Here is a 72,089-nt window from a genome sequence, read left to right on the forward strand (position 1 = left end):
GCAATAGCAAGCGCTGGAGGATTTAAGCGCCAAACAAGAGAAAGTTAATAAGCTGGCTAAGCATCTTGCCAGCATTATGGGTACCCAGGATATTGTTTCTTGAGATCTTATGAAGTGGTTTCAGTTCTGGATTTGTTTTGCTGCGGCGTTTATTTGCGCTGGTCGCCAACTTTGACAACCATGTATATGATATGCTGCTTTGTTCCCTATATTTGCACTGGTGGCGAACTTTGATGCCCAGTGGATGTAATATGTGTAATAGCCGTGATAGCCTAGCATTAGTTGCTTGCTTATTTATTTCCTTGTTGTCTTGTTTATTTGTTTGCTTGTAGTCATTGCAGTTCTTTTTCCGCGGTTAGCTAGTGGCTGCAATAACCTATTTTTTAAAACTAGGCCACAATAACCATGGGCTAATATTTACTGTAGTGACACTGGGCCTCCTACTGGCCATAGAAATAGTGGGCCTTCTACGGGCCATAGAAACAATGGGCCTTCTATGGGCCGTAGAAACAATGGGCCTTCTGCGGGCCGTATTATCAATGGGCCTTATAGGCGCCGTATAATCGATTGGCCAAACATGGGCCAAACAGACCGCATTATGGCCGTAAACGGGCTAGAGTTGGAATCGTCCGTTCATGGGCCGACCATAACGGGCCATCGTTAATAGGCCGTATTTGATGACGCTATGAAATCGGCCCAACGTATTAACGGACCACAAACGGGTCGACTGTAACCACGGGCTGAATTTGGCCCACAAGCAGAAAATGACAGTAACGGGCCGTAAGTAAACGAATGCTGGAAATGAGCCCAAGAATAAATGGGCTCTGAGAAGGCCGAAAGATAACATGGGCTGGAAACGGCCCAAGGGAATAACGGGCCATTAATGGGTATAAAGTGATACACTATTCATTACGGGCCAGTTTCACCACGGGCCGTTGATGGGTGTAAAGTGATACACTATTCATTACGGGCCAGTTTCACCACGGGCCATTAGTCGGCCAAGAGTTACATAGGGCCTCATATGGGCCGAAAGACGTCATGGACCATACATGGGCCAGAAGTGAAAACAGGCTGGAATCATATTGGACGGCCCAGATGACGCTACTGGGCCTAATTCAGATAGGGCGTAATGGGCCTTGGGTTAGCGGGCTGTAAATGGGCTATATTCAAAAAGGCCGTTAACAGGCTTTCCATGGGCCAGCCCGCCAGCTTTTGACCAAGTCAAACGGGCCAGCCTTTTCACAGGAATGGGCCTCTGTTGGGCCGTGCCACGTGTTGACGTGTCATAGGCGCCTTCCGTCCAATGAGGGGTTGACATGTGTCCCAACAATGAGCCGACACGTGTTTCCTCCAGCCAATGATGATTTTACACGTGGAAAATCCCCATTGGTCGGGGCTGTTAACGGGTTATCGGATCCAAAACCCGACCCGATAGCTTAACGACGTTCCGTTACGGTGGATGCCACGTGTTGGTCACCCTTGACGAAATCACTTCTGTGACGCGCGATTTATCGTCATGGAAGTGGACACTTCCGTGATGATAACTTTGGTAATGTCATGGAACACTTCTACGACAGCACAGGTATGACTATCTTGATTCTGTCATAAATTTGTCATGGATGTACATGCATGACAGAAAACGTGACCTACTGTGACAAACACATATCATCACGGAAGTGTATTTTTTTTGTAGTGTAAGTGGGTGTGCATCCAACTTGCTTGCTCATGAAGACCTAGGGCAATTTTGAGGAAGCCCATCATTGGAATATACAAGCCAAGTTCTATAATGAAAAAATCCCACTAGTATATGAAAGTGATAACATGAGAGACTCTCTACTATGAAGATCATGGTGCTACTTTGAAGCACACGTGTGGTAAAAGGATAGTAACATTGTCCCTTCTCTCTTTTTCTGTCATTTTTTTAATTTTTTTATTTGGGCCTTTTCTCTTTTTTTATGGCCTCTTTTCTTTCTCTTTTTTTATTTGGGCTTCTTTGGCCTCTTTTATTTATTTTTCGTCCGGAGTCTCATCCCGACTTGTGGGGGAATCATAGTCTCCATCATCCTTTCCTCACTTGGGACAATGCTCTAATAATGATGATCATCACACTTTTATTTTTCTTACAACTCAATAATTACAACTCGATACCTAGAACAAGATATGACTCTATATGAATGCCTCCGGCGGTGTACCAGGATATGCAATGATGCATGAGTGACAAGTATGAAAGAATTATGAACGGTGGCTTTGCCACAAATACTATGTCAACTACATGATCATGCGAAGCAATATGACAATGATGAAGCGTGTCATAAATGGAATGGTGGAAAGTTGCATGGCAATATATATCGGAATGGCTATGGAAATGCCATAATAGGTAGGTATGGTGGCTGTTTTGAGGAAGGTATATGGTGGGTGTATGATACCGGAGAAAGGTGTGTGGTATTAGAGAGGCTAGCAAAGGTGGAAGGGTGAGAGTGCGTATAATCCGTGGACTCAACATTAGTCATAAAGAACTCACATACTTATTGCAAAAATTTATTAGTTATTGAAACAAAGTATTACACGCATGCTCCTAGGGGGATAGATTGGTAGGAAAAGACCATCGCTCGTCCCCGACCGCCACTCATAAGGAGGACAATCAATAAATAAATCATGATCCGACTTCATCACATAATGGTTCACCATACGTGCATGCTACGGGAATCACAAGCTTTAACACAAGTATTTCTCAAATTCACAACTACTCAACTAGCATGACTCTAATATCACCATCTCCATATCTCAAAACAATTATCAAGTATCAAACTTCTCATAGTATTCAACACACTCATAAGAGAATTTTATTATTCTTGAATACCTAGCATATTAGGATTTTAAGCAAATTACCATGCTATTTAAAACTCTCAAAATGATATAAGTGAAGCATGAGAGTTCATCTATTTCTATAATACCACCACCGTGCTCTAAAAAGATATATGTTAAGCACTAGAGCAAATGACAAACTACTCCGAAAGATATAAGTGAAGATCAATGAGTAGTCAAATAATTATGCAACTATATGAAGACTCTCTAACATTTGATAATTTCAGATCTTGGTATTTTATTCAAACAGAAAGCAAAGCAAAAGAAAATGACATTCTAAGAATGGCAAACATCATGTGAAGAAACAAAAACTTAGGATCAACCGAACCTAACCGATAGTTGTTGAACAAGAAAGGTGGGATGCCAACCGGGGCATCCCCAAGCTTAGGCGCTTGAGAATTCTTGAGATATTATCTTGGGATGCCTTGGGCTTCCCCAAGCTTGAGCTTTTGTGTCTCCTTAATTCCTCTCATATCACGGTCTCCCTAAATCTCAAAAGCTTCATCCACACAAAACTCAACAAGGACTCGTGAGATAATTTAGTATAAACCATTGACAAAACCTTATCATACTCTACTGTAGCAAATCACTAAAATTATTATTAAACATTGCATACTAAATGCCTCTGCATATTTAATATTCCTATCCTCAAATAGAATCATTAAAGAAGCAAACATATGCAAACATAACAGCAATCTGCCTAAACAGGACAGTCTGTAAAGAATGCAGCAACATCCATACTTCCCTAGCTCCAAAAATTATGAAAGAAAATTACCACTGTAGTAAATTTATCAGAGCTTAATATGCAAAAGGTTTCAACATTTTATCACATTCTGACTTTTCTAGGGAATTATTGCAACAGCGGTGAACTTTCTGTTTTCAAACAGCAACATGTGGACTTGTAACATAGGCATAGTAAAGACTATCAATGCCAATTTTATTGGAATAAAAGATGAAAAACATTTTCTAAATAAAAGCAAGAAAATCCTAACAAAATAAATTGACGCTCCAAGCAAAACACATATCATGTGGTGAATAAAAATATAGCTCCAAGTAAAGTTACCGATGGAAGTAGACGAAAGAGGGGATGCCAACCGGGGCATCCCCAAGCTTAGGCTCTTGGCTATCCTTGAATATTACCTTGGGGTGCCTTGGGCATCCCCAAGCTTAGGCTCTTGCCACTCCTTATTCCATATTCCATCGAATCCTTACCCAAAACTTGAAAACTTCACAACACAAAACTTAACAGAAAACTCGTAAGCTCCGTTAGTACAAGAAATTAAATCACCACTTCAAGGTACTGTAATAAACTCATTATTTATTTATATTGGTGTTAAACCTACTGTATTCCAACTTCTCTATGGTTCATAAACTATTTTACTAGCCATAGATTCATCAAAATAAGTAAACAACACATGAAAAACAGAATCTGTCAAAAACAGAACAGTCTGTAGTAATCTAGATCAAACGTATACTTATGGAACTCATAAAATTCTCAAATAAATTTATGAACCTGAGGAATTTATATATTAATAATATGCAAAAGGAATTAACTAAATAGCACTCTCCAAATAAGAAATGGCAGCAGTTCTCATGAGCGCTAAAGTTTCTGTTTTTTACAGCAAGATCAACAAGACTTTCCCCAAGTCTTCCCAACGGTTCTACTTGGCACAAACACTAATTAAAACATAAAAAACTCAATCATAACAGAGGCTAGATAAATTATTTACTACTAAACAGGAACAAAAAGCAAGTAACTAAAATAAAATTGGGTTGCCTCCCAACAAGCGCTATCGTTTAACGCCCCTAGCTAGGCATGATGATTTCAATGATGCTCACATAAAGGATAAGAATTGAAACATAAAGAGAGCATCATAAAGAATATGACTAGCACATTTAAGCCTAACCAACTTCCTATTCATAGGGATTTTGTGAGCAAACAACTTGTGGGAACAAGAATCAACTACCATAGGAAGGTAAAACAAGCATAACTTCAAAACTTTAAGCACATAGAGAGGAAACTTGATATTATTGCAATTCCTACAAGCATATATTCCTCCCTCATAATAATTTTCAGTAGCATCATGAATTAATTCAACAATATAACCAGAACCTAAAGCATTCTTTTCATGATCTACATGCATAGAAAATTTACTACTCTCCACATAAGCAAATTTCTTCTCAATTGGAATAGTGGGAGTATCATAAGAGACTTGAATACTATAAATTGTTTCCACATTAAAAGAGTAATGTTAAGAAAAGGGGTAATCATAATCATGACAGGTTTTATAAATATAATCACTACTTTTTATAGCATAAGTATCATCACAATAATCATCATAGGTAGGAGGCATGCTATCATCATTATAAATTTGCATATCAAAACTTGGGACTAAAAATATCATCTTCATTAAACGTAACATCCCCAAGCTTGGGACAAACATTAATTGCAGCAAATATATTCTCAAAAACATCATCTTAATCAAACATAGCATCCCCAAGCTTGGGCCTTTTCATATCATAAGCATAATCACTCTCATCATTAATAGTATGGATAACACCAATAGTATAGCAATTATCATATGCTTCCAAGCAAGTGCCAAAAAGATTTTCAAGATCATAAGAAGTATCATTATCTTCCACAATTATATTTTCATGAGGCACAATAGTAATAGGAGCAGCATTATTTGGGGGAGATATCTTTTTACCTCTCTTCCTTTTTCTTTTCTTCTTCTTCACCACATCATGTGTGGGTTCAATCCTCTTTTTGGAGCTCCTTATTAATGAGATTGGTTGAATAAAAGGCTCCTCCTCGTTACCTGATTCATCATAAGAAATAATAGGAGGATATTGGGAAGTCTCTTACCTTTCATTAGTATTCTCTTCATCTTCTATTTGTTTTCTTTTCTTTATGTAGTTGGCAACATAAGGATTTTCAATACAATTCACCGCACAATACATATAAATTTTCTCTAGATCAAAATCAAGAAATCTATCAAAATTAAACTTTGGAATACCCTCAGTTATACGTTTCATTTCCTCATACCCCAAAAGAAGACTAAGCTCTTTATGATGCTCAAGGGTAATCAAATTATCACAATTTTTGGATACGATTCGGTCATGAAACAATTTACATTGGAGATTTAAATGACCATGTTCATTGCAAAGTTCACAAGGGGCGTGAAAAATATTGAATTTTTCAGCACAATCATCAAGACTTTCTTGCAATAATTCAGTTTCTAAGTACTTATGCCTCTTGCAATATCTATCTTCCCTATTTGGTGTGTACTTACAAACCCAATGCACTCCACAAAAATTGACATGTTTATAGGAGACATTTTCATCATAACTAGTGCAATCATCATTAGTATCATGGATATTCAAAGAATTCATACTAACAACATGGCAATCATGCTCATCATTCAAATATTTAGTGCCAAACATTTTATAGATTTCTTCTTCTAGCACTTGAGCACAGTTATCCTTTCCATCATACTCATGAAAGATATTAAAAAGGTGAAGCGTATGAGACAAACTCAATTCCATTTTTTATAGCTTTGTTTTATAAACTAAACTAGTGATAAAACAAGAAACTAAAAGACTCGATTGCAAGATCTAAAGATATACCTTCAAGTGCTAACCTCCCCGGCAAAGGCGCCAAAAAAGAGCTTGATGTCTACTACACAACCTTCTTCTTGTAGACGTTGTTGGGCCTCCAAGTGCAGAGGTTTGTAGGACAGTAGCAAATTTCCCTCAAGTGGATGACCTAAGGTTTATCAATCCGTAGGAGGCATAGGATGAAGATGGTCCCTCTCAAGCAACCCTGCAACCAAATAACAAAGAGTCTCTTGTGTCCCCAACACACCCAATACAATGGTAAATTGTATAGGTGCACTAGTTCGGCGAAGATATGGTGATACAAGTGGTATATGGATGGTAAATAAAGGTTTTTGTAATCTGAAAATATAAAAACAGCAAGGTAGCTAATGATAAAAGTGAGCATAAATGGTATTGCAATGATAGTAAACAAGGCCTAGGGTTCATACTTTCACTAGTGCAAGTCCTTTCAACAATAATAGCATAATTGGATCACATAACTATCCCTCAACATGCAACAAAGAGTCACTCCAAAGTCACTAATAGCGGAGAACGAACGAAGAGATTATGGTAGGATACGAAACCGCCTCAAAGTTATTCTTTCCAATCAATCCATTGGGCTATTCCTATAAGTGTCACAAACAGCTCTAGAGTTCGTACTAGAATAACACCTTAAGACACAAATCAACCAAAACCCTAATGTCACCTAGATACTCCAATGTCACCTCAAGTATCCGTGGGTATGATTATACGATAAGCGTCACACAATCTCAGATTCATCTATTCAACCAACACATAGAACCTCAAAGAGTGCCCCAAAGTTTCTACCGGAGAATCACGACGAAAACGTGTGCCAACCCCTATGCATAGGTTCATGGGCGGAACCCGCAAGTTGATCACCAAAACATACATCAAGTGAATCATGTGGTATCCCATTGTCACCACAGATACGCACGACAAGACATACATCAAGTGTTCTCAAATCATTAAAGACTCAGTCCGATAAGATAACTTCAAGGCGGAAACTCAATTCATTACAGGAGAGTAGAGGGGGGGGGAAGAAACATCATAGGATCCAAATATAATAGCAAAGCTCGCGATACATCAAGATCGTATCACCTCAAGAACACGAGAGAGAGAGAGAGAGAGATCAAACACATAGCTACTGGTACATACCCTCAGCCCCGAGGGAGAACTACTCCCTCCTCGTCATGGAGAGCACTGGGATGATGAAGATGGCCACCAGAGAGGGATTGCTCCCTCCGGCAGGGTGCCAGAACGGGTCTAGATTGGCTTTCGGTGGCTATGGAGGCTTCTGGCGGCGGAACTCCCGATCTATTGTGCTCCCCGATGCTTTTAGGGTATAAGGAGATATATGGGCGGAAGAAGTACGTCAGGGGGGCCACGAGGGGCCCGCGAGGGTGGAGGGCGCGCCCTAGGGGGGTGGGCGTGCCCCCCTACCTCGTGGCCTCCTTGAAGGTCCCCTGACGTGCACTCCAAGTCTTCTGGGCTTCTTCTGATCCAAAAATAGGTTCCGTGAAGTTTCAGGTCAATTGGACTCCGTTTGATTTTCCTTTTCTTCGAAACCCTAAAACAAGGTAAAAACAGGAACTGGCACTGGGCTCTGGGTTAATAGGTTAGTCCCAAAAAATGATATAAAAGTGTATAATAAAGCCCATAAACATCCAAAACAGTAGATAATATAGCATGGAGCAATCAAAAACTATAGATACGTTAGAGATGTATCAGGTGGCTACGGAGGCTTCTGGCGGCGGAACTCCCAATCTATTCTGCTCTATGATGTTTTTAGGGTATATGGATATATATAGGTGAAAGAAGTCGGTCAGGGGATCCACGAGGTGCCCACGAGGGTGGGGGCGCGCCTCCCTGCCTCGTGCCTCCCTCGAAGCTTCCCTGACGTCTACTCCAAGTCTCCTGGATTGCTTCCATTCCAAAAATAAGTGCCGTGAAGTTTCAGGTCAATTGGACTCCGTTTGATTTTCCTTTTCTGTGATACTCTAAAACAAGGAAAAAAACAGAAACTGGCAGTGGGCTCTAGGTTAATAGGTTAGTCCCAAAAATCATATAAAATAGTATATAAATGCATATAGAACATCCAAGGTTTATAATATAATAGCATGGAACAATCAAAAATTATAGATACTTTGGAGACGTATCAAGCATCCCCAAGCTTAATTCCTGCTCGTCCTCGAGTAGGTAAATGATAAAAACAGAATTTTTGATGTGGAATGCTACCTGACATATTTCTCTAAGTAATTCTCTTTATTGTGGCATGAATGTTCAGATCCATAAGATTCAAGACAAAAGCTTAATATTGACATAAAATTAATAATACTTCAAGCATACTAACAAAGCAATCATGTCTTCTCAAAATAACATGGCCAAAGAAAGCTATCCCTACAAAATCATATAGTCTGGCTATGCTCTATCTTCATAACACAAAAATATTTAAATCATGCACAGCCCTGATGACAAGCCAAACAATTGTTTCATACTTTTGATGTTCTCAAACTTTTTCAACCTTCACACAATACATGAGTGTGAGCCATGGATATAGCACTATAGGTGGAATAGAATGGTGATTGTGGAGAAGACAAAAAGGAGAAGATAGTCTCACATCAACTAGGCGTATCAACGGGCTATGGAGATACCCATCAATAGATATCAATGTGAGTGAGTAGGGATTTGCTACCTCTTGAGCACTGCGTTGGTTTTCCCCGAAGAGGAAGGGATGATGCAGCAAAGTAGCGTAAGTATTTCCCTCAGTTTTTGAGAACCAAGGTATCAATCCAGTATGAGGCTACGCGCGAGTCCCTCGTACCTGCACAAAACAAATAAATCCTCGCAACCAACGCGAATAGGGGTTGTCAATCCCTACACGGCCACTAACGAGAGTGAGATCTGATAGATATGATAAGATAATATTTTTGGTATTTTTGTGATAAAGATGCAAAGTAAAATAAAAGCGAAGTAAAAAAACAAAGGAAATAATGTAAAGAAATCCTTCTTGTTACCTCTTGAGCACTTGCGTTGGTTTTTCCTTGAAGAGGAAAGGGTGGTGCAGCAAAGTAGCGTAAGTATTTCCCTCGGTTTTTGAGAACCAAGGTATCAATCCAGTAGGAGGCTACGCGCCAGTCCCTCGCACCTACACAAAACAAATAAATCCTCGCAACCAACGCGATAAGGGGTTGTCAGTCCCTACACGGTCACTTACGAGAGTGAGATCTGATAGATATGATAAGATAATATTTTGGTATTATTATGATAAAGATGCAAAGTAAAATAAAAGGCAATGAAAATAACTAAGTGTTGGAAGATTAATATGATGAAGATAGACCCGGGGGCCATAGGTTTCACTAGTGGCTTCTCTCAAGAGCATAATAATTTTACGGTGGGTGAACAAATTACTGTTGAGCAATTGACAGAATTGAGCATAGTTATGAGAATATCTAGGTACGATCATGTATATAGGCATCATGTCCGAGACAAGTATACCGACTCCTGCCTGCATCTACTACTATTACTCCACACATCGACCGCTATCCAGCATGCATCTAGAGTATTAAGTTCATAAGAACAGAGTAACGCTTTAAGCAAGATGACATGATGTAGAGGGATAAACTCATGCAATATGATGAAAATCCCATCTTGTTATCCTTGATGGCAACAATACAATACGTGCCTTGCTGCCCCTACTGTCACTGGGAAAGGACACCACAAGATTGAACCCAAAGCTAAGCACTTCTCCCATTGCAAGAAAGATCAATCTAGTAGGCCAAACCAAACTGATAATTCGAAGAGACTTGCAAAGATAACCAATCATACATAAAAGAATTCAGAGAAGATTCAAATATTGTTCATAGATAAACTTGATCATAAACCCACAATTCATCGGTCTCAACAAACACACCGCAAAAGAAGATTACATCGAATAGATCTCCACAAGAGAGGGGGAGAACATTGTATTGAGATCCAAAAAGAGAGAAGAAGCCATCTAGCTAATAACTATGGACCCGAAGGTCTGAGGTAAACTACTCACACTTCATCGGAGAGGCTATGGTGTTGATGTAGAAGCCCTCCGTGATCGATGCCCCCTCCGGCGGAGCTCCAAAACAGGCCCTAAGATGGGATCTCGTGTATACAGAAAGTTACGGTGGTGGAATTAGGGTTTTGGCTCCGTATCTGATCGTTTGGGGGGTACGTAGGTATATATAGGAGGAAGGAGTACGTCAGTGGAGCAACAGGGGGCCCACGAGGGTGGAGGGTGTGCCTGCGGGGAGGGGGGTAGGCGCGCCCCCCTACCTCGTGGCCTCCCTGTTGGTTGCTTGACGTAGGGTCCAAGTCTCCTGGATCTTGTTCGTTCCAAAAATCACGTTCCCGAAGGTTTTATTCCGTTTGGACCCTGTTTGATATTCATTTTCTTCGAAACCCTAAAATAGGCAAAAAAACAGCAATTCTGGGCTGGGCCTCCGGTTAATAGGTTAGTCCCAAAAATAATATAAAAGTGAATAATAAAGCCAAATAATGTCCAAAACAGAAGATAATATAGCATGGAGCAATCAAAAATTATAGATACGTTGGAGACGTATCACCAGCACATATAAATCCCAAGTGACTCAAAGAATAGAGCTATGCTCCCTGGCAACGGCGCCAGAAAATAGCCTTGATAACCCACAAGTATAGGGGATCGCAACAGTTTTCGAGGGTAGAGTATTCAACCCAAATTTATTGATGCGACACAAGGGGAGCCAAAGAATATCCTCAAGTATTAGCAGCTGAGTTGTCAATTCAACCACACCTGGAAACTTAATATCTGTAGCAAGGTATTTAGTAGCAAAGTAATATGATAGTACTGGTAACGATAGCAAAAGTAACGGTAGCAAAAGTAATATTCTGGGGTTTTATAGTGATTGTAACAGTAGCAACGGAAAAGTAAATAAACGAAGAAGAATATATGAAAAGCTCATAGGCATTGGATCGGTCATGGAGAATTATGCGGATGTGATCGATCATGTAACAGTCATAACCTAGGGTGACACAAAACTAGATCCAGTTCATCAATGCAATGTAGGCATGTATTCTGAATATAGTCATACGTGCTTATGGAAAAGAACTTGCATGACATCTTTTGTCCTACCCTCCCGTGGCAGCGGGGTCCTATTGGAAACTAAGGGATATTAAGGCCTCCTTTTAATAGAGTACCAGAACAAAGCATTAACACATAGTGAATACATGAACTCCTCAAACTACGGTCATCACCGGGAGTGGTCCCGACTATTGTCACTTCGGGGTTGCCAGATCATAACACATAGTAGGTGACTATTGACTTGCAAGATACGATCAAGAACTCTCATATATTGATGAAAACATAATAGGTTCAGATCTAAAATCATGGCACTCGGGCCCTAGTGACAAGCATTAAGCATAGCAAAGTCATACCAACATCAATCTCAGAACATAGTGGATACTAGGGATCAAACCCTAACAAAACTAACTCGATTACATGATAAATCTCATCCAACCCATCACCATCCAGCAAGCCTATGATGGAATTACTCACGCACGGTGGTGAGCATCATGAAATTGGTGATGGAGGAAGGTTGATGATGATGATGGCGACGGATTCCCCTCTCTGGAGCCCCGAACAGACTCCGGATCAGCCCTCCCGAGAGAGTTTAGGGCTTGGCAGCAGCTTCGTATCGTAAAACATGATGAATCCTTCTCTTTGGGTTTTTTTCTCCCCAAAAGTGAATATATGGAGTCAGGGTTGAGGTCGGTGGAGTGTCAGGGGGCCCACGAGGCAGGGGGCGCGCCCCCACCCTCGTGGACAGGTGGAGGCCCCCCTGACATGGATTCTTCTTCCAGTGTTTTTTATATATTCCAAAATAATTCTCTGTTGATTTTCAGGTCACTTCGAGGACTTTTATTTCTGCACAAAAATAACACCATGGCAATTCTGCTAAAAACAGCGTCAGTTCGGGTTAGTTCCATTCAAATCATGCAAGTTAGAGTCCAAAACAAGGGAAAAAGTGTTTGAAAAAAGTAGATACGTTGGAGACGTATCAGGCTCCATGACAACGACCGAGCGGCCAGCAGCGGTGCACCGGCGACCGCTAGTCGACCTCCATATGGTGCGGTGGTGCTTCGACAATCATACAAGCAGCAGTTGGTCGAAAGCGGCCGGAATCTGCGAGATGGAGGGGGCTCTGGCGACCGTTCGAGGTGGCGGGGCGAAGGGGTGGGGTCTGGGTGGGTGACTGTCCGGTGATGATGTCCTTTGGAGCTGCAAATCTGGCAATGTCGTTCGCCGGTAGGAGGCCGGGAATGAAACATACCGATTGGTGGGTCGTGTGTGGCTCGATTTCGTTTTATGACAACCGCCCCAACTGTTGTATATTTGCAACACTTGGTTCCTTAATTGCCCAGTTTTTTTATGATATGGTAGCTGCTGGAGGCTTTTTTTGCCGCCAAAAGTGCAAAAAAACTTCTAGTGTCATATTTTAGGGCTACTATTGGAGATGCTCTTAGCTAGAAATTCTGGTCATGGACGCCAATAGGTGGCCGTCGTCAGTAATTTGAGGGAACCCAGCAGCAAACCCAACAGCCTTACAGACTCCAAAGGCCCAAATCATCACTCTCTTGAAAAATTGCTATTGGATAATAAAAAAACTAAAATTGCCACGATCTAAAATGAAAATTTGCCAACGAAAATTATTTCTATACATATTACACAAAAAACATTTTCCCGTGATTTTGAAAAAAAAGAACCATAAACTTTGTCATGTCAAATTACAAAAAAAATATTAGGAAATGGCACTACAAGACATTGAGGGTAAAAAATACAAATAATAAATTTCCATGGTAATTTATTGATGAAACTTCCCATTGCCTAAATAATAAAACTGCCATGTTGCTTATGATAAAAATGCCATGGTGAAGGACATGCGGTGCCCCCATGTGTGGTTTTGGTAATTGATGACATTCTCTATGGACTAATGGTTGCATTGAGTTATATTTGAAGGATTTTTCCATAGGCATTTCTTGAAGTCCATGTGTTGGTTTCAAGGAGTTTATGGGTTGACCAAGGTGCTATTAAGGAATTATCCAAAGATTGGTCATGTGAGTGTTAAGCTTATTGCAAGCATGTCTTGAAGAAGAAGATTGTGTGATCATTCATGTTTACCTTCAAGACATCATCCAAACGAAGAGAGTTGGAAAGATTCAAGGTTGATCAAGACTAAGTCAAGAGTGAATCAAGTTGATCAACTCACAAAGAGTAGAAGATGTACCGAGAGGGATCAAGTGATCCCATGGTATGGTAAGCATTGTACATTGCACTTTGTGTACTAACCCATGGTCTATGTGAGAGTCTATGTGGGGTTAGGTACGTGTCCATGGGCTTGCGTCAAGAGGATGATATCATACAACCCATGGGAAGGATGACATCAAGTGGTGATCGTCATCAAGATTGCCGTGTGCAAGTTCAAGTGGAGAATCACGAAGAGATCAAGTGCTTGAAGCTTTTTGTCCATTGTGGTGTCAATGTACTTGTGAAGATGTGCAAAAGAGTGGCTCACCCATAGTGGAGTATGGGGGAGCAAGTATCTAGTCTCCATCGACCCAACGCAATCAAGAAAGGTGGTCCATCTTGAGGAGGACAAGATCGTCATCATATAGCTCAAGTGGATCATGTTCAAGGCAAAGGTTTGCCCTTGATAGGTTTTCTATTTTACCGGTCTCATGGTGGTAGTTGGGAGACCGGGTTATAGGATCGATAGCCGTACTATCAAGGGGGGCTCTCAAGTGAGTAGCTTGATCATATCGTTCGTCGAGAGCTCAAACCATTGCATCCTTGCATCATGTTTCTTGGCTCTTGTTTGGTTCTCTTTTTTATTCTTAGACTTATGGTCATCTTGATGACAAGCTTGAGTTCATCGAAAACGGAGTTTGCATGCGTCTTCTATGATGTTTTTGGTGTTGGAGGTTTTACCGGTCTTCTCCAAGAAAGGGTTCTCACCATTTTCTTTTGGGCCTTTTATCATTTGCCTCTTGTTGGTATTTCTATCAAGATTGTGTTAGCCCTTGTCACTAGCTTTCCAACAAACTTGGTTTCGTCGAATTCGGAGTCCGTTTGCAGAAGTTGTGTCAGTTTTGGTGTTCTGAAAAGGCTGTAGCGGTACTACCGCGGACAGGAGCGGATGTAATTTTTTACTACCACTCTTGGGAGCGGTACTATCGCTTGGAGCAGTACTACCGCGGCTACTTCCGTGGCTACTTCCTCTCGGGACCAAAAACTCGTCACAAGTCCAGCGGTGGTAGGCACGGATGTAATTTTTTAGTACCGCTCGCAAGCAGTAGTACCGCTACCCCTAGCGGTAGTACTGTGAGGTCAAGCGGTACTACCGCTCCGATAGTTCTTCTGGCTTTTTACCTCCTCGCTGTTGTGTTTCAAAGGGCTACTACCGCCCTAGCGGTAGTACCGCTCCTTGGAGCGCTAGTACCGCTCGGTGCGGGCTGTGAGCATAACGGTTGGATTTTTCCCCACCTATAAACGGGGGTCTTCTTCCCAATGAACCTTATCCTTTGAGCTCGTGTTCTTCCCCCATTGTTGACCTTCTTCGAGCTTGCTAACTCTCAATCCCTCCATGGATTCTTGCTAGTTTTTGAGGGAAAAGAGAGAGGAGATCTAGATCCATGTTTCCACCAATCACTTTCTCCTCTAGGTGAGTGGAACCCCTTGGATCTAGATCTTGGAGTTCTTTGTGTTCTCCTTCTTGTTCTTCCTCTCATTTTCCTCCCTAGCATTAGTTGCTTCGGTGGGATTTGAGAGAGAAGGACTTGGGCACTCCGTGTGCCCTTGCCATTGCATTTGGTGCATCGGTTTGAGTTCTCCACGTGATACGTGGAAGTTACAAGTTGATAAGCTTATTACTCTTGGGTGCTTGGTACCTTTGAGCTTGTTCCTCTTGGGTGCTTGGGCGCCCTAGATGGTTGGTGGTGTTCGGAGCTCAATCATTGTGGTGTAAAGCTCCGGGCAAGCGTCGGGGTCTCCAATTAGGTTGTGGAGATCGCCCCGAGCAATTTGACGGGTATCGGTGACCGCCCCCAAGGGTTGCCAAAGTGTACGCGTTCGGTGACCGCCCCCAAGGGTTGCCATTTGTACGGGTTCGGTGACCGCCCTCAAGGGTCCCTTAGTGGAATCACGGCATCTTGCATTGTGCGAGGGCGTGAGGAGATTACGGTGGCCCTAGTGGCTTCTTGGGGAGCATTGTGCCTCCACACCGCTCCAAACGGAGATTAGCATCCGCAAGGGTGTGAACTTCGGGATACATCGTTGTCTCCGTGTGCCTTGGTTATCTCTTACCCGAGCCCTTTACTTATGCACTTTACTTTGTGATAGCCATATTGTTTCTTGTCATATATCTTGCTATCTCATAGTTGTTTATCTTGCTTAGTATAAGTTGTTGGTGCACATAGGTGAGCCTAGTTGTTGTAGGTTTTGTGTTTGACAAATTAACCGCTAGGTTTATTGCGCATTTCTTCAAGCCTAAATCGCAATTATTTTAAAGCGCCTATTCACCCCCCCTCTAGGGAACATCCACGATCTTTCAATTGGTATCAGAGCCTCGTCTCTCTTTGTTCAGCTTAACCACCTAGAGAGTAAAGATGTTGACTAGGGGATTAGGATTCTCTGACACTCTTAGTTTCGATGGCACAAATTTTGATGTTTGGGTAATTCGCATGCTTGATCTCTTTAGGGTCATGGACCCAAATTTAGAGAGAATTGTAGATATGGGTTTTTCTCCTCCAAAGGATCCCCTAAGATTATCTTTAGAGGATGAGAAAAACTCTTATCTCAATGCTCAAGCTTCTAATGTGCTTTTCGATGCTTTGAGAAATGTAGTTATATTTCAACTCATGCCGTTCCGGGATGCTCATGAGTTGTGGACAAAGCTTCAAGATAAATATGGAATGTCCAAGTTTTGTGGGGATGATTGTTCTCCCTCCACCTCCGGCCGTGTTGTGTTCTCAACTTCTTCTACTTCACCTACGTGTGGTTTGCCACAAGGTAATGACATGGTGGGTAGTGGTGTTCATTGCAATGATAATAGTGGGCTCATTGTTGATAATCCTTCGTCACTTTCTTATTGCAATGCTTCATCTTTGGACTTTAGCACTTCGAGCACTCCAAATGTTTCACATTCTTGTGTTGATAGTCCTTGCATATCATGTAGAAATTGCTTGACTAATTCTCATGATGATATGATTGCTATATCTTGTTGCCATGATGAAAATGCATGTATTTCCTCGAGTTGTTGTGCTAAAAATGTAGAGGAAACCCAACACTCCATGGAACAAGATGTGGTCTTGGATGGTGCTTCAAGGGATCCTAAATCATCATCTAATGCATTTTGCCTTATGGCCAAGGCTTCAAAGGTATCTCCCACTTTGAATCCCAATATATCTTGTGATGATATTGATGATGGCAATAGTGATGATGATGTTGATTATGATGAAGAGAATGATGATGTTGCCTCCTTAAAAATTAAGGGGGAAATGATTTTTAAAGCTCTTCTTAAGAATAAAATTGCTCGTTCCAACTTCATGGAAATCATGTCTATTGCTACTAAGGGCAAGAAATATATTGATGAGTTGGAATCTCATCTTGAGGAGCATGAGGTCACCATTGATAAAATGGAAGGTCGTGAGCGTGATTACACTAATGAGATTGCGGACCTCTCTCAAGCTCTTGAACTTGAACAAACCACCAAGGAATCTCTTGAGGAGACTTTTGCTCTAGAATTATCTCGAGTGAGGGAATCTCGTGATAGAGCTCTTGTGGTGGCCAATGATTTTGAAACTAAAAATGCTAAGCTTGAAGTTGCTCATACTAGACTCCTTGAGGATTTTGAGCACCTCGAAAATGGCTCAAGGGTCATTAAGGGTGAGCTCATCAAACTCACCGAGTCTCATGCTCAACTTGAAGCTTCTTATTTAAAAGAGCTTTCCAAGTTGTCCTCTCCTCTTGTTGTTAATGATGATGCTTGTGCTACTAACTCTATTACTTGTGAAGCATCCATTTTGAAGGAGAATGTTGAGCTACGGGCTCAACTTGAGTTGCTATCTAGCAATTATGGGAAATTGGAAGAAAGTCATGAAAAGCTCTCAAGCTCTCATGATGATCTTCTAGTATCCCACAATGTGCTAAAGATAGCTCATGAGGCCATGATTGCTAAGGTAACATCTAGTGAGCCTCATGTGGATACTAGCACTACTTCTAGTCAAAATGCTATGTTGCCATGTGCTAGTCCTTGTAATTCATCTACTCACAATGTTGGTACATCTTGTGATGAATTTCTTTCCTTGCCATTTTGCTCTAACAATGAAGCTTATACTTCCTCTAGTACTTGTGTTGAGACTAACCATGTAGAGGAAATCAAAGAGCTCAAGGCCCAAGTCACTTCTTTGAAGAAAGACTTGGAAAAGAGTCATGAAGGGAAATTCACACTCAACAATATCTTGAGTGTGCAAAAATCCCCCAATGACAAAGGTGGACTTGGATTCAACTCCAAGAAGAAGAAGAAGTCCAAGATGAACAAAAAGAAGGGCCAAGAACAAGTCAAGAATTCGGCCAAGATTGATTGCTTCAAGTGCAAAGTAGAAGGGCATCATGTTAGATCTTGCCCATTGAAGAAGAAGGCCATTAGTGACAAGCAACAAGGGAAGCGGCCACAAGTTTGATCTCATGCTCAACCACAAGTTGAAGAAAGTCCTCTTCCCAAGAATCCTCAAGCTAATGCTTCTCAAGTTGAGAAATCAAGTGAGAAGAAAGTGAAGAGTAGACGTTGCTACTTATGTCGTGAGAAAGGCCACCTCGCCTCTTCATGCACTAGTGGTAACTTATCCAACCCAATTATTATTGATGATATCTATTCTCTTGGGAAGGATAAGGTTGGCAATGTGTTTGCCAAAGTTGTTGGTACTTAAAGTGGTGTCAAGAAGAGAACCATTTGGGTAGCCAAGCCTATTGTGACTAGCCTCTTAGGACCCAACTTGGTTGGGGACCAACAAGCTCAAACTTGATCAATAGGTGTTGTTGGAGGGCATTGGAGACTTGGCTACTTTATGAAGAATTAAGGGGACTTCATCATTCTAATTGTCTCAAGCCAAGTTATTCAAATTATCAAGTTTCTATCTTATATCCAATGTTTCTCCATGCGGTAACTCGTGCTTAAAGTGTTTACATTGATAGTTACTTACCCCTTTGCATGTTTGGTTTTGTTCTTTGCATGTGTTTGTATATGTTGTGCTTCCAACTTGATTATCTTGAGCAATCAAGTATGTGTGTGTTGGTTTGCACATCATGTACGTGTGTGTCATGCATTGAGACTTTTGCATCTTGTTCTTTTCTTAGTTGGCTCTTGTGAGAGATTAATGGAATATCCCATTATGGGGGAGTGATGTGCTTTGTGCACCTCACAATCCTATATATGTGTGTACATGAGTAATACCATCTAGTATTGATATTTCAAGATTATCTAGTCGCTATGTGGTATGTCTTCTCATGAGAAATTCAAATTCTATATTGTCCATTAATTATCTCGTGTTGGATCGTTATTTTTCCTCTTGTTTATCTTTAATTGGTATCACATTATGGGGGAGTAATATGCTATGTGTATATTACTAGCCTAGAAAATGTGTACATTTGAGATATTGTCACCTAGAATTGATATTGTAAATTATCTTGTTCCTAGGTGGCATGTTAGCTCTACAAGTTGCAATTTGCTTTTTGTTTGGTGTGAAGATGATGTCGGATATCCTTGTTATCTACCACCGGGAATTATTTCCAAATACTTCTTGTCTTTTGACAATTGGTACTCACTTATGTGTGGTAGAAATTATTGATCATCTTTACATTGGCCTTTGCTTTTATTTGCTTTATCTCTTGCCTAGGATTGTGTCAACTCCCATTGTATTCCATACCACTTGTGGATCTTGTTAATTTCTTGACCTTGCCTAGTGTTTTCTAGATATAGTGAAAGTGGTGATCCCACCTCGTGCATTTCGTATTCAAATGCAAATTCTCTATAATGCACTAGTCTTGGGGGAGCTATCATATTCTCTATAAAACACTCATCTTGTGATCCTTATCAAGTGTGTGTTTGTGGAAGGCAAGCCGTTTCTTTTTGGTGCTTTGTGCCATCATGAAACTTTGTAGAGGGCTTGGTTTGTTTGGAACCATTCTCTCTTTTGGGAGTTTGACATCTTTCTTTTTGAGTGTATCAATGGATATCTCATTCCTTGATGTATCTTTTATGGATATCCTCCAAGTGATGATTTATTCATTTGGTATCTTTTCTTCTCTTGGTATTTATTTGTCTTTTGGTCTCGGTTCTTGAAAGTCTTGAGCATGCATATTTACTTCTTGTAGTTTCTTTGGCATGTTTTCTTTCTTTGACCCAATATATAGGGGGAACTCCACCAAGTCTCAAATTGTATGAGATGTGCATGAAATTCATTTTCATATCTATATGCACATATTTATGTGGAGTTTGTCCTATGTGTTGTTGGTTCTCTAACTCTTTGGTCCCAATGAGTTTGGGTACCATTTTGTTTGTGTTGTTGTTCTAGGAACAAGTGGAGATGCATTGGATGCTCGGCTCACTCACAAGGAAGGTGTTGTCACCATGTGCTTATTGGAGTCAAGCTAGGATGATCAATGAACTACTTTGTACCTTCAATTGGTATCTACTACATCCTTCCAATGTTATCTCGGTAACAAGTATCTTCATATACTTCATGCACACATTTCTTGCATCAACCTTGTGTAGGTTGTACCATGGCATGTTATCCATTCTTTCTTGTGATACTTGTTTCCTTTCTCAAAGCATCCCAACAATGATGTCTTATTGCTAGTTGTGATGTCTTTGATGTTCGTGTGGTTGGAATTCATTTATATACAATAATACCATATCTAGCCATGTGCTATGCTCTCAAGCAAATATCTTATTAGTATATGTATGACTTCCTTTTGGATATCTTGTTCATTCGTGTTGTAACTATTTTGGGTGTACATCCTTCTTTGTAGATATATATATATCATGATTTCGTCTACCTAGAATCTTATACACTTGAGAGAAGTTGCATATCTAGATGATATCCTTTCTTTCATGTCCACCTTGTCTTTCTTATGTTATTTCTTTGGTGGCTCCGTGAAAGCTTTTGCCTTGAGTGCATGTCTTCTATCGTTGCATCTTGATGCGCTCTTGTGTGGTGAAGATTATTTTCCTCATGCTTATCTTTACGAGGTTTTTGCCATCTTAATTGGCATCCCTCGTCTTGATGCGCCTTTCATCTTCTATCTTCACCGCGGGTTGTCACAAGCATAGGTTCTCTATATGCTTATTAGTAAGCTTGTGAACCCATTTGCTAGTTGTGTGTGGGAATCATAGGCCTTGCACCGTGTTCCTCATTCTTTGAAGACTTTATTGATGCTTAATGCTCTTCTGTACATTAGTATTCTCAAGTGCATTGCCTTGACTCACACACATCTTTTTGGTTGAGCCCACTCTTAAGTTGCCTCTCTTACTTGTTGCTCAACCATGTGTTTGTTGAAAGTACTAGGCTTAGTTTCCTATATGCTCGCTTGCACTTGTTGTAAGTTTCTATTGATTTTGGGGGGAGCTATGATTCTATTTTGTGCACTTTGTATCCAAATACAAAAATTCTTGATGTGCACAAATCATGGGGAGCTTCTCTAGTTTCTTTAGAACACTGCTCCGCTCTTATCATAATATCCTTTATCCATGTGGCTCGTAGGATCACTGGCCTAGTTGGTTCAATTGGTATCTTTTGATAACCTGCTTCAATTGGTATCTTTTGATTGCTTGATTGCTTGTTTCTCTCTTTGATTATGTCTTTGTGGCATATCTTCCTTTTGCAATCTTTGGGCCTCAATATAGTTTGTCTTCCTCCAAGTATTTACCATTGGATATGTGTATTGCATTCCACTCTCTTGTTGAGAAATACACAATTTATGGAGGAACACATTTTATATTGGCCTTCTAAGCTTTTAGCCCATTTTGGCAATCGATGCCAATGGGGGAGAAGTTTCAGAGAGTTTTGTGGAGAAGTTTAGAGAGTTGTCTCTTCTGGCTTTAGTTTGTTCCTAAGCATACGCATCTCCTACGCATGCATTATTGGTTGTTGCATTGCATGGTGGTGCATAATTCCTTATATAAACTCTCTTGAAAGTGATTGTCATCAATTACCAAAATGGGGGAGATTGAAAGGACATGCGGTGCCCCCATGTATGGTTTTGGTAATTGATGACATTCTCTATGGACTAATGGTTGCATTGAGTCATATTTGAAGGATTTTTTCATAGGCATTTCTTGAAGTCCATGTGTTGGTTTCAAGGAGTTTATGGGTTGACCAAGGTGTTATTAAGGAATTATCCAAAGATTGGTCATGTGAGTGTTGAGCTTATTGCAAGCATGTCTTGAAGAAGAAGATTGTGTGATCATTCATGTTTACCTTCAAGACATCATCCAAACGAAGAGAGTTGGAAAGATTCAAGGTTGATCAAGACTAAGTCAAGAGTGAATCAAGTTGATCAACTCACAAAGAGTAGAAGATGTACCGAGAGGGATCAAGTGATCCCATGGTATGGTAAGCATTGTCCATTGCACTTTGTGTACTAACCCATGGTCTATGTGAGAGTCTATGTGGGGTTAGGTACGTGTCCATGGGCTTGCGTCAAGAGGATGATATCATACAACCCATGGGAAGGATGACATCAAGTGGTGGTCGTCATCAACATTGCCGTGTGCAAGTTCAAGTGAAGAATCACGAAGAGATCAAGTGCTTGAAGCTTGCCATCCATTGTGGTTTCAATGGACTTGTGAAGATGTCCCGAAGAGTGGCTCACCCATAGTGGAGTATGGGGAGCAATCATCTAGTCTCCATCAACCCAACGCAATCAGGAAAGGTGGTCCATCTTGAGGAGGACAAGATCGTCATCATGTAGCTCAAGTAGATCATGTGCAAGGCAAAGGTTTTCCCTTGATAGGTTTTCTATTTTACCGGTCTCATGGTGGTAGTTGGGAGACCGGGTTATAGGATCGATAGCTGTACTATCAAGGGGGGCTCTCAAGTGAGTAGCTTGATCGTATCGTTCGTCGAGAGCTCAAACCATTGCATCCTTGCATCATGTTTCTTGGTTCTTGTTTGGTTTTCTTTGTGAGTCTTAGAGCTTATGGTCATCTTGATAACAAGCTTGAGTTCATCGAAAACAGAGTTTGCATGCGTCTTCTATGATGTTTTCGGTGTTGGAGGTTTTACCGGTCTTATCCGAGGAAGGGTTCTCACCATTTTCTTTTGGGCCTTTTCTCATTTGCTTCTTATTGTTATTTCTATCAAGATTGTGTTATCCCTTGTCGCTAGCTTTCCAACAAACTTGGTTTCGTCGAATTCGGAGTCCGTTTGTAGAAGTTGTGTCAGTTTTGGTGTTCTGAAAAGAATGTAGTGGTACTACCATGGACAGGAGCGGATGTAATTTTTTACCACCGCTCTTGGGAGCGGTACTACCGCTTGGAGCAGTACTACCGCGGCTACTTCCGTGGCTACTTCCGCTCGGGACCAAAAACTCGTCACAAGTCCAGCGGTGGTAGGCACAGATATAATTTTTTAGTACCGCTCGCAAGCAGTAGTACCGCTACCCTTAGCAGTAGTACCGCTACCCCTAGCGGTAGTACCGTGAGGTCAAGCGGTACTACCGCTCCGATGGTTCTTCTGGATTTTTTGCCTCCTCGCTGTTGTGTTTCAAAGGGCTACTACCGTCCTAGCGGTAGTACCGCTCGGTGCGGGCTGTGAGCATAACGGTTGGATTTTTCCCCACCTATAAAAGGGGGTCTTCTTCCCAATGAACCTTATCCTTTGAGCTCGTGTTCTTCCCCCATTGTTGACCTTCTTCGAGCTTGCTAACTCTCAATCCCTCCATGGATTCTTGCTAGTTTTTGAGGGAAAAGAGAGAGGAGATCTAGATCCACGTTTCCACCAATCACTTTCTCCTCTAGGTGAGGGGAACCCCTTGGATCTAGATCTTGGAGTTCTTGGTGTTCTGCTTCTTGTTCTTCCTCTCATTTTCCTCCCTAGCATTAGTTGCTTCGGTGGGATTTGAGAGAGAAGGACTTGGGCACTCCGTGTGCCCTTGCCATTGCATTTGGTGCATCGGTTTGAGTTCTCCACGTGATACGTGGAAGTTACAAGTTGAGAAGCTTATTACTCTTGGGTGCTTGGTACCTTTGAGCTTGTTTCTCTTGGGTGCTTGGGCGCCCTAGATGGTTGGTGGTGTTCGGAGCTCAATCATTGTGGTGTAAAGCTCCAGGCAAGCGTCGGGGTCTCCAATTAGGTTGTGGAGATCGCCCCGAGCAATTTGACGGGTACCGGTGACTGCCCCCAAGGGTTGCCAAAGTGTACGGGTTCGGTGACCGCCCCCAAGGGTTGCCATTTGTACGGGTTCGATGACCGCCCTCAAGGGTCCCTTAGTGGAATCACGGCATCTTGCATTGTGCGAGGGCGTGAGGAGATTACGGTGGCCCTAGTGGCTTCTTGGGGAGCATTGTGCCTCCACACCGCTCCAAACGGAGATTAGCATCCGCAAGGGTGTGAACTTCGGGATACATCGTTGTCTCCGCGTGCCTTGGTTATCTCTTACCTGAGCCCTTTACTTATGCACTTTACTTTGTGATAGCCATATTGTTTCTTGTCATATATCTTGCTATCTCATAGTTGTTTATCTTGCTTAGTATAAGTTGTTGGTGCACATAGGTGAGCCTAGTTGTTGTAGGTTTTGTGTTTGACAAATTAACCTCTAGGTTTATTCCGCATTTTTTCAATCCTAAACCGTAATTATTTTAAAGCGCCTATTCAGCCCCCCCTCTAGGCGACATCCACGATCTTTCACATGGTCTAACTGTTGGGGAACGTAGTAATTTCAAAAATTTCCTACGCACACGCAAGATCATGGTGACGCACAGCAACGAGAGGGGAGAGTGTTTTCCACGTACCCTCGTAGACGGAAAGCGGAAGCGTTAGCACAACGCGGTTGATGTAGTCGTACGTCTTCACGATCTGACCGATCCAAGTACCGAACGCACGGCACCTCCGAGTTCAGCACACGTTCAGCTCGATGACGTCCCGCGAACTCCGATCCAGCAGAGCTTCATGGGAGAGTTCCGTCAGCACAATGGCGTGATGACGGTGATGATGTTGCTACCGATGCAGGGCTTCGTCTAAGCACCGCTACGATATGACCGAGGTGGAATATGGTGGAGGGGGGCACCGCACACGGCTGGGAGAGATCAACAGATCAACTTGTGTGTCTAGAGGTGCCCCCTGCCCCCGTATATAAAGGAGCAAGGGGGAGGCCGGCCGGCCCTCTATGGGCGCGCTAGGAGGAGGAGTCCTCCTCCTAGTAGGAGTAGGACTCCCCTTTCCTACTCCTATTAGGAGGAGGAAAGGAAGGAGGAGAAGGAGAAGGAAGGAGAGGGAGGAAAAGGAGGAAAGGGGGGCCGCCCCCCTAGTCCAATTCGGTTTGGGCTAGGGGGGCTGCGCGCCCTGCCTCCTCTCTTCCACCACTTGGCCCATGAGGCCCATTACTTCTTCCTCGTATTCCCGTAACTCCCCGGTACCCCCAAAAATACCTGAATCACTCGGAACCTTTCCGACGTCCGAATATAGTCGTCCGTCTTTACGTCTCGACCATTTAGAGACTCCTCGTCATGTCCCCGATCTCATCCGGGACTCCGAACTACCTTTGGTACATCAAATCACATAAACTCATAATACAACCGTCACCGAAACTTTAAGCATGCGAACCCTACGGGTTCGAGAACTATGTAGACATGACCGAGATACGTCTTCGGCCAATAACCAATAGCGGAACCTGGATGCTCATATTGGCTCCCACATATTCTACGAAGATCTTTATCGGTCAAACCGCGTAACAACATACGTTGTTCCCTTTGTCATCGGTATGTTACTTGCCCGAGATTCGATCGTCGCTATCTCAATACCTAGTTCAATCTCGTTACCGGCAAGTCTCTTTACTCATTCTGTAATACATCATCCCGCAACTAGCTCATTAGTTGCAATGCCTGCAAGGCTTTAAGTGATGTGCATTACCGAGAGGGCCCAGAGATACCTCTCCGACAATCGGAGTGACAAATCCTAATCTCGAAATACGTCAACCCAAGAAGTGCCTTTGGAGACACCTGTAGAGCACCTTTATAATCACCCAGTTACATTGTGACGTTTGGTAGCACACAAAGTGTTCCTCCGGTAAACGGGAGTTGCATAATCTCATAGTCATAGGAACATGTATAAGTCATGAAGAAAGCAATAGCAACAAACTAAACGATCAAGTGCTATGCTAACGGAATGGGTCAAGTCAATCACATCATTCTCTAATGATGTGACCCCGTTAATCAAATGACAACTCATGTCTATGGCTAGGAAACTTAACCATCTTTGATTCAACGAGCTAGTCAAGTAGAGGCATACTAGTGACACTCTGTTTGTCTATGTATTCACACATGTATTATGTTTCTGGTTAATACAATTCTAGCATGAATAATAAACATTTATCATGAAATAAGGAAATAAATAATAACTTTATTATTGCCTCTAGGGCATATTTCCTTCAGTCTCCCACTTGCACTAGAGTTAATAATCTAGTTCACATCACCATGTGATTTAACATCAATAGTTCACATCACCATGTGATTAACACCCACAGTTCACATCGTCATGTGACCAACACCCAAAGGGTTTACTAGATTCAATAATCTAGTTCACATTGCTATGTGATTAACGCCCAAAGAGTACTAAGGTGTGATCATGTTTTGCTTGTGAGAGAAATTTAGTCAACGGGTCTGCCACATTCAGATCCGTAAGTATTTTGCAAATTTCTATGTCAACAATGCTCTGCACTAAGCTACTCTAGCTAATTGCTCCCACTTTCAATATGTATCCAGATTGAGACTTTGAGTCATCTGGATCAGTGTCAAAACTTGCATCGATGTAACCTTTTATGACAAACCTTTTGTCACCTCCATAATCGAGAAACATATCCTTATTCCACTAAGGATAATTTTGACCAATGTCCAATGATCTACTCCTAGATCACTATTGTACTCCCTTGCCAAACTCAGGGCAGGGTATACAATAGGTCTGGTACACATCATGGCATACTTTATAGAACCTATGGTTGAGGCATAGGGATTGACTTTCATTCTCTCTCTATCTTCTGCCGTGGTCGGGTTTTGAGTCTTACTCAACTTCACACCTTTGTAACACAGGCAAGAACTCCTTCTTTGACTATTCCATTTTGAACTACTTCAAAATCTTGTCAAGGTATGTACTCATTGAAAAACTTATCAAGCGTCTTGATCTATCTCTATAGATCTTGATGCTCAATATGTAAGCAGCTTCACCGAGGTCTTTCTTTGAAAAACTCATTTCAAATATTCCTTTATGCTTTGCAGAATAAATCTACATTATCTCCGATCAATAATATGTCATTCACATATACTTATCAAAAATGTTGTAGTGCTCCCACTCACTTTGTTGTAAATACATGATTCACCACAAGTCTGTATAAAACTATATGCTTTGATCAACTTATCAAAGCGTGTATTCCAACTCTGAGATGCTTGCACCAGTCCATAGATGGATTGCTGGAGCTTGCATATTTTGTTAGTACCTTTAGGATCGACAAAACCTTCTGGTTGCATCATATACAACTCTTCTTTAATAAATCCTATTAAGGAATGCAGTTTTGTTTATCCATTTGCCAGATTTCATAAAATGTGGCAATAGCTAACATGATTCGGACAGACTTAAGCATAGATACGAGTGAGAAATTCTCATCGTGGTCAACACCTTGAACTTGTCGAAAACCATTTTGCGACAATTCTAGCGTTGTAGATAGTAACACTACTATCAGCGTCCGTCTTCCTCTTGAAGATCCATTTAATCTCAATGGCTCGCCGATATTTGGGCAAGTCAATCAAAGTCCATACTTTGTTCTTATACATGGATCTCATCTCAGATTTCATGGCCTCAAGCCATTTCGCGGAATCTGGGCTCATCATCGCTTGCTCATAGTTCGTAGGTTCGTCATGGTCAAGTAACATGACCTCCAGAACAGGATTACCGTACCACTCTGGTGCGGATCTCACTCTGGTTCACCTATGAGGTTCGGTAGTAACTTGATCTGAAGTTACATGATCATCATCATTAGCTTCCTCACTAATTGGTGTAGTAGTCACAGGAACAGATTTTTCTGTGATGAACTACTTTCCTATAAGGGAGCAGGTACAGTTACCTTATCAAGTTCTACTTTCCTCCCACTCACTTCTTTCGAGAGAAACTCCTTCTCTAGAAAGGATCCATTCTCAGCAATGAATATCTTGCCTTTGGATCTGTGATAGAAGGTGTACCCAACATTTTCTTTTGGGTATCCTATGAAGATTTACTTCTCCGATTTGGGTTCGAGCTTATCATGTTGAAACTTTTTCACATAAGCATCGCAGTCCCAAACTTTAAGAAACGACAGCTTAGGTTTCTCACCAAACCACAGTTCATACGGTGTCATCTCAACGGATTTAGATGGTGCCCTATTTAACGTGAATGTAGTTGTCTCTAATGCATAACCCCAAAACGATAGTGGTAATCGGTAAGAGACATCATATATCGCACCATATATAATAAAGCATGGTTACGACGTTCGGACACACCATTACACTGTGGTGTTCCAGGTGGCGTGAGTAGTGAAACTATTTCACATTGTTTTAACTGAAGGCCAAACTCGTAACTCAAATATTTTACTTCTGCGATCATATCGTAGAAACTTTTATTTTTGTTATGATGATTCTCCACTTCACTCTGAAATTCTTTGAACTTTTCAAATATTTCAGACTTGTGTTTCATCAAGTAGATATACCCATATCTGCTCAAATCATCTGTGAAGGTCAAAAAATAACGATACCTGCCGCGAGCCTCAACATTCATCGGACTGCATACATTAGTATGTATTATTTCCAATAAGTCAGTTGCTTGCTCCATTGTTCCGGAGAACGGAGTCTTAGTCATCTTGCCCATGAGGCACGGTTTGCAAGCATCAACTGATTCATAATCAAGTGATTCCAAAAGCCCATCAGCATGGATTTTCTTCATGCGCTTTACACCAATATGACCTAAACGGCAGTGCCACAAATAAGTTGCACTATCATTATTAACTTTGCATCTTTTGGCTTCAATATTATGAGAATGTGTATCACCACAATCGAGATCCAACAAACCATTTTCATTGGGTGTATGACCATAGAAGGTTTTATTCATGTAAACAGAACAACAATTTATTCTCTTACTTAAATTAATAACCGTATTGCAATAAACATGATCAAATCATATTCATGCTCAATGCAAACACCAAATAACACTTATTTAGGTTCAACACTAATCCCGAAACTATAGGGAGTGTGCGATGATGATCATATCAATCTTGGAACCACTTCCAACACACATCGTCACTTCACCCTTAACTAGTCTCTGTTCATTCTCCAACTCTCGTTTCGAGTTACTACTCTTAGCAACTGAACCAGTATCAAATACTGAGGGGTTGCTATGAACACTAGTAAAGTACACGTCAATAACATGTATATCAAATATACCTATATTCACTTTGCCATCCTTCTTATCAGCCAATTACTTGGGGTAGTTCCGCTTCTAGTGACCAATCCCTTTGCAGTAGAAGCACTTAGTCTCAGGCTTAGGTCCAGACTTGGGTTTCTTCACTTGAGCAGAAACTTGCTTGCCGTTCTTCTTGAAGTTCCCCTTCTTTCCTTTGCCACTTTTCTTGAAACTAGTGGTCTTGTCAACCATCAACACTTGATGTTTTTCTTGATTTCTACCTTCGTTGATTTCAGTATCACGAAGAGCTTGGGAATTTTTTTCGTTATCCCTTGCATATTATAGTTCATCACGAAGTTCTAGTAACTTGGTGATGGTGACTAGAGAATTCTATCAATCACTATTTTATCTAGAAGATTAACTCCCACTTGATTCAAGCGATTGTAGTACTCAGACAATCTGAGCACATGCTCACTGCTTGAGCTATTCTCCTCCATCTTTTAGCTATAGAACTTGTTGGAGACTTCATATCTCTCAACTCGAGTATTTGCTTGAAATATTAACTTCAACTCCTGGAACATCTCATATGATCCATGACGTTCAAAACGTCTTTGAAGTCCCGATTCTAAGTTGTTAAGCATGGTGCACTAAACTATCAAGTAGTCATCATATTGAGCTAGCAAAATGTTCATAACGTCTGCATCTGCTCCTGCAATAGGTCAGTCACCTAGCGGTGCATCAAGGACATAATTCTTCTGTGCAGCAATGAGGATAATCCTCAGATCACGGATCCAATCCGCATCATTGCTACTAACATTTTTTTCAACTTAGTTTTCTCTAGGAACATATAAAAATTAAACGGGGAGCAACATCGCGAGCTATTGATCTACAACATAGATATGCTAATACTACCAGGACTAAGTTCATGATAAATTAAAGTTCAATTAATCATATTACTTAAGAACTCCCACTTAGATAGACATCCCTCTAATCATCTAAGTGATCACGTGATCCAAATCAACTAAACCATAACCGATCATCACGTGAAATGGAGTAGTTTTCAATGGTGAACATCACTATGTTGATCATATCTACTATATGATTCACGCTCGACCTTTCGGTCTCAGTGTTCCGAGGCCATATCTGCATATGCTAGGCTCGTCAAGTTTAACCTGAGTATTCTGCGTGTGCAAAACTGGCTTGCACCCATTGTAGATGGACGTAGAGCTTATCACACCCGATCATCACGTGGTGTCTGGGCACGACGAACTTTGGCAACGGTGCATACTCAGGGAGAACACTTTTATCTTGAAATTTAATGAGAGATCATCTTATAATGCTACCATCATAACTAAGCAAAGTAAGATGTATAAAAGATAAACATCTCATGCAATCAAAATATGTGACATGATATGGCCATCATCATCTTGTGCCTTTGATCTCTATCTCCAAAGCATCGTCATGATCTCCATCATCACCGGCATGACACCATGATCTCCATCATCTTGATCTATATCAATGTGTCGTCACATGGTCGTCTCGCCAACTATTGCTCTTGCAACTATTGCTATCGCATAGCGATAAAGTAAAGCAATTATTTGGCGCTTGCATCTTATGCAATAGAGAGACAACCATAAGGCTTTTGCCAGTTGCCGATAACTTCAACAAAACATGATCATCTCATACAACAACTTATATTTCATCACGTCTTGACCATATCACATCACAACATGCCCTGCAAAAACAAGTTAGACGTCCTCTACTTTGTTGTTGCAAGTTTTACGTGGCTGCTACTGGGCTTAGCAAGAACCGTTCTTACCTACGCACCAAAACCACAACGATAGTTTGTCAAGTTGGTGCTGTTTTAACCTTCGCAAGGACCGGGCGTAGCCACACTCGGTTCAACTAAAGTTGGAGAAACTGACACCCGCCAGCCACCTGTGTGCAAAGCACGTCGGTAGAACCAGTCTCGCGTAAGCGTACGTGTAATGTCGGTCCGGGCCGCTTCATCCAACAATACCGCCGAACCAAAGTGTGACATGCTGGTAAGCACTATGACTTATATCGCCCACAACTCACTTGTGTTCTACTCATGCATATTACATCAACGCATAAAACCTGGCTCGGATGCCACTGTTGGGGAATGTAGTAATTTCAAAAATTTCTTACGCACACGCAAGATTATGGTGATGCACAGCAACGAGAGGGGAGAGTGTTGTCCATGTACCCTCGTAGACCGAAAGCGGAAGCGTTAGCACAACGCGGTTGATATAGTCGTACGTCTTCACGATCCGACCGATCCAAGTACCGAACGCACGGCACCTCCGAGTTCAGCACACGTTCAGCTCGATGACGTCCCGCGAACTCCGATCCAGCAGAGCTTCACGAGAGAGTTCCGTCAGCACAACAGCGTGATGACGGTGATGATGTTGCTACCGATGCAGGGCTTCGCCTAAGCACCGCTACGATATGACCAAGGTGGAATATGGTGGAGGGGGCACCGCACACGGCTGGGAGAGATCAACAGATCAACTTGTGTGTCTAGAGGTGCCCCCTGCCCCCGTATATAAAGGAGCAAGGGGGAGGTTGGCCGGCCCTCTATGGGCGTGCTAGGAGGAGGAGTCCTCCTCCTAGTAGGAGTAGGACTCCCCTTTCCTACTCCTACTAGGAGGAGGAAAGGAAGGAGGAGAAGGAGAAGGAAGGAGAGGGAGGAAAAGGAGGAAAGGGGGCCCGGCCCCCTAGTCCAATTCGGTTTGGGCTAGGGGGGCCGCGTGCCCTGCCTCCTCTCTTCCACCACTTGGCCCATGAGGCCCATTACTTCTTCCTCGTATTCCCGTAACTCCCCGGTACCCCCGAAAATACCCGAATCACTCGAAACCTTTCCGATGTCCGAATATAGTCGTCCAGTATATCGATCTTTACGTCTCGACCATTTAGAGACTCCTCGTCATGTCCTCGATCTCATCCGGGACTCCGAACTACCTTCGGTACATCAAATCACATAAACTCATAATACAATCGTCACCGAAACTTTAAGCGTGCAGACCCTACGGGTTCGAGAATTATGTAGACATGACCGAGATACGTCTCCGGCCAATAACCAATAGCGGAACCTGAATGCTCATATTGGCTCCCACATATTCTACGAAGATCTTTATTGGTCAAACCGCATAACAACATACGTTGTTCCCTTTGTCATCGGTATGTTACTTGCCCGAGATTCGATCGTGGTATCTCAATACCTAGTTCAATCTCGTTACCGGCAAGTTTCTTTACTCGTTCCGTAATACATCATCCCGCAACTAACTCATTAGTTGCAATGCTTGCAAGGCTTTAAGTGATGTGCATTACCGAGAGGGCCCAGAGATACCTCTCCGACAATCGGAGTGAAAAATCCTAATCTCGAAATACGGCAACCCAACAAGTACCTTTGGAGACACCTATAGAGCACCTTTATAATCACCCAGTTACGTTGTGACGTTTGGTAGCACACAAAGTGTTCCTCCGGTAAACGGGAGTTGCATAATCTTATAGTCATAGGAACATGTATAAGTCATGAAAAAAGCAATAGCAATAAACTAAACGATCAAGTGTTATGCTAACGGAATGGGTCAAGTCAATCACATCATTCTCTAACAAATAAAATTGCAATGGCCTAATTAAAATGTCGTGCTACTATGATTAACTACAATGGCCTAATTAAAACTAGCATGCTCTACAAAAACATATAAATTGTCATGTCCGAAGTAATAAAGTGCCATGGAACATACAACGAAACTACCAGGGCCAAATTAAGGAGAATGCGATGGAGTAAAAATAATAAAATATTGCCATGGCCTAAATTATAAAATGGCTATGCTACCTAAAATGAACTCAATGTTCTAATTAATACAGGTGCCATGCTACCCACAAAATGAAATTGCCATGGCCTAATTTATAAAAATGTGATGCTACCTATAATAAAGGTACACCTAATGAAAACTACCATAGACTACTTAAATAGAAAATGCCATGATCTTAAAATTACCATGGCCAAAATTAATAAAAATGCCATGGCACATACAATTAAACTACCATGGAAATAATAATAATAATAATAAATTGTCATGGGATTTTAATGAAAAATTACCATGATCTTTGATAATATAAATGTCTTTCTCTTAATAAAAAATTGTGATGCTCTTAATAATAAAAGTGTCGTGCTCTTAATAAAAATGCCATGCTATTTTTACAACAATGTGATGGCAATTAACAAAAATTGTCATGCCCTAATTTATAAAAAATGTGGCGCTATCTATAATAAAACTACCATGACCTAATTAAAACTACCATAGACTAATTAAATAGAAATACCATAATCTCATAATTACCATGGACAAAATAAAAAATTCCATGGTACATACAATGAAACTACCATGGGCCTAATTAACTATTTTGCCATGGAAAAATATAATAAAATTTGCCACGGCCTTTAATAAAAAATGCCATGATCTTTAATAATATAAATGCCATGCTCTTATTAAAACTATTGTCATGTTGTTAATAAATAAAAAGTGACAGGCTCTTAATAAAAAATGCCATGTCGTTTTTACAATAAAATACCATGGCAGTTGACAAAAATGACACGGTTTTTAGTACTCTTCCCTCTTAATTGTGTCATGGACTATAATTAACAATTTCAAAACATGGCAAAACTTCTATAGCAAAACTACCTATAAAAAATATGGCAAAAACAAATATAAAAAATTGCCTTGTTTTTAAGAAACAAAAAAAAAATCTGAATTTGAAAGGTGTTTCAGCAATCAAAAAGGATTGTGAAACAGGGTTTGTTAACTTGTTGCATCTTCCCAAGATATGACAAGAAAGCTTATCACCTATAAAAAACTAGTGAAAAAGCCAGTAGGTATCAAATTAACCGCGGTAGTTAGTTTATTTGATTCGAACAAAAACCGGACAAACTGGTGCAAAAGTTATGCGCGGACAGGAGCAGACATTTCCCTTGCTTAAATGTTGACAAAGTGCATCAGCAAAATACAAATGCAGAACTACATACAAAAGACATATAAAAACATGGTAGATCATAAACATTGCCATGACAATAAACATCAAAAATCTGCCAAAGGGCCATAGTAGTTTTCGTTGATTAGGACATGGAAAAATGTGTCTCAATTGTTAGATAAAGAGAAACAAGGCAATTATATTTTTTTGACCCATGGCAATTATCTCAAGAACAGTTCATGGGGGCCATGGCATCAACACTGCTACCATCGGACGGAAGCCGGGCGGCACCGACAACTCGATCTCCGGACACGTCCCCGTCGCTGTTGTCGAGTGAGGAAGCCGGCGGTGCCGCACGCCATGAACTGAGAAAGGGAATGGGGAACAAGCACGAATATAGCGCTCCAATGGGACCAGAGCAAACACCACATGGGCCATCGATCTCCGGAGGCCGGTGCACTTCCTAACCCGAATTGCCACTACGTTTTCATCTACTCGGCAAGTAGGTAGTGAATGGCATAAAGAGGGGAACCGGGGGCCACCGTGGCATCATCGTCGAGGAAATACTTGCTATGAAACCACAATTTCAAACTTGTTCTTTTCATTTTGAAAGTAGAAATACAAATCACGAGGCACATAGTCTTGCTAAACATGCTCTAGGTCTTGCCGTCAGAGGCCTTCTTTGGCTCCTACGACCTCCGGACCTACATTATTGCATCCTTATGAACACCAATCCTCGATCAATAAAGTTGGCATGTTTGAGTAAAAAAATCGGCTCATCCCGTTGCACCGCACCGCCGGTCGTCGGCGACGGCATGAGGCAATGCAGGAGGAGTACGACTACAAACATGACACGCGACTCGAGATGCGCCACCATTTACTCCCACGCGATGCACAGAAAGAGAGCAGTGGCAGGGCGAGGACAACCGGTGCAATGTCCAGCCGCTCCGAGAGCCTCATCATAATCCATCCATCGACCCCCAGCAAGCCAGGTCACGGCCACGTGTTGGAGGCCCCTCTCGCCCTTCCTTTTTCTTTCTTCAGCCCCATACTGTCCCTTCCCAACCTCACACGCCTCCCAGATTCGCGAGCGCCGGGTGCGCCCAGCACAACCGCCGCCCCGCGAGGGCATCCCCGTAATTACCCCGCAGCTCCAGGGGCACTCGCGCCACCGACTCCCGTCCCTGCCTGCCAGACCCCGCTGCCGCTACGCGCACACAGCTACTCCTACTACATAGCCCAGCCAGCACTGGGCCATCATTACACCATCACTCAGTGGTGCTCCGCTCTGCTCAGCTCAGCGCCCTCCACCAGTCCGCCCCACTCCATCCCGAGCTGAGCTGAGCCGCCACCAGCACTAGCGGCCAAGCTCTAGACGCCGGCTGCCTCACCGACGAGGAGAGGATAATGGAGGCGCTGCGGCGGACGTTGCTGGTGGCGCTGGCGGTGCTGGCCCTGGCGGCGGCGGCGGCGGAGGGGTACAACATCACCAAGATCCTGGCCGAGTACCCGGAGTACTCGCAGTTCAACAAGCTGCTGACGCAGACGCGGCTGGCGCAAGACATCAACAAGCGCCGCACCATCACCGTGCTCGTCGTGGCCAACGGCGACATGGGCGGCCTCGCCGGCGGGGGCCGCACGCTGCAGACCATCCGCCACATGCTCCAGATTCACGTCCTCGTCGACTACTACGGCGGCAAGAAGCTCCACCAGCTCGCCCACGGCGTCACCGCATGCTCCACCATGTTCCAGGTACCGTACCGTACCAAGTTATTGCCACCGACCACCCTCCTCCTCGCTCGCCGCCGGCCAGCTGCTAGTCCCTGCTCTTACTAGAAGAGTCGCCGGTAGATAGCTGCTAGTCTCGGGTCCGAGACGGAGACGCTGACATGTGGGGACACGCTATCCTCCTGTCGGTGAGCATGAAATTAAGGGAGTAACTTTGTCGGCACCGTCCATTAGACAGTTTTTTAAGCTTTGAACCTCAGCTTAGAGTCACTGTATTAGCATCGTTGGACTCTGGACAGTTCTACCTTTTCAGGTTTTAAAGCTGCACTTAGCTCTAACTAACTGATTGCATCTCCTCCTAAAAAACATTTTCTATTGTACTACTGTAGAAAGAAAAGATAAACGTCTATTCTTGAAATAGCAGTATTCATCGTATGCTGTTTTATCCTCAACATAAACACATCTTGAATCCATTTCCGGGCCATTTTCCCAGCTGCTCCTTTGATGTTTGCAGAAAAGCCGTAGCGCCGCTTCATTATTGTTCTTCCTTCTTCGTAATGCAGTAGCAGTTGGTGGTGGATGGGGTTCCGGATAGAATCATAGAATAGCGAAAGCTCCCATCCATGGTGCTGGATGCCCTGCCCAAGCCACTAATCAAAGTTTAAAGCTAGAGATATGGTACTCTACCAAGCAAATAGGGGCCACCCAAATGTGGAATTAATGGCGTCTTTGTACCACTATCAACAAATGACAATGTCGCTTCGCTGAAAAATACGACCCACTAACTAATTTTGGTTCGATACTGACATGACACACGTCGCTTTCGAGGCTAGGCCTGGCCGGCAATGGTTTTATGCACTGATGTGGGTGCACATGCACATGCCCGGCCAGTCTCTAAATTATTGGCCTGCGTGATTATGAAGCTGTCGAGTGAGTGTAGTGTAGCGTAGTGCACAACGGTCGCCGTGAGTCGTCAAGTGGCCTTTCTTTCTGCCGATTTTATGGTCAATCATCGACCCATCGAATCCCTCGGCTAGCGGGTCATTTGAAAATGATGGGAATTGGAACTCCCCAGGCTGGATCTCGCCGTTTTTAAACTAGTTTAAGCCTTGGAGTGATAGATAAGATTGCCTCTTTGTTTAGATTCTTGTAGTATGGAGTGTGTTGCCAACTTGCTGTCGAGTCAACAACCCACTGGTTAGTTGCTTCAATTTGTCTTTCTGATTGAGGCCAAAACAGTGTACTCCACGTTTGTAATAATTTCGGGATTACTGCACATTTGCCATGAAGATGGCCTACTAATTGGAGCAGTACTAGTGTACACATTTGTCACGGAATTCACTAACTCCAAAAGTAATTGGTTGCTATTAAGCGCCGAATTGAATGGGTCACCCTCAACGTGGACAATCCTTTCCTACTGGCTACTGTTTCTCTGTCTGAAAACATGGGCATGAAGTAGGTGAGCTTAATAATTTGGTTCGTGCAGCATCAGCTAGGAGTATCTACTGTACATGAATTCCCATCAATTCAGCTGCAAATGCTTAATTATGATCTTCTTGTTAGTACGAAACCTTTCTACTAGTTCGCCGCGATTAACTGAGATGGGTTAATGGTCGTGGTGCAGGAGTCCGGCGCGGCCCCCGGCATGTCCGGGTACGTGAACATCACGCAGCACCGGGGCGGCAAAGTGACGTTCACGGCGGAGGACGCGGAGGACAGCGCGCCCTCCTCCGCCTTCGTCAAGTCCGTCAAGGAGATCCCCTACGACCTGGCGGTGCTCCAGATCAGCAAGGTGCTGGCCTCGCCGGAGGCCGAGGCGCCCGTGGCGGCGCCGGCGCCCGTCAACATCACCGAGCTGCTCTCCAAGAAGTACTGCAAGAGCTTCGCCGGCCTGCTGGCCGCCAACGCCGACGCCTACAGCACCATCAACGCCACCAAGGACAACGGGCTCACCCTCTTCTGCCCCGTCGACTCCGCCGTTGCCTCCTTCATGCCCAAGTACAAGAACCTGACGGCCAAGGGCAGGACGGCCATCCTGCTCTACCACGCCGTGCCGGACTACTACTCGCTGCAGCTGCTCACCTCCAACAGCGGCAAGGTCAGCACGCTCGCCACCTCCAACGTCGCCAAGAAGGACTACAGCTTCGACGTCGAGAAGGACGGCGAGACCGCCGAGCTGGACACCAAGGTGAACTCGGCCTCGGTCACCTACACCATCAAGGACGACGACCCGCTCGCCGTCTACGCCATCTCCAAGTTCCTGCAGCCCAAGGAGCTGTACAAGATCGCCAAGGACATCGCCCCCGCGCCGGCGCCCGAGGCCCCCAAGAAGAAGAAGACCACCAAGAAGCCCTCCGCGGCCGCCTCGCCCTCGGACGACGACGACGACGATGACTCCGCCGCGGACTCGCCCGACGACTCCTCATCCGACGACGCCACCGCTGACAAGGACGGCGCCGCGCCGTCCGCGGTGGCCGGGTGGGTGACGGCCGCCGTGGCCGTGGCCTTGGCGCTGGCATTGGCAGCTTAATAAGGTGTGTGAACTAGTGTGTTTTTGTGCTGAGTTCTCCCAAAATTCGTGGCCCTTGTTATTTAGCGCGAAAAATAAGAAGGGCCATTTCATTCATATTTATTACCGCATGTCCTGAAGAAAAAGAAGGGAAAAGACAGGAATTTCCGGGGTTTTTGTTGTGATGATCATTTTGTAATGATAGTGGTCAATGGTACTGGAATGTGTGTTTGTGTTTATAATACTACATATGACAGACATCCTGGAGCTTAGAGTGATGTACAATTTTCTAGTTCTACCACTCTACTTTTGCCTTTTAAGCTGTTCGAATGCCGAACTTTCCCTAGCGACTCGTCAACTTTCATGGAGAAGTGGAGCTTCCCATGTGATCGATTGATTTAACTTTGCTTGTTCAGCTTGTAAAGGGCACGATGTTGTACCCCTTTGCTTCTACAAGGGCATCCTTAGGGTTTCTGGCGCCTCACGCTGGCACCACGGCCGGTCTACCTCATCTCTTATGGTTTAGGGCCATGCCACGGAGACGTGGGCGGGCTTCGGTTTTTAGGTGATTTTTTGAGTTTTATTAAGGTTTGTGTGACAGTGGCTCTGAAGATGAAATAAAGTTTTTCTCGTCTATTTCAGTGGTGCTTCTAACCTCATCAGAGGGTCTGCGAAAGTTTGTCTTCGGCTAATCTTATGGGAATCGGTCAGCGTTTGTCTTATGTGGATCCGATCTTCATTTGTCTTTATCTGTGTGTCTATAGGTTGGACCCATTTGATCTACGTGTCTCTTCGTCAGTGTCAACGACGATTGTTGTTCTGATGCATTGATCCTATATAGTCTTAGCATGATGACTTTCCTATTATCTACTATAATAAAGTTTGTGCGACTCCGTGAGGGAGGAGGGACAATGATAGCGGCGCGTTTTCGACTTGCTCCAATTCTTGTAGTCATCGCTAGGTAGTCTACAAACATTGGAGAATGCCTCCTCTTTCTAGCGACGACTACAAGTGTTGGAGCTCTTTGGAAATTAGCGCGAGGTCTACCTCCTTTTGCTTGACCTCCACTTTCTTGGCTCTTGACCGGTCATTGGCATCATTGAACTCGAGCTTCTTCTTTTGTATTTCAAAGAAGTTCTTCATTGCCTCCTCTTTCCACGCTTCCTTTCTTCTCTCTCTTTCCTCTTCTACTTGACACCTCCTTCTGAGTTATGAACCCTTTTAATATTTCTTGCAAGACGGGTGTTGAATCATCATGCTTTGAATTTAACTTGGAGTTGGTCTTCCCCCTCGGTCTCCTCTCACTTGGGTCGATGACCGATGACCACCCCACCTTTTTTGGGACGCATATTGGTCTTACCGCTTTCCACAATCTTTCTTTGTCATCCAACAATGAGTTAAGATTAATGGCCTGCCCCATGTTCGGCCTTGAAGGTAAAAAGCTTTGATGTGTTCGTTTTTTTGATAGCTTACCACATATTCCATGTGGTAAGATATCCAAAGCTTGAAACACCTACATATATAGATGAAACCAACAAGGTACATTCATATGTATGGAAGGATGATATATACTCATATGAACAAGGAAACAAAAAATATACCAAGTCCTTGATGCCAATGCCACTCACGGGATGGGCAACGACATGACCATAGGAGCCACAAAATTTGTTGCACTCCGCTTGGGTAAAGCTCCACCTCTTCTGAAGCGAGGCACTCTCAAATTTGTAGGGCTCAAACTTCCTATGTTCATGGAAGAATTGCTGGCCCTTGTTCGAAAATGTTCCACCTTTTTTGCTTGGTGTCAATTTTGGGGTCCTGTCCAATTTTCATCCAAGGCTCGCGCAACGCAACTTGTCCTCATCCTCCGTGTATGCTCCGGTCCTCATGCTTTAATTTGACGCCTCTTTTTATGAATTATGACCGGGCTATTTGAGCTACCTCATTCTCAAACAATGGTTCTTCCTCGATGCTGACACTCTATTGGCATTCGGTCTCTTGGCCACCATCCCCTTGGACACCCTCATTGATCATGTCGCAATGACATCATCTTAGTACCTCGGGTCGTCCGGCGTCAGGGCCGGCATTCCATCAAATAGGTCGCGGGCATCGGGAAAGTTGGCCGGGAAGACCACCCATGAGTGCTTCCTTTGCATCGCAGTGGACTCGCCGGCCACATGTGCGACATTGAGATCAAGGGGAGGCACCATGGGGATGATCGACACGAAATCAAAGATTTTTTACAAGGGGTCTCGAGGTAAGGTGGAGAAGCAGGACGTTGCTTGGTCATGTCCAGGAAGGTACCCATATGTCGGCAGTGATGTTGACATGGAGGGCGACTCCGAAAGCCTGGGCGGTCGGGCTGCCGCCGAGCCCGTGCTGGTCGCCACAATGGCGGATGCGAGAAAGGTTGGCTTGTGGACAATCCCTAGCATAAAGAAGGAGGTTTGCTCAGCCTTAGCGACGATGACCTCAGTGTCCGCAACGGTGGCCCGTGCCTGAGCGGTGACGACAATATCTTCTTTTGTCTTGACCCTTCGCTTCGCCGTCTCGGCCACTCTCTGCTCCGAGGTGAGCTCTTTCTTCCGCTTCACGGCGGCCACGACACGGGAAGACACGGCGAGGACTTCGGTAGGGGTGGGTGCCTCGGCCACAACTAAGGTGGGCATGGGGTTTGGAAGAGGAAAGGGCGGACGTGAGATTTGGGAGAGTGGAGATGGTGTGTCATGGGTCTACGATATGACAGGCAATGTTGCCAGTCAGTGTGTTAGCATCGGGTTAGTCGAGAATTGTAGGGCGTGACTTACTTAAGGGGAAAGAGCGGGTTTTCCATTGGGTTTTCTGGGTCTTTTTGTTTCTTTGTTTTCCCTTGTTTTTCATCGGGTTTTCTTCGTTCCTTTCTCCATTTCACCATTTTTCCCTTTCTTTCTTTCTTTTTCTTCGGTTTTCTTTATTACTTTTCACGATTCTCATTTCATTTTTTCTTTTCTTTCCCTTTTCTTTGTTTTGCTTCGGTTTGCTTTGTTTCTTTCTCGATTTTCAATGTTTTTTCTTTCTTTTATCTTCATTTTTCTTTGATTTTGTTTTATTTCTTTCTCATTTTCATCTGCTTTTCTTCTTGTTTTCCCTCATTTTTTTATTGTTTTTCTATACACATTTTGGTATATATATAATACACTTTAACATTTTTACATAAAAGTTTAAATTTTCTTGAATAAATTGTCAACATTTTTTAAATATGTTTCAAATGCTTGTTAATATTTTTTGAATACATTGTCAGCATTTTTTATACATTTTTAACATTCTTTTAAAATGCTTTATTAAAAAAATTCAAATAAAAGATTAAAGTTGTTTAATACATGGTCAACATTTTTATATACACATTTAACATTTTCCAAATGCTTAATTGACATTTTTATGTACAATGTAAAAAAACATCATCATTTTCTAGTACATGGTCAACATTTTTTTAACAGTTTTCAAATGCTTAATTAACATTTTTTAAATACTTTTTCAACACTTTTTCAAATACTTGTATACATTTTTCATATATGTTATAATTTTTTCTCTATGCACATTTAACATTTTTCAAATGATTGGCAACATTTTTCAAATGATTGGCAACATTTTTCAAATGTTTTTTGTAGAGTGTTTTTTTAATATATATTTAAAATATTTTAAAGTATAAAAAATCTGAAAATAAAGCAAAAACGAAAATAGGAAACATAAAAAGAAAAAAAAGAGAGAAAATGAGGCTGTGGCCACCTATGCGCGTGGGCTGACCCATCTCGTGGCTAACCCAGCCCAAATTTGAATTATGAAATGGGTATGGACAGCAAAACGGACATTAGTCCGTTTGCGCACTACGCTAGGCCGTGGTTTTTGTCCGCACGTACAGAACACGGATGCAGTCGGATGAAATGCGTTGGCCTGTTGGAGTTGCCCTAAGTTTGCCTATGCATGAACACTACAGAAATCAAATTAAACCACTAAAACCCCCGCATGATTAAGTATCTCCATAACCACTGGAATTATGTTCAGAGCGAAACATTTATTTATTTGACTGAGGTTTCATTAAGTGTTTGGCCTGCTGCATATTCTCATTCCTCCCCAAACTCAGGGTACATGCTTGATCTGTGTGCGTGCGTATGTTTTTTCAATCAACAGCGGATTTTAAAACGAAACCAAACCAGACACAAGTTCCATGTTCAACATCCATAACAACAAACCAACGCAAGGGGCAAAACTACCATATCTCAGCTGTACAACTAGTCTCAACACAACCTTATATACTATAATAACAAAAAGCCTAAAACCAAGGACACAACTAGTCTCAACACAACCTTATACAAGGGACATGTTGTCACTCATCGCTGCATTCTTCATCAGGAACGCCCCAACTTAGCTCCCTTGCAAGTCAAAGGGCAGGGCATCGGCTGCAAGGCTCCACGACATTCAACTTAGCCGTGGAGGGAACTTTTCCCTCGACGTAAGTCTGGATAGCCGCAAGCGCTTTAGGGGCTTCCATAAAAGTTTCTTTACCCACAAAGCATCTGTCAATCTCGGAACAAGTCGGCCCACCATCAGTTATGTCCAGTGTGAGGCACTCGAGCGAGGGTGTGCTGTCAAGAATATGACATGTGAGCTTAACCAATAACTTTGTGGAGCGGAATTTAGTGATCTTCACATGCCTAAGATTGGCATAGCATTGTCCTGGAATCCGCCCCAATTGTGAGGGGGGGTCTTCAAAAATTGAGTCATGCTCCCGGCGTCTCATTGGTACCTGCAGATGAAAAACCAACACCCGTGAATTTATTATTGCTCTAAACAATACAGCAGTCACTAAGAAATATCTCAGCAAGCCAATAGTTACTTACATCTAGGTTAAAAGTCTCCAAGCAAGGAGATGCGTCGAGACAAGAAACCAGCAAGAAAAGATCATAGTCCGCATACCGAGGTGCCGAGGCAAACTTCCATCCAAATACAGAAATATTCAAATACTTGAGGTGGAGGAATTTGCTTGCTAGCGTTGGTGTACTGACCATCTGCATAAATAAAAATATCTAACATCAATCCCTTTGCTATATAATGAGATACGCATATGTCCATAGACACCTCAAGCTCTAGAGTATGTACCTCGTAATACGAATGCATAGTAAGAGTTTCAAGATTCGGCATACTGGATGTGAGCACGACGAGAGCATAATGAAGAACGCAGGAATGTGATATGAAGATTTCCTTCACCTGCAGTGATTCTCCAAGAAATAGCTGTACTTGTTGATCGACATCGTCATCATGAAAAACATCATCATCATGGAAAAAGTGAAAACTGGAGATATTTGGAGCCTCGCTTTCAATCACTTGCAGCATGGAACAACCGGACACCATCACGTAGCTGAGGCGCTGCAGCAGGGAAGGTATCTTTATAGAAAATATCTCACTGCAATCATTGAGTTCCAATCGCTCCAAAGCCAGAGAATTGGAAAGAAGGAACCCAACTCATCACTCTCAATATTCACACAAGACAGACATAGACTCGTCAGGCTTCCCGTGCAACCGATTCCTACCGTGGGGCGGAAGGCGCAACCTAAAAGGTCTAGCTCACGAATGGTGTTTTCACTGCCATTAGATAAAAGTGAGCATGGAAACTCGTAGATTGCTTCGTTTGATAAATGGTCGATATTTGAAAGTATGAGGCTGAGTTCTTCTATGCCTGGTTTAACAGCAATCTGGAGCCAACTATCAAGATAATTTCTGGTGTTGGCATTGTAAATACCATACAATTTAAGCCTGAGTGTCTTCACACCAGTGCCTAAGTGGTTTCTCAGAATATGGTCAACTCTGCTGTTGTAATCTCTTGTTGTTATTCTCCGCCTACGTGCATTTTTCTTGTAGCCCATTGTTTTCTTACTGAAGGTGAGGTTGGGCCGGCACCTCCAGAAACGTTTAAAGGAGTGAGACACACTCGCAGCACGCGCAGCATCTTTCAGTGGCAAAAAGGAGCATATATGACGCCAGATATCCTGCATGCACAAGTGCACAAATTCAAATTTTGAATTGCAGAGGCAAAAAGTATTATTAAGTACTCTATCCGTTCCAAAATACTTTTTTCTAGAACTGTGCTAAGTCACACTTCATTAAGTTTGATCATGTATATAGAAAAATATATTAATATCTTACTACATCGAATACATATAATATTAGCTTGGTGTTGTAGATGTTGGTATATTTTTCAGTAAAACCTGGTCAAACTTAAAAATGTTTGACTTGGAACAAGGAAAAACCTCAAGTATTTTGAAACAGAGGAAGTACAAGGTAATAAGACCAAAACCTTTGTGCAGTGTCAGACACAGCATCAGGCATGGTGTGCATACGTGTCCAGGTCGTGGCTAAACATTTTCACGTAAGAAGAACAGTTGTAGCTTCAGACAAGGCTGGGACAGGGTAGGAGCATGTCATCTGGCATGCATGGCCTTGTGCAGCGGAACACGCAAACTAAGAGCATAAGCCGTTGGAAACTAAACGTTCACAGGCAAAAAAACAGCCATCGCAGGCGCAACGCCCCTTCTGATGAAAACCAGGTTTTTCAGCACCTAAACATCCACATTTTATAGGCGAGCATACCTTAGTCCAGTTGACCAAACACTTCCCTCCTTTAGCATCCTCAATTCCTCTTCACCGCACCAAAGAAAGCTTCTACGGATTTTGTCAATCTTTTTGATATGCCACTTGGAAGGTGTGAAAATGGTGAAGTAATAAGCACCGAGTTAACCAGACTACCAGAGTGAGGCGGCCCATTTTGTCCAGGAGCTTTCCCTTCCAGGGCTTTAGCCTGTCAGTAATCTTATCTACTAGGGCTCTAATTCAACTCGCCTACGCAATCTGGTAGGTAGGGGGAGGACCAAATACTTGCAAGGCAGGGAGCCCACCCGTCCTCCAAAAGCAGATAAGATGTCACTGGTATTAAGGTTCTCACATCTTATGGGATAATAAGCAACACACTTGCCGAGATTCACTTTCAGCCCAGACAGAGCCCCATAGAAATTTAGAAGACCTGAGACCATCAACAGGATTTATAAACAGGCGCTGCATCATCAGCATAAAAACTGGTCCTCCTCTTAGCAGCTCTTTGCATGAGCAGGGAAAAGAAGGCCATTTTCCATAGCAGAGTGAAAAAAAAAGATCTTTTGAAGAGGTTCCAGAGCAAGAATAAAAAGCATTGGGGTTAAGGGATCCCCTGTCTCAGACCTTTCCTGTGCATAAAAAGCCTTCTTGGATCACCATTTAGCAGTACTCGAGAATAGGAGGTGGCAAGAACTAGGGACATCAACTCCTTCAATTTGGAGCTAAAACCAAAAGCATTGAGAACTCCGATAGGATAATCCCAACGGACCAAGTCTAAAGCCACGGCAAAGTCGAGCTTTGCGAAAGCAAAGGTTTCTTCTTGGTGTGACTTCTTTCAGAACACTCTTGACGAAAAGAAAATTGTCATGAATGGATCTTCTAATGAACGCACTCCGCCCCGCCGAAACTAAAGAATGCAACTCTGGGGCGAGCCGAGAGGCGAGCAATTTACCAAAAATATTCATGATACTGCGCATTAGGCTTACCGGCCTAAAATCCAGGGCAGAGGAGGCATCGTCTTTCTTCGGGGTGATAATGAGAAAAAAGGAACAGGAAAAAAATGCACGTCACAAGTCTGTCATAGATCTGCATCAGACACTAGTGCATGACCCAAGACTCTTGTCCTCTCATTCCTCCAGTTACCTTCCTCTACATCTTGCGTGCATCGGAGAAGAGGGTGGTTTGGGAGAAGAAGGCGGAGATACAAGAAAAGATAAAATCTGCTTGGCCCGGCCTTTTGCCATCTCTGAAGCTGCTCCATATATTGTTTTAGCAAGTGGCAGCCAATGATCTACAGACGAAGCCTTTGAGGAGTCATGGGGACATTGTAGAGAAAACTACAGGAAGTGGAGGAAATGTGCAATTCATATGCAAGTACAACACGTGGTTAAAGCACACTTGCATAAGACATCCGAGGTTTGGCATCTTCAAAGCGAAGTTGCAGATGCTGGAGAAGACTAAGATTGTAGAACTAGTTGCTGCATTGCAGCGAAGTTTAGATACTTATCCTAGATTGAAGTTTATTACATAACTCATGTTGAGCATTGTCTTCTAGCTCATCCTAGTATATTGAACATTACCCAGCTTTTTTGATCCAGAACTATGATAAATTGGTAATATCAGAGTATAGGACGAGTTTCTTGTTTCAGTTAGCACAAATATATATCAAATATATATTATATGTAGTACACACATTACATCAATTATATTATATTTAGTAGCTGGTGGAATCACTGGGTAGCTTAATGGTAAAACACATGGCCGTGCTACCAAGCAACCCAGGTTCAAACCACTTTCCTTGGGTGTGCTAGTAGCCCTAGGCAGCTAGGCTAAGGACAAGCTGCAATGGCTTCAAAGGTGTTTTCACCGTAGTAATCAGGGTAAATGAGACACAAGATGTTGCTGGTTCCAGGAAAAATAGTTTTACAAAGTATGCACATAATAAAGATATAAAGGAATCAGATACTAGAAACAAAGTTGTGTGCTGGAGAATTAAAAGTGCAACCATTGTAAGTTGGAACAGAATCACAGCTACCAAGGATTGCAGCCGATTGCAGTTCACTCATACATTCAGGTAGCATAGTGATATATAAATCTAATATCGTTATAGTATTCCGTTATCAGCGTTTCTTGACATACCTCCGGAAGGCTTGAGCCTGAATATGTTAATCTTTTGCCAGTTTGAGAAACATCCACTTGCGAGCGCTTTAGTTTAGCAACTGAACCAACTGATACATCTGCAGCAGGTCATCGTTATGGTAAGTAGACAACGGCAAACGAAGGAACACAGCAAGCACATCAACACACATATATATTGATCTAATATAAGTATGACCCGTTGTGCAGCTTTGTGCAAGAACACCAATGACATTGTAAGAAAGAAAAACTAGTTCCAATTTTATAAGAAGGAAAAGCTTTCTTGTAAAATTTCCAATAGAACATGACAGCGACACACACAATACAGTGAGATCTGAGATGGATATGCTTGGGCAAACTGTCTTTGCACGCCTCCCTACCAAGTCAATATTTTTTGTATGAACAACTGGAACATAAAGGGGGCTAATTTGTTGCATAAGGCGGTGGAGTAATACTTAGTAGCCTGAATTTGAGACCTACAGTATGTGCCAGACAGGGCATATGAAGATAAAACAACAGAGACGAAGAAGCAGTGGCTTACGGCGGCCTTGGATTTGCCGGCGACGAGGATCCTGCTCCGGCGACATCATAAGACGGCGGAGTGATAGCAGCCGGTGGGTCGACACGGAAAATCCCCTCTTTTTCCGCCCTGCCTCTTCTGACTCTTGAGCCCTCTATTTTTTGGGTTTATTTGCACCCAGTTCGTTCGGGATTTTTTCTTGGGAAAAGGAATCCGCGTGTGACCCCGGGCCTCTCCTCCTGTCCCCTGACTGGGCAGGCAAAGCGAAACCCTGAGAAACTCTCTCGCATGGGCCTACCAGGAGATGTTTTTTCTTTTTAAGTTGCCCTTCAGGAAAAAAACATATTTCATCATTTTTTTTAACACATTAAACATCGAGCAGCGCTACGCGTCGGCCGGCGGATAATGAAAAAATATCCGCCGCCTCGCTGACCATTGGATGGACACGTCAAATAGCCGTCCGATGCGCCCACGTGAGCAACCACCACTTTTGCAACAAGGGTGATGTTGCAGAAAATTTCCACAACAAGAGATCTTGTTGCAAAAAAATTATGCAACATATGTCTTGTTACAGAAATTTTTCGTAACAAAGGCTTTGTTGCAAATAATAATTTAGGGAGTTTTTTTTTTTCTGAAACAGGGCCCTTTTGCAACGAAGAGGCTTGTTGCAATTGAAACATGCCCTTTGCTGCAGAAACAAAACCGCCTGTGATGCCTTGCCGCCTCCGTTAGAGGAGCTTGGCGACATGCCGACCGACTTTGTGGGCATTGTTGCAGGAGCTTGTTCAACCAGATCCAGTGAGGTGAGCACTGCTGTAGGAGCTGGGGCGGCCAGATCCGATGAGGAGGTCGGCGGCGGCCGTGCCGAGCTCGAGCGCACCACGAGCGCAGACAGCCCAGCACGGAAGCAGCGGCTCTCGCGCCAGACCCGGCTGCAACGGCATCGATTTGTTATATCCGCCGATCATTGTAGAGATATATAGTGCTGAGTGGGCCCACATAGGACACGCGTCTCACATACAAGATGGCGGAGGTTCTCGACTGAACGATAGCTTTTTCCTTAAACATCATGACACCCCTAAAAAAATTAAAACATCATGACAGCACAAAAAAATATCATCATAAGTAAGATAAATTATATCCATGTCCATAGATCGTCGTGACTACAATCACCGGAGCAAGCCAATGGCGCGCCGCCATCATTGCCCCTCTCTTATCGGAGTCAGACAACTTTGTTGTAGTAGACAGTCGGGATGTCATCTCCTTCTCCAAAGCGAACATGAGACTAAGGTTCCCGCCTCCCATCGGCGGCGCAACCGATCTGCCTCGTCTTCTTGTCACGCCTAATATGCGACTCTATACTAAAGTGACTCAAAGGTCCCACCAAGGATAGAACCGCATATTGACACGCTTTTGCAAGGTGCACATCATTACATCGTACCATGACATAATAGTCGGGATACATACAAAAGGCATACAATGCCACAAGAATACAACAATACATCATACATAAGAACAACATCCAAGTACAGATGAAACAAAAACAGAAGATCAAACGACATTCACCCTGCTAGCCTAGGCTGCCGACCAGGAACCTAACCCAAGATCGACGAAGAAGAAGAAGAACTCCAAAACATGCAAACATCGCTCTCACATCATGATCATCGCATTACCTATCCCTGCAACTGTTGTTGTTGTAGTAAACTGTGAGCCACGAGGACTCAGCAATCCCATTACCATGGGTATCAAGACTAGCAAAGCTTAATGGGTAGGAAAGGGGTAAGTGGTGAGGTTGCAGCAGCGACTAAGCATTGCATGGTGGCTAACTTACGAATACAAGAGTAAGATGAGAATCTACGCAAACGGTCGCCAACTAGTAATGACTAAAAAGTGATCCTGAACCACTTACGTTCAAACACAACCCAACCGTGTTCTCTTCTCGAACTTCCCCGAAAAGAGACAGTCATGGTCACGCAACTCGGTTGGTGTATTTTAATTGAGTTTACTTCAAGTCCTCTACAACCGGATATCAACAAATTCCCATCTGCCACATAACCGCGGGCACGGCTCTCGAGAGTTTAAACCCCGCAGAGGTGTCCCAACTTAGCCCATGACAAGCTCACGATCCGTGGAGACAATCCTCCATCGCGGGACCTTCCGATCAGACTCGGAATCCCGGTGCACAAGACATTTCGACAATGGTAAAACTAATCCAGCAAGACCTCCCGGCGTGCCGACACCCTGATAGTAGCCGCGCGTATCTCGTCTCAGACCACGTTCGGTTGGGTCAGTGATACGTCTCGAACGTATCTATAATTTTTTATTGTTCCATGATATTATATTATCTGTTTTGGATGTTTAATGGGCTTTAATATGCACTTTTATATTATTTTTGGGACTAACCTATTAACCGAGGGCCCAGTGCAAATTGCTGTTTTTGCCTATTTCAGTGTTTCGTAGAAAAGGAATATCAAACAGAATCCAAACGGAATGAAACCTTCTCTAGGATCTTTTTTGGAACAAACGCAATCTAGGAGACTTGGAGTGGAGGTCAAGGAAGCCACGAGGCGGCCACGAGGTAGGAGGGCACGCCCAGGGGGGTAGGCGCGCCCCCACCCTCATGGGCCCCTCGTAGCTCCACCGACCTACTTCATTTGCCTATATATACTCTTATACCCTTAAAACATCCAAGAGAGCCACGAAACCACTTTTCCACCGCCGTAACCTTTTGTACCCGTGAGATCCCATCTGGGGACCTTTTCCGGCGATCTGCCAAAGGGGGATTCGATCACGGAGGGCTTCTACATCAATACCATAGCCTTTCCGATGATGTGTGTGTAGTTTACCACAGACCTTCGGGTCCATAGTTATTAGCTAGATGGCTTCTCTCTCTTTGATCTTCAATACAAAGTTCTCCTCGATGTTCTTGGAGATCTATTCGATGTAATCTTTTTGCGGTGTGTTTGCTGAGATTCGATGAATTGTGGGTTTATGATCAAGTTTATCTATGAACAATATTTGATTCTTCTCTGAATTCTTATATGCATGATTTGATATATTTGCAAGTCTCTTTGAATTATCAGTTTGGTTTGGCCTACTAGATTGATCTTTCTTGCAATGGGAGAAGTGCTTAGCTTTGGGTTCAATCTTGCGGTGCTTGACCCCAGTGACAGAAAGGGAACCGACACGTATTGTATTGTTGCCATCGAGGATAACAAGATGGGGTTTATATCATATTGCTTGAGTTTATCCCTCTACATCATGTCTTCTTGCCTAATGCGTTACTCTATTGTTATGAACTTAATACTCTAGATGCATGCTGGATAGCGGTTGATGTGTGGAGTAATAGTAGTAGATGCAAAATCGTTTCGGTCTACTTGACACGGACGTGAGGCCTATGTTTATGATCATGCCTAGATATTCTCATAACTATGCGCTTTTCTATCAATTGCTCGGTAGTAATTTGTTCACCCACCTTAAGATATGCTATCTTGAGAGAAGCCACTAGTGAAACCTATGGCCCCCGGGTCTACTTTACATCATATTAATGTCCCGTCAACTAGCTATTTCCGTCGCTGTTTATTTTGCAATCTTTACTTTCCAATCTACGAGTATAAAAAAATACCAAAAATATTTATCTTATTATCTTTATCAGATCTCACTTTTGCAAGTGTCCGTGAAGGGATTGACAACCCCTTTATCGCGTTGGTTGCAATGTTCTTATTTGTTTGTGCATGTACTAGGCGATTTGTGTGTAGTCTCCTACTGGATTGATACCTTGGTTCTCAAAAACCGAGGGAAATACTTACGCTACTTTGCTGCATCACCCTTTCCTCTTCAAGGGAAAACCAATGCATGCTCAAGAGGTAGCAAGAAGGATTTATGACGCTGTTGCCGGGGAGATCTACGCCAAGTTAAGACATACCAAGTACCCATCACAAACTCTTATCCCTCGCATTACATTATTTTCCATTTGCCTCTCGTTTTCCTCTCCCCCACTTCACCCTTGCCGTTTCATTCGCCCTTTTTCCGTCCGCTTCTTTCCACTTTCCTTTTTTGTGTTTGTGCTAGTGCATTTTGTTGCTATCATGTCTGAAACTGGGGAGGTTATCATTGAAAAGGATAGTAGTAATGATGGGGGAGACGTTGATGCTTTTGATTATCTTCATGAAGAACCTACTATTTTACACACTAAAAAGTTTCGATTGGTAGTGGTAATATTATTGGAAAAGGAGTTATTCAAGATTTCTTTACTTGTACTGGTGCTTTGCCCACCATGAGCGGGTCTATTCTTCATAAAACTAGTAGTATTGCGGATGCTATATCTTTGCTCGTGGTTGAACTTGAAAGACAATTTATTCACATGCATCCTTGCAAATAGAGGATTTTTCTAGAATTTTCTAATATTGAGTATTCTTCTATTAAGAGAGCAGCTACCATCTTTTTAGCTCATGAGTTCAGATTTATAATAAAAGAGGCCAATGAATTTTTTGCGCACTATAGGGTGGATGCCGCCAGTCCTCCCATAGAAGCAATCCTTTTTTTTATCAAGAGGACATAATGCGCTTACGATCTTTAGATCATGTTGCTTTTAATGAAAACCTTAGAAAAAAGGTTCCTACCGATATTATAGTTGACAGGATTTCTGAACTTAATGATAATTTTGCTATCTAGAACAATGGGTTAGGTTTTTCCCCTTGAACAAAGGCTCATGACTTTTTGCCAAAAGAATGCTCATAATGATGAATTGGTTGTTCAATATGAGGGGCCAAAGGAGGAACCAATACCTCCCGAGCTTGATCTTGGGGACTTTTGTCCCATTAAATTTAGCCCTTTTGATTACTTTTGCTTGCCACAAAGAAAACTTGCTGCTGAACGTAGGGAGTATGAGATGAGCTTTCGCGATTTTCTCTATCATTATCATGGCAATACCTATATCTATTCTTGTTTTTATGCCTAGCTAGGGGCGTTAAACGACAGCGCTTGTTGGGAGGCAACCTAATTTTATTTTTGTTCCTTGCTTTTTGTTCCTGTTTAGTGATAAATAAATCATCTATCCTCTGTTATGATTGTGTTTTTTATGTTTTAATTAGTGTTTGTGCCAAGTAAAGCCTTTAGGATCTTCTTGGATGATTGTTGTTTGATCTTGCTGAAAAAAACCCAGAAAGTATGCGCTCACGAGAATAATTTTCATTTTTTACAAGAGAGCGATAAAATACCAATTCCAACTACAGTAGATTGATGTCTACTACACAACCTTCTTCTTGTAGACGTTGTTGGGCCTCCAAGTGCAGAGGTTTGTAGGACAGTAGCAAATTTCCCTCAAGTGGATGACCTAAGGTTTATCAATCCGTAGGAGACGTAGGATGAAGATGGTCTCTCTCAAGCAACCCTGCAACCAAATAACAAAGAGTCTCTTGTGTCCCCAACACACCCAATATAATGGTAAATTGTATAGGTGCACTAGTTCGGCGAACAGATGGTGATACAAGTGCAATATGGATGGTAGATATAAGTTTTTGTAATCTGAAAATATAAAAACAGCAAGGTAACTAATGATAAAAGTGAGCACAAACGGTATTGCAATGCGTTGAAACAAGGCCTAGGGTTCATACTTTCACTAGTGCAAGTCCTCTCAACAATAATAACATAATTGGATCACATAACTGTCCCTCAACATGCAACAAAGAGTCACTCCAAAGTCACTAATAGCGGAGAACAAACGAAAAGATTATGGTAGGGTACGAAACCACCCCAAAGTTATTCTTTCCAATCAATCCGTTGGGATATTCCTATAAGTGTCACAAACAGCCCTAGAGTTCGTACTAGAATAACACCTTAAGACACAAATCAACCAAACCCCTAATGTCACCTAGATACTCCAATGTCACCTCAAGTATCCGTGGGTATGATTATACGATATGCATCACACAATCTCAGATTCATCTATTCAACCAACACATAGAACCTCAAAGAGTGCCCCAAAGTTTCTACCGGAGAGTCAAGATGAAAATGTGTGCCAACCCCTATGCATAGGTTCATGGGCGGAAGCCGCAAGTTGATCACCAAAACATACATCAAGTGGATCAATAGAATACCCCATTGTCACCACGGGTATCCCACACAAGACATACATCAAGTGTTCTCAAATCCTTAAATACTCAATCCGATAAGATAACTTCAAAGGGAAAACTCAATCCATTACAAGAGAGTAGAGGGGGAGAAACATCATAAGATCCAACTATAGTAGCAAAGCTCGCGATACATCAAGATCGTACCACCTCAAGAACACGAGAGAGAGAGAGAGATCAAACACATAGCAACTGGTACATACCCTCAGCCCCGAGGGAGAACTACTCCCTCCTCGTCATGGAGAGCACCGGGATGATGAAGATGGCCACCAAAGAGGGATTCCCCCTCCGGCAGGGTGCTAGAACGGGTCTAGATTGGTTTTCGGTGGCTACGGAGGCTTCTGGCGGCGGAACTCCCGATCTATTGTGCTCCCCGAAGTTTTTAGGGTATATGGATATATATAGGAGGAAGAAATACATCAGGGGAGCCACGAGGGGCCCACGAGGGTGGAGGGCGCGCCCAGGGGGATGGGCGCGCCCCCTGCCTCGTGCTCTCCTCGTTGATCCCCTGACGTGCACTCCAAGTCTCCCGTATTGCTTTCTTTCCAAAAATAACTTTTCCAAAGGTTTCAATCCGTTTGGACTCCGTTTGATATTTCTTTTCCGCTAAACACCGAAACAAGGGAAAAACAGAAACTGGCACTAGGCTCTGGGTTAATAGGTTAGTCCCAAAAATCATATAAAATAGCATATAAATGCATATAAAACATCCAAGGTTGATAATATAATAGCATAGAACAATCAAAAATTATAGATACGTTGGAGACGTATCAGCATCCCCAAGCTTAATTCCTACTCGTCCTCGAGTAGGTAAATGATAAAAACAGAATTTTTGATGTGGAATGCTACCTAACATATTTATCCATGTAGTTCTCTTTATTGTGGCAAGAATATTCAGATCCATAAGATTTAATACAAAAGTTTAATATTGACATAAAAATAATAATACTTCAAGCATACTAACCAAGTAATCATGTCTTCTCAAAATAACATGTCCAAAGAAAGTGTAGGATCGAAAGTATGTCTAGAGGGAGGGGGTGATTAGACTAGTTGACCAAATAAAAATCTAGTCTTTTCCCAATTTTAGTTCTTGGCAGATTTTAGCAACTTTGAACAAGTCAAGCAATCTTAACACAATTCAAGCAAGCATGCAAAGAGTATATGAGCAGCGGAAAGTAAAGCATGCAACTTGCAAGAATGTAAAGGGGAGGGTTCGGATTCAAACGCAATTGGAGACACGGATGTTTTGTCGTGGTTCCAATAGGTGGTGCTATCGTACATCCACGTTGATGGAGACTTCAACCCACAAAGGGTAACGGTTGCGTGAGTCCACGGAGGGCTCCACCCACGAAGGGTCCATGAAGAAGCGACCTTGTCTATCCCACCATGGCCATCGCCCACGAAGGACTTGCCTCACTAGCTGTAGATCTTCACGAAGTAGGCGATCTCCTTGCCCTTACAAACTCCTTGGTTCAACTCCACAATCTTGTCGGAGGCTCCCAAGTGACACCTAGCCAATCTAGGAGACACCACTCTCCAAGAAGTAACAAATGGTGTGTTGATGATGAACTCCTTGCTCTTGTGCTTCAAATGATAGTCTCCACAACACTCAACTCTCTCTCACAGGATATGGATTTGGTGGAAAGAAGATTTGAGTAGAAAGCAACTTGGGGAAGGCTAGAGATCAAGATTCATATGGTAGGAATGGAATATCTTGGTCTCAACACAAGTGTAGGTGGTTCTCTCTCAGAAGATATAGGTTGGAAGTGTAGGTTTGTTCCGATGGCTCTCTCCACGGGTGAAGAGGAGGTGGAGGGGTATATATAGCCTCCACACAAAATCTAACCGTTACACATAACTTTCCAAACTCGGTGGGACCGAATGGTTAAACTCGGTCGGACCGATTCAGCAAAGCTAGTGACCGTTAGGGTTTTCGGTGTGACCGACATGCAACTCGGTAGGACAAATATGATTAGGGTTAGGGCATAACGTAATCTCGGTGAGACCGATTACACAAACTCGGTGAGATCGATTTTGGTAATAAGCTAACCAGAGAGTTGGTCAGCTAAACTCGGTGGGACCGATCGCTCATTTCGGTGAGACCGAAACGTTATGAAGGGAAAATAGAGAGTTTACATTGCAATCTCGGTGGGATCGATCGCTCATCTCGGTGAGACCGAAATGTTACGAAGGGAAACAGAGAGATTACAACCCCATCTCGGTGATACCGAGATCCCTATCGGTGAGACCGATTTGCCTAGGGTTTGTGGCAGTGGCTATGACATTTGAAACTCGGTGGCGCCGTATAGAAAGAATCGGTGGGGCCGAGTTTGACTTTTGGTTTAGGTCATATGTGGATGTGAGAAAGTAGTTGAGGGTTTTGGAGCATATCACTAAGCATTTTGAGCAAGAACCTCATTAGGCAACACCTCATCCCTCCTTGATAGTATTGGCTTTTCCTATAGACTCAATGTGATCTTGGATCACTAAAATAGAAAATGTAGAGTCTTGAGATTTGAGCTTGAGCCAATCCTTTGTCCTTAGCATTTTGAGGGGTCCACTTTTCTCATCCAATCCATGCCAATCATTGAGCTTTCCTGAGATATTAATCTTGAAATAGCATTAGCTCAATGAGCTATATGTTGTTAGGAATTACCAAAACCACCTAGGGATAGTTGCACTTTCAATCTCCCCCTTTTTGGTAATTGATGACAACATATAGATCAAAGTTTTGGCAAATCATAATAAGAGTGAAAAACATTGTCGCTTTGAGAAGTATGTGAAAAGCAAGAGCTCTCCCTAAATTTGTGCATAGTTTAAGATTTGCTTTGGACTGCAAATGCACAAGGAGTTAGGATCATGGGTTACTCTTCCATGTCACATACATCTTGGTGGAGCGCTCAAAATGATAATAATTAAAATACATGCACTCATCACCAAGCAAAGTGAATGATCATATAAAAGGATAATGTCATCCAACAAGCATTAAGGTAGCATATGATCAAACACATGATCATCCAAGCAAGCACAAAGTATAAAGTATCTCAACCAAGCAAATAAATGAAGTTTAACCACCAAACAAGAAGAGAGAATAAAAAGCAACACTCTCTGTTAAAGCCTATGATCTATACATTTTCCCCCCCTTTGACAACAAGTTACCAAAAAGTTCATAAAAAATGCATAGTGCTAGATCGACACTCAGGCTTGATCTTCAGGTGATGGTGTAGACAGAACTCCAAGAACGAAGGCATCAGTTGATGTAGATGGAGCTGGTGGAGTAGGTGCTAGAGCCGGTGGCACTGAAGCTGTAGCTGGTGCAAATGAAGTAGCTCTGGTGTCTAGAATAGGCACTGCAGCAGACCTCTGACCTCTGGGCACTCTAGCAAAAGCATCAGTGGTTGTCTTGCCCTTCTTCTCCTCCACTTCATCCTGAAGTTTCTCAACGACTGACTGGATCTCAGTGACCTTCACATCTAAGTCATAGGACTTCTGCTCCATGATCCTCTCCAAGCTCTCCTGGTTTTAAGTCAGGGTGGCCAGTCCCTTCTCAATCCTCAGAGTGGAGGCAATCAAGTAGCCAAGCTGATCTTGCTTGCTCTTTAGAAGATACTGAGGATGCTTCTTCAGTAGTTGGCATTCTTGCAGCCTTTTCAGCCTTTGCCTTCTCCTTCTTGGCTTGTGCATGCACAGAAGATGGTTCATTTTCACCCATCACCACAGTGTTGTCCTCAAAGTCTGGGTAGATGGGCAGGTGCTCCTTGTCCAACAGATATGTGCCAGTGCCCATCTTGGAGTTGATCAGCTCCTGGATCCGTGGGGCATACCCACAACTCCTCTTCTGATCTACAACTGTCCTCTTTATGGTTTCCACTATTAGGCTCGTGACTTTGAACTTATGTGGAACATCAAAGATGTGAAGCAAGTTAATTGCATGGCCTCTGATCATCTTGTGATCACCTGACTTTGGCAAGAGAGTGTGCCCGGGGATCCAGTTGATGGTTGGCAAGCCTGACAGAAGGTAATGTACAGATCCAAACTTGTGTGTCTCAAGAGCAGCATCTGGGATCTCCTTGTACATGTGTGCCATGGTGTTGTGATCCTTCTTCTTGTTGGCATAGACATCCAAGTCATCTTCACTCTCTTTTGGGGCATTGATCAACTTAGCCCATTCTGCAACTGTGGACTGGTACCTAGTACCTTCAAACATCCAGACAATCCTTCCATCTGGGTAGAAGTGAGCTGTGGAGTAGAACTGCATGATGAGCTCATCATTCCATTTTGTGAGCTTCTGAGCCACAAACTCATCAACTCCACAAGCCTTGAAGCTGTCATATACACCAGGGAAGTGATCCTCGTTTTCCTCAATGAATGACCAATCGACCCATATCATGTCACACACTATGGGCTTCTTGTCAAGCAAGATGGTCTCATAGAAGTCCTGCTGTTCCTTTGTATGGAATCTGTAGTCCACAGCAGTCCTTCTCCTGGTGGCATATGGATCAGACTCTCTCCAGAGCCTTAGAACAAAGTCCTTCCTGACTTTCATGTTCTATGCAACTGGATGAGCATCATTGTGGTCTGGAATTTTGGCTTCAATTTCCTCAAGACAACAGAATCATCTTCTTCTTCCATTGCAGCTTCAGGCATTGGGGCCTTGTTCTTCTCTGCTGTTGGGATGTTCCTGGTGCTCCTCTTGGGTGCAGTTTTGGGTTTTGGAGCAGTTGGCTTAGGAGTTCCTTTAGGCTTAGATGGAGCAACCCCTGATCTTATGGCATCTCCCATAAGCTTTTGAGCTTTGGATGCTGGTGCAGCATACTCTTCCTCTTCCTCTTCTTCAGAGTCTTTCATGATTGAAGATCTCCAAAGCACTCTGGCAGTGGTCTTCTTGACCCTCTCTTTCCTTTTCTTTTCTGCCGCAACCTGCTCTTTGGGTGCAGATCCCAAAGTCTCCTGAGTGGATGCTCTGGCTTTAGACATTGGAGCTCTCTTGGCAGGAACCTTTTGCTTCATCCCTGACTTGGTGGCAGCAGCTGTGCCATATTCCTTCTTCAGGACTTTCCTCTTTGAGGTGGTTTCTTCCTCCTCAGGCACATAGTCCTCATCCTCTGACTCCGAGGTTCTTTTCTTGCTGGCCCTTGTGGCAACCTTTGGCAGATTGTTGGGTGTGCTCCTGCTGCCATCATCTGAGCTGCTAGAGGGACTAGTGCCCTCACTCAAGTGAACCTGCTCCTCTGACTTGTTCTGACTGTCACTCTGATCTGACATGATGCAAACACTAACAACAGACCCTGTGAATAGATTATAGATGAGGTAGAGTGGATGAGCATCACAAAGTATATATGTTTTTGCAAAAGAATGAATTAAAAACTTATTTTTAGTTTTCCACAGAAAGCATTTCGGATCTACCGATTTGCAAACTCGGTGATACCGAAGCAGCTTTTGGAACCTAAACTAGTGAAGTCGGTCAGACCGAGTCACAGTTCGGTGGCACCAAGACTGGTAGGGTTTCACAAAGTGCTGAATTCAGTCACATCGATTTGCAATTCTCGGTTAGAATGAGAATCACATGTGCAATGGCCTGAGCCAAATCGGTGGAACCGATTTCATCAACTCGGTCGGTCCGAGATGGTTTCGGCGGAAATCTAACCCTAAATTTTCAATTCACAACTAAACTACGAAGTGTTTTCGATGGATAGAACGATCTCAATTGTGGCAAGATACATGGCAAAGCAATGTGCTAGGGAATCGGAGTTAGAACAACACAAAGTTCAAGTCCATACCCTAGTTCAGCGATGAACTTGCTACGGTGGCAACGGCGGAGACGATCCCGTTGACAGCGGCGGAGACCAGCGACAGGAGGCGGCTGGCGACGAGGAGGATGATCCGAAGACCCAGGGAGGCAGAGCAGGCTAAGCGCGGGCGAGGAGGTTCGGAGAGTTTTCCCAAATTTGACCCGTGGATATATATAGCCTGACCCTGTTGGTGTGACCGAGTGGAACAACTCGGTGGCACCGAGATTCATAACTGCAAGCAGTTACTGAAACTCGGTGTGACCGAAAAGTTCGAATCGGTTGCACCGAGATTGAAAACCTAGATCGACTTAGTGATCTCGGTATGACAAAAATGGATGAACCGGTCAGACCGAAACACATAAAGAAGTTTTGGAAGTTTAAGTCTGTGACGAATCGGGGACTCCGAGTGCTCCTCACACATAGTGGTTCGAATCTAACTTGATCAAACTTTGTGATGCAGCATGAATAGAGTTTGAGACGATAAAAGCATAGATAGCTAGAGAAGGTTCTTAGGCATTCTTGTCCATCCACTTGGCCAAAAAAAGGAAACCAATCAATCAAAACAACAAGTGGATGTCCTCGAATGAGTAAATTATGCAACCAACATGCTCACACAATAAAATGACAAATGAAATATGTGGCAAAGCATGCATAAACAATTCTAGCATCTATCAAGCAATTAGCGATGACTAGGTCACCTATATATGAGTATATTGACTTAGGAGTCAAATGAGAACATTTGATCATATGTCATACTCATTGTTTAATCACAAGTGGGGTTACCACTTTTACATAAAGCGTTGTTGTGTTCACACCATTAGAGTTGCTTTAACTCAATTGTTAGAGCAAAGCTCCCCCTAGATGTGATATCCCCTCTAAGAGGGATGAACTAACCTTGGGTTTTGTCGATGATGACTGACGGTGTCCTGGACTAGGGGGTACTCATCACGTTGTCTCCCGATCAGTTGGATTGGGCCGAGGACCCCCATGGCCGTATACTCATGGGCCAGTCCGGACAGGTGCCGTGTACAAGGAAGATTCAACAAGACTTGGTGATCAAGACAAGGACTCCTCCCCCACCGGCGTATTCGGCTAGGACTCTTGTTATCCTAGGCCTCTTAGAGCATCGCTTTGACGATCCCTTTGGTGGAATTGTGCGGAATTGAGTCTACAATAGCAATGAAAATTTTTGTCGAGTTCCGATGGAGGAATCTCCGACAATCTACGATATACCGGAGCCCTATCAAATCTGGACGGGAATCTGGACGAGTTTAGGGCGTGGTCTCCAGAGCCTAGCTCGTAGGTCCCTTGGAAGATCCAACCGTTCATCTACTGCAGAATTTCCATATCTACCACCCCTCCAAATTTCAGCTCGATCCGACGATTCAAACTACGGAAACCTTCCGATGAGTGGATCAATTTTCGGATCCATTTTCTGCACGAATACGGATCCGACCCGAATTCATGTTTCTTTATGAACGTGACATTGGACAACCTTTTTAGAGGAATTCTCTTCTAGGGTATTGTGCGTTGTTTTTAAACACACGCTCGTAAATTTTTAAGCCTCCCCTGAGGTCGCCTTCATCATCATGCTGGTGTCAAACCAGTCCGGCGATATTGCTCCAAGGCCGCCGACCTGTGCTAGACACGTCATCACTTTATTGAGCCGAACTCAACTTCTTCGGATCATCATCTCGGCAAACCGAACAAGAGTCCGACATCACGAAGGATAAATCATCACCAACATCGCCGCTGCACGGATTACACGAAGCGGGCATACCGGCATCGCTGCACGGTCACTTCATCAAGCCGGCATCGACCACGTCACGACCTGCATCGGTAGGGCCGCACTATTGCTTCTTCAAGCTGGTGTCCATCACGCCGACCTACTTTGACTCATCGGCTGACATCGAGGCTTCGACATCTCGGCTAGACCGGGGGCTTCGCCATCTCTTCATCAACCTACTCCGGAGACTTCGGCGTCACTAGCCGACCAGCTCCGTCATGATAGCTGGACCGAGGGCTTTGCCTCTACGATCCAACCTTGGCCAGCATCACCATACCGTCGCTTTATCGCGCATCAGGCAATGGGTGTGCGGATCGAGTCCCAATTTTGGGAATCACCTTTCTTCGGATTGCTACAACAAATAAACGAGGTGCTATTAATCCTAGTATTTTTTGCTTGTTTGGGTTTATTTTTCCCAAGGAATTATTACTCTGGTTTGTCCATCATCTGTACACAGGTCTATCAAATGATGGCCGCATTAACGACGGTCGCGTGGTGGTTTGGTCAGTTTCCGTACATAGTCCAGCGAACGCCGCATCCGGAACTCGAACCGACCTGTGAATTCAGGCTTTGCCACGCCTTTACCGCATCACGCCGACGCCCTGCATCGACATTGACTTCGGCGCTAGGCCATATTTCTTTTATTACTCACTTTGCATAAATTATTTATTATGCAATGATTTTTTTAATTATTATTACTATTATCTCCGATTTGCACTATTTTTTGTGCACAGGAAAATGATCCGGGGACTTCGGCATCATTCTGCCGGTCCGCATTGACCGTGCTATGTCACCACTTCAGCGTGTCGAGCTCTCCGCTCCGCCACCTTGGGACCGGCTTGGGGGATGGAACCTCGTCCCGCATCAAGCTTGGACCGCGTCATCAATGCCGAACACATTAACCAGCTAAGTCGCTTTCATGCTCAAAGTTTTAATTTTTAACTTGTGTTCGGTTCGACCAAGCATTATACTTTTTTGAAAAAAGTTGCTTGTAAAAAATTTCCTTGTCCAAACTTTGTTTGTGACACACATATTCAAATACCCCATTTATTCCCAGTCAAAAAATACCCCGTTTATTTGGGGGCTTCCTTTATGAAGCTTTTCCTCTTGCATATGATTATACTTGTACGGCTTCGTTCCTTGTTCGTGTATTACGCCACAATATGCACCATATTGACTTAAGCGATTTGCAAGCTGGGTTGCCTGGCTCCTGTGCTTACCCCTATGTTCCCGATTGTTCGGCTAGGGAGTAAAGGGAGCACGTCCGCGATTGTCACGACCGGGTCCTCCGAGCTCTGACCTCAGACTGGGTGAAGCCGAAAGCTAGCGCTCTTATTGTTTTCAATCATGGTTGGCACACAACGGAACTCATGAGTACAAAAAATCTATTGCACAAGTCTCATAGTAATAATGAGCACCGAAGAAAGGTATCGGTGGGGGTACTATTTTCTTCGAAGATGCTTCTTACACTTCGTCTATAATATAGCATAAGTTCCTTGAGCGTGCTTTGTCTGTTACAGCCTTATGGCCCAGTTTCCTGGTTATCGGAAACACTGTCGATACTCTTGACAGGTGGAGTACATAACACTTTTCGGTCCTTGACCGAAGAGGGAGAAGCCAACGGTCGGTTAAGACGCGTTTAAAGTTCGGTTGAACAAAGATATGATATAAGTACTTCGGTACATACAATCATTATACATAAAATCTTTTACCCAATTCACTTGGGGGATCTTAAAATTTATATGAGCTATTTTATAGTAAATGTGTTTTCTTCTTGGTCGTTGCAAAGTCTTTTTCTATCGCTCCTTTTTCGACGTGAGTGTGTGGTCAATAGCCAGATAACCCATTTTCTCTCTAGCGACCGCTCGAGTTTAGTTCGCTAAACTGGTCTAACGAGAAGCACTCCGCCTTCAAGATAGGAGGCTGCAGCCGTAGCCTGACCCGCTTGAAGTCTTGAGACCGGATGTGTAATATTAATGCATGACAGAAGCACGGTTTTTCCCCAATTTTCGGATTGGCACCGAACACTTGATCTTGTTCGGACGTCAAGTTTTTACTGACATTTTTTGGTTTTCCAAGCTTATGACACTTTTAAACTATTTTTGTGTTTTCAGCACAAGTCTCGCAGTGCAACGCCGAACACCTTTAGAGATTCGGCAAAAATATTCTCGGATATTGCTATATATGCATCAGTTTCGAATTGTGTCTTCGGTCAATAGTTGAGTTGCCCGGCTCCTGCACCTGCTTCCTACGTTCCGCTTTGTTCGGCTAGGCGTGCAAAGGGAGAACCACTGCGATTGTGCTTCCAGCTCACACGGTTAAGCACCTCAGTGGAGAAAGCCGAAAACTGACTGTCACAATAAGCGTAAACTGGTCAGCGATCCGATGACTGTGTTAAATGACGGGCCATTCATAACAATGGCCGAAGTGTTTACGGCTTGACCTCGACTGTCGTCGAACACTACCGGGGGCTATTAACTGGCCTCCCAAACTAAATCCTTGATATTTTGCTCTTACACTAGAGCTAAGGCTGCATGATCATGCTTAGCATGACAACCCAAAGAAAGGAACCGATAGCGGGACTATTTTCTTTGAAAGAAATTTCTTATGTTAAACAGTAATATAACATATCTCTCTGCGTACCTTTGTTTATAAAACCGTATGGCCAGATTGCCTTGTTTGTCGTAAATCTTTGCCCTTATAAAGGCTTTATAAAGTAGGACAAACACTCCTCGGCTACTGGCCGAGGAGGTGGAAGCCGATGGTCGGTCAACAAAGTTTTGTACAATGCGGATCCGAGCATTAATGACGTAAAGTACTTGGATACATAGAGTCATTACACACAATTTGTGATTTTACTATGGATATCGATCCTTAATTCGGCCACCCGTGCCCGCATTAAGGCTTGGGGGCTACTGGGCTTCGGGCTTATTATTTACAAATATTAAAGGGGCACATCGATCCCCTGATCTGGTGTTGCCACCCGACCAGTGTCTCGGGGGCTACTGCATTGCCTGTCCAATGCAGAAAATTTTATGTGCAATATAGTTTCCGAGGAGATTTTGATCCTCAGGTTGGTCGACCGCACCCAACCTGGGTCTCGAGGACTGAGCACGCCGCTTTTTGTGTCCCGAAGTATTCTGCCGAGCTAGGACTTGATCCTTAGGCCGATTTTGCAAATCAACCTGAGTCTCAGCGGCTACTGGGATCAGCGGTCTTACGTCATCCTTCAGGTGCATCTCGGGTTTTAGACCGATACACACCTTGAGGGCTACTGGCTATATATCTCGGCAGAGAATAAATTGCACCAATCAAAAATATTGACAAAAAACCGGCCCACAGTCGGGGTGGTGCACCACCTCAGAAGCAGTCCGGCATAAAGCTCGGGCACTAATGTCTGGCTCCATAGAGGGCATTTCTGGCATTAAGCTCGGCTAAACTCCTTCAACTTTTTTGAACCAAGGTGATTTATGACAGTCCGGCGTTGGAGCTCGGATATAGTCCGGCATTGGAGCTCGGATACATTTCGGCGTTGGAGCTCGGAAGCGGTCCGGCGTTGGTGCTCGTCTGCAAAAGATACCTCGAATGCAGTCCGGTGTTGGAGCTCGGACGCAAGAGGACACTGCCTCCCGGGAACAACTTCAAACCCGAGGTGTGGCATAAAAATAACAAGGCATTGATAAAGGCCGGAAACCTAAAGGGGCTCCTCGGATACCCGACGTATAAACTCGTCGAATGCATTTCGGCGATCCTCAAGATCGAAGATGAGAAGATTTGTTGAACCAGTTTTCAAGACCGACAACCGAAGATGAAGAGCAGTTCGGAAGAATCGAGGAGCGTCCTAACTTGAAGACCGGTTCAGGGGGCTACTGACGGTGTCCTGGACTAGGGGGTACTCATCACGTCGTCTCCCGATCAGTTGGATTGGGCCGAGGACCCCCATGGCCGTATACTCATGGGCCAGTCTGGACACCTGCCGCATACAAGGAAGATTCAACAAGACTTGGTGATCAAGACAAGGATTCCTTCCCCACCGGCGTATTCGGCTAGGACTCTTGTTATCCTAGGCCTCTGGTGCATTATATAAACTAGGGCCAGGCTAGTCGATAGATCACATACAAGAATCATACCATAGGCTAGCTTCTAGGGTTTAGCCTCTCTGATCTCATGGTAGATCTACTCTTGTACTACCCATATCATCAATATCAATCAAGCAGGATGTAGGGTTTTACCTCCATCAAGAGGGCCCGAACCTGGGTAAAACATTGTGTCCCTTGCCTCCTGTTACCATCCGGCCTAGACGCACAGTTCGGGACCCCCTACCCGAGATCCGTCGGTTTTGACACCGACAATGACTTCATGTAGGTGTTGAAGATGTGGATGCTCTAAGTTGACATAGATCATTCGGAGCTATCCTTTGGAGTGAGTTGCACTTTCAATACCTACACGGGTTAGTCCCACAAGGAACAAACAAGGATATCCATAGACATAGAGTGATGCACACACAAGATGATGTCTATGAGAGCATTAGGTTACCTTGTCCCTTGTCTTACCAACAAGAGGGTTTGTGACTCCTTGAACTAGTGCAAGATGTGGAAGTTGATTGCACTTGTTCTTGCCAAAATGATAAGAGTGAAGTATGTTGGCGGAGTCACCCTCAAGAACTCTCTAGTTCTTCTTCTTCGGGATCCATACCATCTTGATGGGAATCCTCGGAGTTGTAGTTGTACTTGATGAAGTGGAGCTTGATGTAGTCTTGGGAACCCACTTGACCAAGGCCTTAGGAGCTTCTTCAAATGCATCAATTTCCTCTTGAACTTTGTCCTTGCCTTTTTCCTTGTGGTCTTGTGGTGGAAGATCATCTTGAGCTTGTGTCCCCTTGAAAGAAGTAGGATCATACTTCTCTTGTTGAGGAACAAACTTTTCTTGGGGTATTGATCTTCTTTCCACTCAACTCCATTGGCATTGAACTTTCGTTCAAAACCAATACCCTGATTCTTCCGGTGCCTTCCTTGCTTGCGTACAATTTCCTCAAATTGCTTACTCCCGGCAAGGCTCTTGTAAACACCTTTCTCTATGATTCCCTTCAATAAGCTATTTTCTTGATCAAGTGTAACTTGGCTAAGAGAATCATTAGTGGAATCAAGAGAACTACTAGAAGCAACAATATTGGATTTAGCATGATTATTGTTACTAGTAGAAGAAGAATCCTTCTTGTTCTTGTTACTAGACTTGACTTGAGGCATGTAAGTGGATAAGAGTAAACGCTTGGCAATGTAAGAAGAACTTTTCTTGCGAAGATCATCATTGATTGCCTTTAAGAACTCATGCTCTTGCTCAAGATTGAGCTTCTCAAATCGTAATTTCTCATGAGTCCTTAAAAGTTCTCGATGATCTCCTAAGATAGTTTCATGAGCTAACTTAAGAGTGTTTAGTTCTTTAGTTAGAGACTCAATCTTCTCCTTATCATTGTCATTCGTTTCATCTTGATTAGCATGATTAATTGACGTTTCATCATAGTATTCATCACTAGAGTTGTCAAAAAGTAAATCATCATCACCTAACAAGTCATCTTCATTACTATTGAAATCAACATACTCGGGGTGTGATACCTTTGGGCCTTTAGCCATGAAGAATCTTCCAATTCCTTCATTTGGTGAATCAAATATGTAATAGGAGTTGGTTGACACAAGTGCTAGACCGGCAACACCTTCATCTTGAGTATATTCGGAGTCAGAGTGATAGCTTCTCTCGGAGTCATTGTCGGAGTCGGAGCCGGATACCCATTCACCAACATGAGCTTGATGTCTTTGTTTTGTGTAGCTCCTTGATGACTTGTCCTTCCTTTCCGAATCCTTGCTTCTCCGGGAGGGTCTTCATTCATAACGATCACCCCTACTCCTTCTCTCCCTCGATGGTGATTCTTCTCTTCTACTTCTTCTTTTGGGAGAATCTTCTCTTCTCGCGTGGGGAGCCGTACACTCATTGGAGTAGTGTCTGGGTCTTCCACAATTGTAGTAGTTTCGCTCTCGACTAGAAGATCTTTTGTCATTGCAGGACCTTGACTTGGAACTTCTCTCTTTGCTTCTATTCTTGTAGAACTTGTTGAAGTTCACCATTAGGCTCAATTCTTCATTGAAGGTTTGTTTCTCACTTGATGATGTGGGAGCTTCACATGAGGCTTTGTAAGCACCACTTGACTTGTTATGGAGCTCCTCCTTATCCTTGAGTGACATCTCATGAGCAACAATTCTTCCAATGACTTCCGTTAGCTTGAGATCTTTGTAATTTGGCATCATTTGGATCAATGTGCATACGGTATCGTATTTTCCATCCAAGGCTCTTAGGATCTTCTTGATGATGAATTTGTCGGTCATCTCTTCACTTCCTAAGCCGGCAATCTCATTTGTGATAAGAGCAAGCCTAGAGTACATTTCAGCGACACCTTCACCATCCTTCATTTTGAACTTGTCAAGTTGACTTTGAAGCACATCCAACTTGGATTCCTTGACGGAGTCGGTACCTTCGTGCATATCAATCAAAGTATCCCAAATTTCCTTTGAATTCTCAAGACGGTTGATTTTGTTGAATTCTTCAGGGCACAACCCGTTGAAGAGGATATCACAAGCTTGAGCATTGTATTGCAACATCTTCAACTCTTCCGCGGTAGCTTCATGATTTGGTTCTCTCCCATCAAAGAATTCACCTTGCAAGCCAACACACACAATAGCCCAAACGGCGGGGTTATGTCCAAGAATATGCATTTTCATCTTATGCTTCCAACTAGAAAAATTAGTACCATCAAAGTAAGGACCTCTACGGTGGTAATTTCCCTCACTAGACGCCATACTCTCCTAGGTTGTGAAACCAAGGCTATGATTTCCAAAAGCTATGAAAATCAAGGCAAATGGAGACCAAAGCTCTCATACCACTTGTAGGATCGAAAGTATGTCTAGAGGGGGGGGTGATTAGACTACTTGACCAAATAAAAATCTAGCCTTTTCCCAATTTTAGTTCTTGGAAGATTTTAGCAACTTTGAACAAGTCAAGCAATCTTAACACAATTCAAGCAAGCATGCAAAGAGTATATGAGCAGCGGAAAGTAAAGCATGCAACTTGCAAGAATGTAAAGGGGAGGGTTTGGAGGATGCAAACACAATTGGAGACACAAATGTTTTGTCGTGGTTCCGATAGGTGGTGCTATCATACATCCATGTTGATGGAGACTTGAACCCACGAAGGGTAACGGTTGCGCGAGTCCACGGAGGGCTTCACCCACGAAGGGTCCACGAAGAAGCGACCTTGTCTATCCCACCATGGCCATCGCCCACGAGGGACTTGCCTCACTAGCGGTAGATCTTCACGAAGTAGGCGATCTCCTTGCCCTTACAAACTCCTTGGTTCAACTCCACAATCTTGTCGGAGGCTCCCAAGTGACACCTAGCCAATCTAGGAGACACCACTCTCCAAGAAGTAACAAATGGTGTGTTCATGATGAACTCCTTGCTCTTGTGCTTCAAATGATAGTCTCCCCAACACTCAACTCTCTCTCATAGGATATGGATTTGGTGGAAAGAAGATTTTAGTGGAAAGCAACTTTGGGAAGGCTAGAGATCAAGATTCATATGGTAGGAATGAAATATCTTGGTCTCAACACAAGTGTAGGTGGTTCTCTCTCAGAAAATATAGGTTGGAAGTGTAGGTTTGTTCTGATGGCTCTCTCCACGAGTGAAGGGGAGGTGGAGGGGTATATATAGCCTCCACACAAAATCTAACCGTTACACATAACTTTCCAAACTCGGTGGGACCGAATGGTTAAACTCGGTCGGACCAATTCAGCAAAGCTAGTGACCATTAGGGTTTTCGGTGGGACCGACATGCAACTCGGCAGGACCGATATGATTAGGGTTAGGGCATAACATAATCTTGGTGAGACCGATTACACAAACTCGGTGAGACCAATTTTGGTAATAATCTAACCAGAGAGTTGGTCAGGTAAACTCGGTGGGACCGATCGCTCATTTTGGTGAGACCGAAACATTACGAAGGGAAAACAGAGAGTTTACATTGCAATCTCGGTGGGACCGATTGCTCATCTCGGTGAGACCAAAACGTTACGAAGGGAAACAAAGAGATTACAACCCCATCTCGGTGAGACCGAGATCCCTATCGGTGAGACCGATTTGCCTAGGGTTTGTGGCAGTGGCTATGACATTTGAAACTCGGTGGCGCCGGATAGAAAGAATCGGTGGGGCCGAGTTTGACTTTTGGTTTAGGTCATATGTGGATGTGAGGAAGTAGTTGAGGGTTTTGGAGCATATCACTAAGCATTTTGAGCAAGAACCTCATTAGGCAACACCTCATCCCTCCTTGATAGTATTGGCTTTTCCTATAGACTCAATGTGATCTTGGATCACTAAAATAGAAAATGTAGAGTCTTGAGCTTTGAGCTTGAGCTAATCCTTTGTCCTTAGCATTTTGAGAGGGGTCCACTTTTCTCATCCATGCCATGCCAATCATTGAGCTTTCCTGAGATATTAATCTTGAAATAGCATTAGCTCAATGAGCTATATGTTGTTAGGATTAACAAAAGCACCTAGGGATAGTTGCACTTTCAGAAAGTTATCCCTACAAAATCATATAGTCTTGCTATGCTCTATCTTCACCACATGAAATATTTAAATCATGCACAACCCCGATGTCGGTGTCAAAACCGGCGTATCTCAGGTAGGGGGTCCCGAACTATGCGTCTAAGGCGGATGGTAACAAGAGGCAGGGGACACGATGTTTATCCAGGTTCGGGCCCTCTTGATGGAGGTAATACCCTACGTCCTGCTTGATTGTTCTTGATGATATGAGTATTACAAGAGTTGATCTACCACGAGATCGGAGAGGCTAAACCCTAGAAGCTAGCCTATGGTATGATTGTATGTTGTCCTACGGACTAAAACCCTATGGTTTATATAGACACCGGAGGGGGCTAGGGTTACACAAGGTCGGTTACGAAGGAGGAGATATACATATCCGTATTGCCTAGCTTGCCTTCCACGCCAAGTAGAGTCCCATCCGGACACATGACAAAGTCTTCAATCTTGTATCTTCATAGTCCAACAGTCCAACCAAAGGATATAGTCCGGCTGTCCGGAGACCCCCTAATCCAGGACTCCCTCAGTAGCCCCTGAACCAGGCTTCAATGACGACGAGTCTAGCGCGCAGTGTTGTCTTCGGCATTGCAAGGCGGGTTCCTCCCCCGAATACACCATGGAAGAGTTGGAATACAAGGACAGTGTCCGACCCTGCAAAATAAGTTCCACATACCACTGTAGAGAGAGTAATATTTCCACAAATCTAATCTGCTGACACGTTTTGATAGCGTGACGTCACGCTATGGCCCGTTTATTATTCAAACCGTTTCTCTCAACACTACAAAAAATACACTTCCGTGATGATATGTGTTTGTCACAGTAGGTCGCGTTTTTTGTCATGCATGTACATCCATGACAAATTTATGACAGAATTAAGATAGTCATACCTGTGCTGTCGTAGAAGTGTTCCATGACATTACCAAAATTATCATCACGGAAGTGTACACTTCCATGACGATAAATTGCGCGTCACAGATGTGCTTTCGTCAAGGGTGACCAACACGTGGCATCCACCGTAACGGAACGCCGTTAAGCTATCGGGTCGGATTTTGGATCCGATAACCCGTTAACAGCCCCGACCAATGGGCATTTTCCGCGTGTAAAATCATCATTGGCTGGAGGAGACACGTGTCGGCTCACCGTTGGGACAGATGTCATCCGCTCATTGGACCGAAGGTGTCTATGATACGGCGACATGTGGCACGGCCCAACAGAGGCCCATTCCTGTGAAAAGGCCGGCCCGTTTGACTTGGTCAAAAGGTGGCGGGCCGGCCCACGGAAAGCCTGTTAACGGCCTGTTCGCATATAGCCCATTTACAGCCCGCTAACCCAGGGCCCGTTACGCCCTTTTCGAATTAGGCCCAGTAGCGTCATCTGGGCCGTCCAATATGATTCAGCCTGTTTTAACTTCCGGCCCATGTGTGGCCCATGACTTCTTTCAGCCCATATGAGGACCTTTGTAACTCTTGGCCCATTAACGGCCCATGGTGAAACTGGCCCGTAATGAATAGTGTATCACTTTATACCCAATAACGCCCCATTATTTCATTGGGCCGTTTCCAGCCCAAGTTATCTTCCGGCCTTCTCAGGGCCCATTGATTCTTGGGCTCATTTGCAGCATTCGGTTACATACGGCCCATTACTGTCATTTTCTGCTTGTGGGCCAAATTCAGCCCGTCGTTACAGTCGGCCTGTTTGCGGACCGTTAATACGTTGGGCCATTTTCATGTAAAAAAAACCCGTTGGGCTGTTTTCATAGAGTTATCAAATACGACCTATTAACGGCCCGTTATGGTCCATGAATAGTATGGCCCATGATTGGCGAAATGATGATACGCCCCGTAGAAGGCCCATGGATCGTACGGCCCGTATGAGGCCCATGGATAGTACGGCCCGTAGAAGGCCCATGGATCGTACGGCCCGTAGAAGGCCCATGGACCCTACGGCCCGTAGAAGGCCCATGATTATTTTGGCCTAGTTACCAAAAATAGGCTATTGTGGCCACTAGAAAAAAACAGAAAAAGAACTGTAGTGACTACAAG

General features: G+C 43.4%; 1 protein-coding gene and 1 pseudogene across 2 annotated transcripts; one reads left to right on the forward strand and one right to left on the reverse strand.

Moving 5' to 3' along the window:
• The first annotated feature begins 35,410 nt into the window (after window positions 1-35,410).
• On the forward strand, window positions 35,411-38,708 carry LOC125509914 (fasciclin-like arabinogalactan protein 2). The gene is made up of 2 exons (XM_048674949.2): window positions 35,411-35,931; window positions 37,532-38,708. The coding sequence occupies exons 1-2, from the start codon at window positions 35,587-35,589 to the stop codon at window positions 38,435-38,437; spliced, it is 1,251 nt and encodes a 416-aa protein (XP_048530906.2). The 5' UTR covers window positions 35,411-35,586; the 3' UTR covers window positions 38,438-38,708.
• A 3,923-nt stretch (window positions 38,709-42,631) lies between these two features.
• Window positions 42,632-47,953, reverse strand: LOC125509915 (uncharacterized; annotated as a pseudogene). Its single transcript, XR_015602410.1, has 5 exons — window positions 47,715-47,953; window positions 47,177-47,274; window positions 43,550-44,436; window positions 43,291-43,458; window positions 42,632-43,196 (listed from the first exon to the last, which is right to left on the reverse strand). The product of XR_015602410.1 is annotated as an uncharacterized LOC125509915 (transcript).
• Between the last annotated feature and the right edge of the window lie 24,136 nt (window positions 47,954-72,089).

This window comes from Triticum urartu, chromosome 5A, assembly GCF_056163025.1.
Source record: "Triticum urartu cultivar PI428250 chromosome 5A, HENAU_Tu73, whole genome shotgun sequence".
Taxonomy (NCBI): domain Eukaryota; kingdom Viridiplantae; phylum Streptophyta; class Magnoliopsida; order Poales; family Poaceae; genus Triticum; species Triticum urartu.

Excerpts from the sequence above, each read along its gene's own strand:
- LOC125509914 (XM_048674949.2), top strand. The coding sequence starts at position 35,587 with ATGGAGGCGCTGCGGCGGACGTTGCTGGTGGCGCTGGCGGTGCTGGCC. Across the intron at positions 35,932-37,531 it reads CATGCTCCACCATGTTCCAG|GAGTCCGGCGCGGCCCCCGG; the intron begins GTACCGTACCGT and ends GTCGTGGTGCAG.